Here is a 72089-nt window from a genome sequence, read left to right on the forward strand (position 1 = left end):
TCTCCGGCCGAGCGAAAAACCCTCGGGCTCTCCAACCGAGCTAATTTTACTTCGAGCCTCACTATGTCCAGTCAAAACGTCTCTTCAATCATAGCGACTGTAACGCTTCCCTTTCCAATGACACGTGGCAGGTTCTGATGGGCTGAGGACGGCTGTCACGCCGTCTTTCGTACTGCGTGAATTTTAAACAATCCCCGCCACTTTTTGCCGCCTTTTTCTCTCCCTTCTTTCACAAAACAACCTTTCTTTTTCTTGAATCACTTCACCTTTCATTCTTCACTTTCTCTTCTCCTCTGTTTCCTGAGCTTTTGAGCTTGGAGCTTGCTGTGTTCGTGCCTCTATTGCTGTCATTGCCTCCATCTCTTAGCTTCTCTCTTACTCGGGTAAGCAAGCGTATCCTTCTTGCTCTTTTACCTGTGTTATCATCTGTTTCTGTTTTGTATGCTTTTTTGAAAACACTTTTCTCTATTTGTTGCTTTGCTTTCGTACTTTTATGAAAAAACCAGTAGAACTCCATGTGTGTATGAACTATTATGTAGAAAACCACTCTTAGATCCAAAATCACATAGCAACCGAACTAGGATCCTGTTTGTCCAATATTGGTAGATCACTTCAGCCAATAGCCGAACTAAAACTTGTAGAGACAACAGTAGCTTCAAAAAATAACCTTCTGTTTTACTTTAGCCGAAATCTGAATATACCAAACTAGGAACCTCGGTTTTCAACCGAACTAAGCTTTTTTGGGGTCCAGCAAGCTTTCTTAGTTCCTAAACCGAACTCAGAAAGCTGCCCCTAGAGGCTTAACCGAAGTAACTTTATTCATTCTGCAACCGATTTAGGCCTTGGGGCTAAACCAGCTTTCTTAGTTTTTAAGACCGAACTAAGAAAACTGCCCCTAGACGTTAAACCGGTCTTCCGGGCAACCTGCCCAAACCGAACATCCAAACCTTTCGATGAACCGAGATAGAACCAGCTTTTTTGAGGCCGAAGTAGGGCTTTTATACCTTGCTTTTTAGATTGTAGCACGGTCCGTTGATCAGTGCTTTAACCCCCCCTCTGTTTTTTTACTTTGCAGACTTAGGTTACCCAGGCACTCCTGTGTGCGCTCAACCGAGCTACTGAGCACGATTTTTGCACCGATATAACTTATAAGTAAATTAAACATCAGATGGGTAAGTATAGGTATCTAGTTGAGACCCCGGGCGGCTTAGCCAAATTCAGGAAAGATTACCAAATACCTGACGACGTCCAGCTAGTTTTGGCCGAAAAAGACATCACACCCTGGGATAATGAAGGCTTCGTCCCCTTTACTCTTCAATCCATAATAGAAACCGGACTACGGTTTCCTGTCCAACCATTGATCTGTGAGTTCCTTAGGCAGACTAGGTTATGCCCCACCCAACTGTCCACCAATACATACCATATTATTATGGGAATAGCCGCCCTAAACCACCAAACCGGTTTAAACCTTGGCCTTGCCGAAATATTCCATCAGTATTCCATCGGCTCGAAAGATGCTGGGTGGGTCTATTACCTTAGGATCCGCCGCCGCCGAGAGAAGATAATTAAGCACACACCGGACAAAGACCTTAATGATGATGACTTCTTCTGGGTCTCTGGGAATTTTGAGGATTTTCAAGCCCAAATTCCTGGCCGACCTATAAATTGGAAGAAGGGAGAGCCTGGTAATTTGACTTCGGTCTTCTTCCTTGTATTTTATTTCGGTTTTTGTTAGTCTATTAGCCGAACTAACACTTCTCTTTTTTGCAGATTTCGCCCATCTTCATTCCTTATATAGTTATCCAAACCTTGCAATTTTGCGAGCCGCACTACGGATTAAAGAAAGAAGTTGGGCAAAGCTTCTGAACTTTGAGCCGACCTACCGGTACAGCGGTCGCCGAAAAGCAAGAGTAACTGACTTTCTCCTTGAAGAAGCCCCAGAGCCGGACCCAACTTTGCCCGAAATAAGACTTGTCCCACTAACCGCTGAAGAAGAGATGGCGAAGAGGAGCAGAGTTAGGGCCCTTCTCACCGAAACAACTAGGCCCGAAGTAACGCCTCCCAGTCAATCGCAGCCTGCTGTTGTGGCCCTCCCTTCTCAACAGCCATCCTCTTCCCGCCGAACCAAACGTGCCCGAACTGCCAAAACCGAACAAGTTTTGGTTGATGAAGAACCTGCTATTCAGCCGAGCTTACCACCAAGCCCCCAACCGGAGTCTTCCGACCGAACCATCGGCTGCTGGGCACCGAAACTAACTTTCAACGATCGAGACATTCTAGATACCGACTCGGTTGTTGTTGAGAAAGACCACCTGTTGGCCATCAATCTGGCCAAGAGTGTGTGTCTGCCCAAAGACATGGAGCATCACCAAAAACAGTTAACCACCGAGCTGAAGTCCATCCGGTCTGCGACTAAATCAATGATTCTGGTTAGTAACTTCGGTCGCATTTCTGTTTCTTTTCTCTCTTTCTTTTCAATCTTTTTCTTCGGCTAAAGGGAAGTTGTTGCTTTGCCAGGCCATTCAGAAAAACCAAATCACCCATAGGAAAGTACTGGAGCTGAGGAAAGTGACTAGGCAAGCAGCGGTTGAAGCAGAGGCGAAATCGGCCGAACTGGAAGAGGCCAGAAAGGAACTGGCCGAACTCCGAGGCGAGGTCGGCCGACTGACCGGAATGGTTAGTTCGGCCGAAGCTGAAAAACAAAAGACTGCCATTGCTCTGAAGGACAAGTATTTGCGCGAGCTGTTAAAACTTGAAAGAAAGAAGGATGCCGAAATAAAGGAAAGGGCAAAGGAGGCTGAAAAACAAGGCTTCAAGAGGGCAGAGGATGCTTACGCCCAACAATGCAATGCTGCCAAGGAGCTTTTCTTTAAGTGCGGCTGGAGGGGAGCCGTTGAGAAGCTCGGTCATGATCCTCAGACCGAGGTTTTCGACCCTCCAGCCTACTTTATACCGAACTCCATGCTGGAATGCGCCAATGCGATGCAGCAGCAATTCCTTGAGGACTCAGGCTCAGATGAAGACTCTGCCACTGAGGATACCCCGGTTGTGAATGTAGACCAGGTAGTTCGGTCGGAGCCCATGGTGGAAGATCTAACTGTTGATCGACCAAGTGAAACCGTGGTTCCGGCCGAAACCACTCTTCCGCCTGAAAACGTCCTCGCGCCCGAAACCGGTCTTCAGGTCGACGCCGATGCTGCCTTCGACGCCGAAATCGAAGATCTGTTTTCTTGATTTTGTACTTTTTGTTTTCTTTGTAACCAAACTAAGCCCCCTTGTAATGACTTTTCTCTGAATGAAAATTTTACGCAACTCTTACTCCGATTTTGATGTGTATGTTTGCACTTGTAATGTCTTGTATCATACCAACTTCTATTTCGGTTTTGACTTTTTAAAATATGCTTACTAGCCAACCACTCCTTAGCCGATATAATCATATCGGCTGAGGACTACAAAGTGTTTAATCTAGCCAGTCCAGTGTCAGCCATACCCTTACTTGGGCTGAAGAGTAACAAGAGTTGGTTTATTCCAGTCAACCACTCTTCAGCCTTGCACTTACTTCGGCTGAAGAGTAACAAGTGTTGGTTTATTCCAGCCAACCACTCTTCAGCCATACACTTACTTCGGCTGAAGAGTGACAAGAGTTGGTTTATTCCAGCCAACCACTCTTCAGCCATGCACTTACTTCGGCTGAAGAGTAACAAGAGTTGGTTTATTCCAGCCAACCACTCTTCAGCCATGCACTTACTTCGGCTGAAGAGTAACAAGAGTTGGTTTATTCCAGCCGACCACTCTTCAGCCTTGCACTTTACTTCGGCTGAAGAGTAACAAGAGTTGGTTTATTCCAGCCAACCACTCTTCAGCCATGCACTTACTTCGGCTGAAGAGTAACAAGAGTTGGTTTATTCCAGCCAACCACTCTTCAGCCATGCACTTACTTCGGCTGAAGAGTAACAAGAGTTGGTTTATTCCAGCCAACCACTCTTCAGCCTTGCACTTTACTTCGGCTGAAGAGTAACAAGAGTTGGTTTATTCCAGCCAACCACTCTTCAGCCTTGCACTTACTTCGGCTGAAGAGTAACAAGAGTTGGTTTATTCCAGCCAACCACTCTTCAACCATACACTTACTTTGGCTGAAGAGTAACAAGAGTTGGTTTATTCCAGCCAACCATCGAAGCTAGTTTTTCCAACTAACTTATAGTATTTGGTTATTCCGACCAAATGTCCTGCAGCCTGGATCCTTATCCTGGGCTTAGGAAGGGTGTTGGTTTATTCCAGCCAACCTCTAAGTTAGTTTTTCCGGCTAACTTAGAATGAAAAAATGTTTGCAATGCGCCTAATCTTTACTAAAGCTAACTTTACAAGGAACAACTTGTGCTAAAAAGAATTTCTCATTTTATTGAAGGAAGAGAAAATTACATATGTTTGAGAAAGAAAAGCTAAAAGTAAAATAACTTGAGATTGGCCGTATTCCATGGCCTAGGGATTGCCTTGCCATCCTTGTCTTCTAGGTGGTATGCCCCTTTGCCTGCTAACCCAACCACCTTATAAGGACCTTCCCAATTTGGGCCTAACTTGCCGTCTCCTGGGATCAAGGTGTTTCCCATTACTTTGCGTAGTACCCAATCCCCAATCTTGAATTGTCTTGGATGGACCTTTTTGCTGTATTTTCTGATTAACTCTCGTTGGTATGAGGCGATGTGGACTAGTGCTCTTTCTCTTCTTTCTTCTGCAAGGTCGAGTTCTAAGGCTATGGCTTCTCCATTTAAGTCTGGATCAAAATTTTCGCTTCGAATTGTGGGGAGGCCAACTTCTAGTGGGATCACTGCTTCCATTCCATAAGCTAAGGAGAATGGTGTTTCTCCGGTTGATCGCCGGGGCGTGGTGCGGTAAGCCCATAAGACGTGAGGAAGTTCATCTGCCTATTTGCCTTTTGATTTCTCTAGCCTTTTCTTTAGTCCATCCAAGACGACTTTATTTGATGCTTCAGCTTGCCCATTTGCTTGGGGATATGCCGGTGTAGAATTGTAGAACTCTATCTTGTATTCTTCACAAAAGCTTCTGAAGATTCTGCCGTCGAACTGAGTACCATTGTCTGAGATTAGTGCTTTTGGTATGCCAAACCGAGTGATGATATTCTGCCAAACAAACTTCTTCACATCTTTTTCTTTGATTGACGCCAATGCTTCTGCTTCCACCCACTTTGTGAAGTAGTCTGTTGCTGCGAGAAAGAATTTTCTTCCCCCGGGCGCTGTTGGAAGTGGTCCTACTATGTCCAAGCCCCACATTGCAAAAGGCCATGGGCTAGTTAATGGTAGGAGTTCTCTTGCTGGCTGATGTATTTGGTGCGCAAATTTTTGGCATTTCTCACACTTCTTCACATATTTTTCTGAGTCTGCTTGCATATATGGCCACCAATATCCTTGCGAAATAGCCCTGTAAGCGAGCGACCTTCCCCCTAGATGACTTCCACACACCCCTTCGTGTATTTCGAACAAGAATGCTTCTACTTTGCTGGGATGAACGCATTTGAGGTAAGGCCCAGAGAATGACTTCTTGTATAATGCCAAAGATGGAGATAGCCAAAATCGCTGCGACTTTGCCCTTATTCTGTTGGCTTCTTTTTTCTCTTCTGGTAGGATGCCGTCTTTCAGGAATAGGATGATGGGATCCATCCAAGACGGGCCTAATTCTGTGCAACATACTTCTTCTGCCTCGGGGTCTTCTATGCTTGGTCTTGGTAAGAAGTCGATGAGTAATGGATGAGGGATTGATGTATCTGCCATTGAGGCAAGGCCTGCTAGCTCGTCCGCTCGGCTGTTTTCCTCCCTGCCAATTTGTTCTATCCTTACCACATCAAATTTCTTAATCTCTGTTCTGACTAACTCTTGGTACTTGGCCATTCTGTCGTCCTTTGCTTCGTATTCGCCAGAAATTTGGTTTACCACCAGCAGAGAGTCACTGTACACCATTAGTTCGGTTGTTTTCATGAAGTGTGCTGACTTGAGTCCTGCGAGAAGCGCCTCATACTCCGCTTCGTTGTTGGATGCTGGGAAGCCAAGGTTGATTGCTTGCTCTATAACCAGGCCGTCTGGAGAGATGAGGACTATGCCAAGCCCTGCTCCATGTCGGTTGGATGCTCCATCCACAAAGAGCTTCCACATCTCTCCAACGAATAGTTTCCAGCAAGTGGAAAGATCAGATGATGTCGTAAGGTCAAGAATGGTGTTTTCTTCAAGGTCTATGTTGGCTGTCTGTCCTTCGTCCTCTGTTTGAACTGTTGGTGAGCCTTTGTTTGTCTCTTCCTTGTTGTCCTTAGTATGGTCTGCCTTGGTGCTTGATTGACTACCTTCTGCTAGGGGTTGCGCTATTCCGGCGTCAACTTCCGTCCCTAGTTCGGTTGTGTCAGTTAGGTTGACTGGGCAGATGTGATGACTTCCAGGAGTAAACTCTGCGACGAAGTCTGCCAAAGATTGGGCTTTTATTGCGGTTTTGGGTTGGAACTTAATGTCGAATTGTCCCAACTCTACTGCCCACTTCAAAATTCGCCCACTAAAGTTCGCCCTTTCAAATAGAGCTTTTAGTGGAAAGGTCGTGAGGACGACTATGGTGTGGGCGTGAAAGTAGTGCGCTAATTTTCTGGATGCCATCATTAATGCTAATGCTAGTTTCTCCAAGGGCAAGTACCTTGTTTCGGCTCCCAACAATGTCTTGCTGACATAAAAGATGGGCAAGTGTTGTATTCCTTCTGCACGAACCAACACTGCGCTGACTGCGTGCTGAGAGACTGCCAGGTACAAAAAGAGTTCTTCACCAGGTACTGGAGTAACAAGTAGTGGTGGGGAAGACATGTATTCCTTCAAGCTTTCCAGAGCTCGGTCGCATTCTTCATCCCACTCAAACTTGGCCTTTAAAGCTTGGAAGAACGGTCGTAGTCTGTCCGATGACCTGCTTATGAACCGGTTGAGTGCGGCCGCCATACCAGTGAGATGCTGCACTTCTTTGACTGAGTTTGGTCTCTCCAACTCCTGGATTGCTTTGATCTGAGAGGGGTCTGCTTCTATACCTCGGTTGGTCACCAGGAAGCCCAAGAATTTGCCAGATCCAACTCCGAATGCGCATTTGGACGCATTGAGGCGCAACTTGTGTTTCTTCAGGATCTGGAACATCTCGCCCAAATCTTTCAGATGGTCGTTCTCATCCTTGCTTTTGACCACCATGTCGTCGATGTAAGCCTCCATTGTTCTGCCTAACAATGGTTCAAACATCTTGGTGACCATCCTTTGGAATGTCGCCCCTGCGTTCTTTAGGCCAAAGGGCATGACCTTGTAGCAATATAACCCCCTTGGTGTTGTGAAGGATGTGACCTCCTGGTCTGGTTCATGCATGGCGATCTGGTGGTAGCCTCTGTATGCATCCAAAAAGCTAAGTCGGTTATGCCCTGCCGTTAAGTCCACCAGTTGATCTATCCTTGGTAGAGGAAAGCTATCTTTTGGGCATGCCTTGTTGACTGTTTTGTAGTCGACGCAAACACGCCATTTACCATTCTTTTTTGGCACTACAACTGTGTTGGAGATCCATCTTGGGTAGTGCACCTCTCTTATTGCTCCTGCCTCCAGCAGGTTGCCTACCTCTTCTGTCACTATTTTGGCGTGGTGGAGTGCCGATCTGCGTGTGCGTTGGATGACTGGTCTGGCGGATGGGTGGACATTGAGTTGGTGACTGATGAAGTTTGGGTCAATACCTGGCATGTCGTAGGGCGTCCAGGCAAACACTTCGATATTAGAGGTCAAGAATTCCAAGACCTCTGATCTCTTAGTGCTGGACAACGATGAGCCAAGCAAGAAGAACTTATCCGGGTTCTTCTCATCTATTTTTACCTCCACCAAGTCCTCCACCGCTTTCTGATCAGCCTCCTTGCCAACGTCCGCGAATAGTTCATTACTTTCTGGTTCTTCCACCGAATGAACGTATCCTTTGGCAGCTCGGCTTCCATTCGCTGTGGCGAAGCATTGTTTTGACATGATCTGATCGCCATAAACTTCTTCAATTATGCCGGTGTCGTTGGGAAACCGCATTACCTGATGGTATGACGACGCTACCGAACGCATGGCATGCAGCCATGTTCTGCCCAAGATAATGTTGTATGTGGAGGGGACCTTCAATACCCAGAACTCCACTTGTTTTGTTACACTTCCTGCTCTGACCGGAAGGATTATTTTGCCGACAGGCCACTCTGGCATGGAGTTGAATCCGATCAGGGGAGAAACTGCAGGCGCCAAGTCTTTGTCTTGCAGCTTTAGTTGCTTGAACGTGTCGTAATACATGATCTCACATGAACTACCCTGGTCAATCAGAATCCGCTTGACGTCAAAATCCTTGACTCGGAGAGTGACAACCAGGGCATCATTATGGGGGCAGTAAATTCGTTCCAAGTCCTTATCCGAAAAGGACATGACGTTTGTTGCCTCTGTCCTTCCCTTCTTGATGGCAGGTTGGGCACTTAATACTTCCCTAAAGTGCTCAGCCTTCTTGATTGAACCTCTGAGCTCGCATACGCGCTCAGGTTCAAAAACTCCATGAATTACATTGATAGTGCCTTGAGGTGGTGCATCAATTGGCATTCTATTGGGATGGTCATTATGATCTTGGGGGGCCGGTTGCGCTCCTCCTTCAATGTATTCGTCCAAGTGGCCTGCTGCCACCAATTCTTCCAAGTGCTGTCTCAGTGGCGTGCAATTCTCAGTTCGGTGCCCCTTTTCTTTGTGGAAGGTGCACCGTGATCTGTCATCGTAATTTTTCTGACCTTCCCCTAGCTTGGCTGGCCACTTGACAAAAGGCTCGTCTTTTATTTCGCTCAGAATCCGATATATTGGTTTTTTGAACACCGTTGTTATGGCAGTGCGGATTCTCAACCATCTTTTGTCTGGGTCTTCTCCGTTATCTCGTCTGCCACGTCCGTTTTTACTCTGTCGATCTACTGTATTGACCTTTGCTGAGGTCTTCTTTTCTGGTACTACGGTTGCACTAGATTTTGCTTTTGCACGTGCGCCATCCTCTTCTACCCTGATGTGCTAATGCACTCTCTCCATCAGGGCCTCCATGGTGAGGGGTGGCGTCATGGTAATTGAATCCCTTAGTCTGTTCCCTACGGGTAGGCCTCTTTTATATTGCGCAATGGCTAGATTGGTGGGGCAGTCTCCAATCTGGTTCAATGTCTCCCAGTAGCGACTGTTGTAAGATCTGAGGGTCTCTTTTTCACCCATGTCGATGGAGAGTAACTGGTCTATCTCCACCGGTGTTTTAGTATTTGTTCGAAACCTCGTTACGAACGCTTCTGCTAATTGGGCCCAGGAGGCTATGTTGCCCTCTGGGAGCTTTTCGAACCAAGTCAAGCCTAGGTTGCCAAGACTTGACGGGAAGAGTATACACATTAAGGCCTCGTTTCGCCTGTACACAGCCATGACTTGGCGAAAGTGGCTCAGGTGTGAATATGGGTCCGTCTCCCCTTCATATGTATTGAATTTCGGCTGAAGGAAGCCTGATGGCAGGGGCGCGTTTTCGATCGCTGGGACAAACGGCGAAGTCTGTAGTCTTGCCAACGCCTTGTCCGTTGGTTCGTAGGCCGGTCGCGGTACTGGCATTCCAACCTCGACGCTTCCATGCGTCCGAGGAGCCAACCGTTGTAAGGCCGAAACTCGGTGTGGATCCCTTGCCCTGGCATCTTCCTTGCATCGTGCCTTTTCTTCGAGTACGGTTCGTATGTCGGATGACCTGGGCAGCTCCGTTTGTCTAGATCTGGTTTGGTGTGAATGTGAAGGCCAATACGTGCTTCCTTCAGTGTACGATCTTTCGGATCTCTTCCTCTCAGACCTAGAGTGACGAGTCCTTGAAGATAAGGAGTGAGTGTCGCCTGTCCTGAGGCTTCTGCTCTCTCCATGGGAGGGTGTAGTATTCCTACTATGATTCTCTGAGTGGCGAGGGGGCGTCTTGTGCTTGCGCCCCTCTCCTGTCGCCACATCTTTAGTCTTCATCTGGCGTTTCAATGCTTCCATGTCCGCCGCCATCTTCCGAATTAGTTCATCTTGTTCCTTTACGCGATCTTCCAGGGCTTGAGGATCAATCCTCCTCCTTTGCCTGTCGGGACTTTGAGAGTGACGAGGGCTGCTATTCCGCCTTCCCCTGCCACTCCTCCTGGAGTTATGTTGTTGGGGCTCCAAATCTTCCATAGGAGGGACAGAGGGTAATCCTTCACGCCTTGCGCCCCCGTCTGGAGTTAGCCCGTCGACGGCGGACTGCGACAAGTCTTCAATGTGTGCCATTGAATGAGAAAAGGAGAAGCTTAGTCAAGAGGTTTTTGTTCTTGTCTGTTCTTCCCACAGACGGCGCCAATTGTACGGGGAGGAAATAATTCTCCTCGTATAATCCTGTTGACCAAGTCCACGCTCCTCCGTACGACGTCGCTTTACCACCTGAAAACACAAACGTGAGCTAGCCGGCGGGTGTGTGCCGGAAACCCCTCCGATGCCTAAGTCAGAAAACTTGACAAATAGACAAAGCTTTAAGTTCTCAGGAAGGTTGTGTTCAATTACCTCTTCCAAGGTGATGTTTATGGGCTTTTATAAGTTTCCCGTGGCACAATCCTGGTAGGACTTGTATTTCTCCATGCAGAGTCCTCCTAGAATTCATACTCCTAAGGATAATGCTTATCCTTGTACACCCTCCCCCACTGCTTAAACCAAGTGGGATGGTTTTCTCCATGGCCGAACTACCCTTTGACTGAAGTAAAATTGGCTATGCCGAGCCACAAGGGGCCGAACTGTCCTTAGCTCGGTCTTCTCCTCTAACTTCTTACCTCGGCTGCCCCTGTTCAACCTTGGTGTGTTTAGATCAAACTTCCAAGTAGCAAGTTCTGACCGACCTAACCATAGTATGTCACGACCGGACTAAATGCAAGGTCGGACTTCCTTCAAACTGCCACCGGACTAATTCTGAGACCGGCCTACCCAAAACATACTGCGACCGGACTAACTTCAAGGCCGGTCTAACTTCAAGTTGCTCCCAGACCGAAGTACAATCCTCTAACCGAAGTAATTTTATCACTTGTGGGCCGAAGTAATTTCACCTCCTTGGGCCGGAGTAACTTTGCCGGAGTAACCTTGCTCTCCTGGGCCGGAGTATCCTTTACGGCCTTTTTACTCAGTCCTTCGCGTTCTGGGTCTCAAAGCCCAACTCGCAGCTCGGCCCAATTTTTCCCAAAAATTACCCTCTCAGGAAATATTTGTCTTTTAAGAAAAAATGGTGAATCTGGAAAACATGTTTTGCCTCGTTGAAATAAGTTGGCCTGAGTGTCCATAGTGAAAGTCCTAAAAATTGTGCGTATACATGGGTGCCGATCTCGCAGATGAAATATCCATAAAATAACAATAATAGTACTTGTATAGCCTGCATTTACATGGGTGCCAGTTTATGATTTCCCGCTGACGAAATTTCTGTGAAATGTTGTATTATTTCTAAGATTCTTGAAATATGATTTTACAAGCCTCTCTAGATTTGCACTGGTAGCCGAATTTGAGGTAGCTTTCACAAGCCTCTCTAAATGTGCACTAGAACTCGTAGCAACTGAGGAACGCCGTTGTATTGAGTTTGAGAAGAGATTGATGACCGAGCTTCTTTTCAAAGTAGCCGGGTCGATGATTAGGGACTATAGACGCCTTATGGTGGTGGTGACTCATCTTGAGACCGTGGTGCAGGCGGAAAAAGAATGGATGAGGGGGGGCTTCAGGAGGTTCAGGAAAAGAGTCAGGACAGTAAGAGGAAGAGGGGTCCTGTTCCACAACAGTCCCAGGCAACACAGTCTAGATCCACTTTTCCTGTGCCGAGTTTGTGTTCAGGGAGAGGTAATCAGGGAGGCTTCTCTTGTTTCAAGTGTGGCCAGTTGGGTCACAAGTCTCCTGTTTGCACTCAGAGAGGAGGAGGGCAATAGTCTGCACCGCCTGCGACTCATTCTCAAAGCCAGAGTCAGGGAAGAGGGTAGTCGCCTACTTGTTATCAGTGTGGGTAATCAGGGCATGTGAGGAGGTTTTGCCTTCAATTAGGTAGCACACTAGGTGCGTCTGGTTCGAAGCAGACACAGAACCACCAGCCTGCACAGTCAGCACAGGCCTCGAGGGCCAATCATGGGGCCTTTTTGGCCCAGTCAGTGTATGAGGCTTATGCTCCGAGGAGTGAGCAGGTGGAGCAGAGAACTTCAAGGTGTGTATATGCTGTTACCACGCCAGATTTAGTACCAGGGCCAATTAGGAGGACTCTTCAGCCCAGTCAGTGTATCAGACTTCTTGTTGTGCAATTCTATTGACAATGTGTTAATTGATATGGGCGCATTCTATTCATTCATCTCGTCTGCATTTGCATCAACATTGGGATTAGAATTGGCTCAATTACGCAGTGTAAAGTCACCTGTGGGTAGTGAGATTGTATTGGAACATAGGTGTCGGGGTTGTGAGATAGAGGTTGCCGATCGCAGACTTCTTTTTGTATTTGTGTTGATTGACATGTCGAATTTTGATGTTATATTAGGTATGGATTGGTTGTCATCATATCGGGTTGTCATAAATTATTACCGTTAAAGGGTTACTGTATGTACCTTGAGTGGTGACTGTTTTTATTAGAAATGGCAACGGGGCGGGGCGGGGCCGGGGACTACCCCTCCCGTCCCCGATCCCCGAAAGTAATACTCCCCTCGTCCCCGTCCCCGTCCAATATCCCCGACGGGGACCCCTATCCCGGCCCCATCCCCGCCCCCAATCGAGGATTGGGGATCCCCGACCCCGGATAATCCCCGATTTTTTTTTTTTTATATGTGAAAATCTATAAATATCAATTAACATTCTCAATCACCCTTCACTACTGGATGTATAAATTTTGAAATTTATCAGTTGGAATATTAACCCTAATAGTTTTATTTTTTTAATTAATTAGAACTGTAGCAACATCCATAAATCTGTAGCAACATCCATCAGTTGGAATATCATTTTTTTAATTAATTAGATCAATAAATATCAATAAACATCCATTTAAAAAACATCTTCTGTAGCAACATCCATAAATGAAGCTATCATCAATAAATCTGTAGCAACATCCATAAATCTGTAGCAACATCCATTTAAATCAATAAATATCAATAAACATCTTGTAGCAAAACATCAATAAACATTAATTCAGCAGCCCATACATACACAACCCACACACAAAGCATCCTGTAGCAACAAAATAACACAACCAAAACATGTGTCCAGCATCACACAAGAAAAATCAACAAGTAGCAAAGAGAATAATTAATCCCAAGCACAACCCGCAAGGGATAAGTTACCCAAAAATTGAAATTAAAAATAAAAATAAAAATATCTATTACAACATAAAAAAGCAAATCCATTGTTTTTTCAAACCCATACAAACCACACAACTTCCATCATCTCCTTCAACTTGAACTCCTGTTAAATAACAAAAGAAAAAAAATAAATAATTAATACTAATAATAAAACGTAAAAAATGTTAATTACAACAAAAAAGATGACAACTAACACAAAAGTGGCACATGACTCATCCGACTCGATCTCATCATCATCATATATAGTTGCATAGCCCACCGATTTCGATGTTGAATTTCCTAAAAAGTAAAGAATATAAATTCAATAGTGAAATTATTCCATGGTAATATAAATAATAAAAAGTGAAATAATAATATGTAAATTTGATGAAATAATACATTTCATCTCTTCACCCCACAACCAACTTTGTGCACACATTAATGCTTCTAATGTGTTTGGATGAAGTCTACTACGATGTGGACTCACCAACCTTCCACTAGTACTAAATGCTGACTCAGAAGCAACAGTGGATACAGGAATAGCTAAAATGTCCCTAGCTATTGCCTGTAAAGTCGGATACTTTGGTCCACTAGCTTTCCACCAATTCAAAACATCAAAACCTGAAGTTCTTGGCAAAACATCATCTTCTAGATAATGGTCCAACTCTGATCTTACATTCTTCATTTTTTTACTTCTCTTTCTACTAATAAACAAATCAAATTCTGAAAGGGTCTCTGTAACAATTTCTGGATGAGCAGAAGAGTCACCAACAACATCGGTCTCCATACCAACTCGGTGCTGATACTCTTGTAACAAATCATAACAAATATGACAAATCCTATCAACTTCATCTTCAGCTTTGTCTCCATAAAGTTTTTCAAAATAAAACTCTAATACACTCATCTTATACCTAGGATCAAGTACAACTGCAACCCCAATAACACCATGTATCACTAACCAATATTTATCAAATTTTTCCACCATTTTTGATGCCATTGTTCTGATCACTTCAATTTCACAAGAGAGCCATTGAGACAGTGTCATCCTAATCTCACATAAAGCTGGGAAACAAACATTGGCGGTCGGATACTTTGTACCAGAAAACAACTCAGTAATAGAAAAAAAAAATCTTAAACCTCCCACTAATCTCTCTAGCAAACTCCCATTCTTGCTCAATTGGCACAGTCTTATATTGGGGCTCTCTAATTTTCAACCTAGAAAAGACATCCTTATACAATAAGGTTGTCTAAAGCATCAAGTAGGTCGAATTCCACCTAGTTGCACAATCAAGTCTTAATTTCTTAGTATGTGGAATACGCAATTGGTTGACTGTTTCTTCAAATTTTTCTACTCTTTTTGGTGTTGCTGTCCAATAAGCTACACTCTCTCGAATTTTCTCCACACCAACTCGTATGACATCCAATCCATATTTCACTATCAAATTCAAAATATGCGCATAGCAACGCATATGAAACAAAGTACCACCCAACAAAAGCGATGAATTACTTAACTTATCCATCAACATGGTAATCATGGCATCATTTGTGGAGCAATTATCAACAGTAACAGTCGAGATTTTTCTATCAATATTCCAATCCATCATACACTCAAGCAAAGTATCACAAAGAACTTCTTTTGTGTGTGGACATGGAACATAAATAAACCTAAAATATGATGTTCATAAACAAGTATTAATTACATGCAAACTGAACTGAATAAGATAGAATTTTTAAATGATTTTCAAATTTACAAAAATATACCTCAAAATGCGACTTTGTAATGTCCATGAATCATCAATAAAGTGTGCGGTGACAACCATGAATCCTTTCTTTTGATTGCTAGCAGTCCACATATCAGTTATGATTGCCACCTTACTTTTATTATGCTCCACCAAACTCAATGTCTTCACCCTCTCATAATCATAAATCTTTAAAATATCACTCTTTATCGTATTTCGTGAAGGCACTTTAAACAATGGTTGAAGTGCTGCTGAATATCGTTTAAAACCAACATGGTCTACGATAGAGAGGGGATATTCATGCAAGATTATGGCATGTGACAACTCTTTCCTAGCAAAATCTTGATCAAAGATATAAGAATTCATTTTTGGAATCTCTCTACTAAAGTTGTTAGTTAACACTTTTTGCCTCATGTCCATCACTTTTTTCCTAGTACAACTCTTATGGTGATCATGCAAATGCCTAGTTCCATTTTTTGAATCACCTCCAAGATGCTTATTACAATAATTACATATTGCCTTCCATACCCCATTGACTTGTTGTTTTTTAAAATATTCCCACACAACACTTGGTTTTCCTTTAGTTCCTCCACAAGTAGTATTAGACTCTTCTAAATCAATAACATGTTGATTAGAGAGGGGAGACGGTGAGTTCGTAGGTGCGTTCGTAGCTGGCGATGAATGTTGTGACGCGTCACTCTCAAATAGTACTTGAGAGTTAACGGGTGCTTCAGAGTTAACTGGTGCTTCAGAGTTAACATCTGACATTTTTAACCTTTATAAAAATAATATGGATTGAATTAATATAAATAAATTAAACTCATCATCTTTTAAACAAATTATGACATGATTGAAACATAATTGTAAAAGATTTCAAAAGGCAAAAACATTAATTCAATTGATAAATTTAGCATCTAGAGATGAAATGAACCCCAAAATAGGAAGAAAGCACACAACATTAAAACTAACCATTAGAAGCCTATATTACATCAAATAGAAGCTTGTATTACAACAAATAGACCTGCTATTTGAGGTCTCACAAAGAACAAGGGAAGAAATTACCACACTGTAATATATAATATCAATTTGAAATAATGAAACTTGGATGAAAACTAACCATTGAAGACACTAATCCAACTAGGTAAAGGAAATTGCAATCATGGAAGCACAAAATTAACAACTAATCTCTCATGAAGATAATAAAACACTACAATATAAATTAAAGAGGCAAAGAAACCATATTAAGAAATTAAGAAAAATAAATGAATGTTCTATGCCCTTGAAAGAGAAATACATAATTTGTGATCTACAAAACTAGAGCACTTGATATTCAATAAGCCTTTCTTGTTTCCTACCAATAAACATTTTGTGACCTACAAAAGTAGAGCACTTGGTACTCAATAATCGTTCCTTGTTTTCTAAGAAGTGTTGTGATGCATAAAAACATCAAAGTTTATTTAGTAATATTGGCTGTAAGAGGGCCTTTTTTTTTAATTTTTTTTATGTAGTTAAAAAAAAAAAACACAATCTTTTCTCTTATTTTCTTCTCTCTCTTAACTTGACAAATTATTTCTTTTCTTTTCTATTCTAGCTTGCCAAACATAGTGTAAAACTAGCTTTACTTTACTAAAACATAGCCAATTTGTAGAAACTTTCCCATCCTTCACCAAATAATTTACATTTCTGGAGACTAAGATTTGAACCTATTTTAAATTTTTCTTAAACTCTACAATCAATCAGTGCTATTTCATGGATAAATGAAATTGAATTAAATCTGGTTTCATGAACATGTGCAAGAGAATAAAACAAGGCTAGTAGTACAAGTCAAGAACAATTCTAATTGACCAAATAATTTGATAATCAGAATAAGGGTCCATCTTTTCCATGAAATCAAACCTGTACACAACCCCTGTGAAGAGCACCACCTCTAAGATACTTGTTAGCAAAATCCACTTCAAGAGCTTCACAAGATTGATCTTCTATCAAGCCAGACCTGTAAACCTACAACAACAACAAAAATAAGCTCCATAAATGTAAATCTACAGATTAGCTAACCAATCTTTGTTCCATATCATGATCAAGATGAAAATTCAAAGCATCCAGAAGATTAGAGAGACTCCTAATCCAACTGATTATCAATATAAAATAGATCAAAATCTGGGAAACCAGATCTATATTGTAAAAAATATAAAATAAATTCAAAGACAAAAAAAAAAAAAAAACAGATTCAAAGACTCATAATCCGGCTGAAGAAGGTTCAATATAAAATAGATTCAAAAAAAAAAGATCTATATATATCCAGGGACAGATCTATAAAATAGATTCAAAAAAAATAGATCTATAAAATAGATTCAAAAAAAACACAAATCCAGCTGTGTGTGAGAGAGAGAGAGAGAGAGAGAGAGAGAGATACCTAAACAGAGAAGGGAGGCGCGGTGGTGACAGAGGGAGGATCGCCGGTGACGGAGGGAGGCGCGGCGGTGACGGAGGGAAGAGAGAGGGACAGACCAGTGGCGAGAGAGAGAGAGAGAGAGAGAGAGGAGCGGCGTGAGTGTGAGAGGCTTGAGTGTGTGTGTCTGTGAAACCCTAACAAAGACAAGCATATGCCTATATATATATACAAGGACAAAAGGGTCATTTTACATCGGGGAACATGCGGGGCCGGGCCGGGTCCGGTTCTGAAACACATATCCTCGTTCCCGGCCCGGATATCATCGGGGATGGATTTTTGAATACCGTCCCCGGCCCGTAGGGGATATTTTTCGGTGAATAACCGCTGAATTCGGGGTCGGGGGGTTGGGTCACCGTCGGGCAGGTTTCAGATTGCCATCCCTAGTTTTTATTTCATGTGGGACAGAGCCGATAGAGCTTCATTGCCAGTATGTAATCTGCGAGGTCGGAGTGAGCTTAGTTGCCTTCTTGCAAACTTCTTAGGTAGTGAGTGTGATGAAGTCTAAGTCGAATTACCAAGGGTAGCTTTTGAATATCTGGACGTTTTTCCTGAGGATTTCACTAGTTTTCCACCTCACTATGAGATTGAGTTCTCTATTGATTTAGTGGTTGGCACGGCACCGATTTCTATAGCATCTTATAGATTTGCACCCGCCACGTTGAGTGAGTTGAAGATTCAACTCCAAGAATTATTAGATAAGGATTTTATCCACCCTAGTACATCGCCTCAGGGAACACCAACTCTCTTTGCCAAGAAAAAGGATGGCACACTGTGACTTTGTATAGATTATCAGAAGTTGAACCGGGTAACTGTCAAGAACAAGTACCCAATGCCTCGTATACATGATCTGTTTGATCAGTTGAAGGGGTCGTGTTGCTTTTCTAAGATAGGCTTGAGATCAGGTTATCATCAATTGAGGGTGAAAAAGGAGGATATTCAGAAGACGATATTTCGTACGCGGTATGGCCATTACGAATTCCTAGTAATGCCTTTTGGGTTAACCAACACACCAGCCATGTTTATGGACTTAATGAATCGGATCTTCTGTGAGTTCTTAGACCGCTTCGTAGTCATCTTTGTTATGGACATCTTATTTACTCACCCTTTGCGGAGGAGCATGAGGAACACTTGCGAGTTGTACTTGAGTTGCTTAGAACTCACAAACTGTATGCTAAGTTCGGGAAGTGTGAATTCTGGTTGAAGGAAGTGAAGTTCTTAGGCCATGTGGTATCCGGGAAAGGAGTGACTGCAGATTCTTCTAAGATCGAGGCAGTGCAAGATTGGAAACAACCTAAAAATTCCTTTGAGATTGGTAGTTTCTTGGTGTTGGTCGGGTATTACTGTCGGTTTGTGAAAGATTTCTCTAGATTAACCTCACCATTGACTAGGTTTACAAGGAAGGGAGTTAAGTTTGTGTGGAGTGAGATTTGTGACAAGTCTTTTCAAGAGCTTAAGGTTAGACTTACCATTGTTCCAATGTTGATTATTCTGGAGAGGGATTTGGGCTATTCGGTGTATTGTGATGCCTCACAGAAAGGTTTGGACTGTGTTTTGATGCAAGAGGGAAATGTAGTAGCCTATGGTTTACATCAGTTGAAAACATATGAGAGGAACTATCCTACCCATGACCTAGAACTAGCAATTGTGATCTTTGCTTTGAAAATTTAGAGGCATTACCTTTAAGGTGAGAAATTTAAGATGTTTTCTGATCATAAAAGTTTGAAGTATCTATTTTCACAAAAATATCTAAACTTAAGGTAGAGAAGGTGGATGGAATTCATAGAAGACTATGATTTTGAGTTACACTATCATCTAGGGAAAACCAACGTAGTGGCCGATGCTTTGAGCAAGAAATCCTTTAGTAGGGTTGCTAATATTACCATCCGAAAATGGGAGATATTAGGCGGTATTGGCGAGTTTGACTTACATCTTGGTGAGTCTGTTGAGTCACCAGCCTTGTTTTCGGTAGTGCACAACCTACACTTATGAGCTGAGTTATAGAAGCACAAAGGGGTGACCTTAAGGTAGAAACCCTCCGGGAGAAGATATCTAGTGGGAAGGTGGAAAAAAGCTTGAACATGTACTCTGACTCGAGTGTTAGATATCTTGACCTTCTTTTCGTATCGGAGTCTTGTCGAGAGGAGGTACTCTGAAAGTTTCATCATTCACACCTTGCCGTACACCTGGGAGGCACAAAGATGTATCACGATCTTAGTCGCCAGTTTTGGTGGAGGGAAACAAAAAAAGACGTAACCATGTTTATATCTAAGTGCCTTACTTGTCAACAAATGAAGGCCAAGTATTAAAGGCCAGCGGGTTTGTTGCAACCTTTGCTTATAGCCGAGTGGAAGTGAGAGCATGTCGCAATGGACTTTGTTGTGGGTCTTTCGAGGACTCAACGGGGTAATAATTCCATTTGGGTGGTAGTTGACCGATTGACCAAGTCAGCGCACTTTGTACCTATGCATACGAATGACTCGATAGATTATCTAGCTGACCTCCACATTAGGCGCATAGTTCGACTTCATGAGATCCCTGTGACTATTGTCTCGAATAAAGATCCATGTTTTATGGCTCAGTTGTGGCAAAGCCTGCAGAATGCCTTGGGCACTAGGTTGACTTTTAGTACCGCTTATCGTCCTCAGATTTACGAGCAGTCAGAGCGTGCTATTCAAATCCTAGAAGATATGCTTCAAGACTGTGTTCTTAACTTTAAGGGGTTGTGAGAAAGACACTTGCCTTTAGTGGAGTTTGCCTATAACAATAGTTTCCAGTCTAGTATTAGTATGGCATCGTTTGAGGCCTTGTATGGCCGACCGTGTAGATCTCTTGTGTGTTGGGTCGAGGTGGGTGATGCACTTATATTAGGTCTAGAGTTGGTCCAAGAAACAACGGAGAAAGTTGCACTTATCCGTAAGAGGTTGGTTACGGCTTAGAGTCGTTAGAAGAGCTATAGTGACCATAGTAGAAAATCGTTTTCCTTTGAGATGGAAGACCACGTTTTCTTGAAGATATCACCTAGATGGGGTTTGATGAGGTTTGGGAAGAGCGGAAAGTTGTTTCCTAGGTTTATTGGACCTTTTGAGATCCTAGAGCGGATTGGGGAGGTAGCTTATCGTTTGGCCTTGCCACCACAACTTTCTGAGGTTCATGACATGTTCCATATTTGTATGCTTCGAAAGTACGAGTCAAATCCTTCACACATGTTGGATTGGACTAAGTTAGAGGTTGATGAGGATACCTCGTATGAAGAAAGACCGGTTAGAGTCTTAGATACTCGAGACCAAGCCTTGCATGGCAAGACGATTCCCTTGGTAAAAGTGTTGTGGCAACACCACGGGTTTGAAAAGGCCACTTGGGAACGTGAGTTAGAAGTCCGCGAGAAGTATCTGGACCAATTTGTTGATGTTTGAGCTTGTATTAAGAATCTTGTCTTGTTAATGTAATATAAACATTGTATATGTTTGGAATTGTGAATTGTATATTTAGTGTTGGAAACTTGTTTATCATGGTTATAAGAGGAATGGCCGGTGAATGGGTCATGGTGGTGAATTTGAATTACTATCATGGTTATAATTGGTTTGAACACGGTTTTGATGTTTAATTTTAAATTTCAGGGACGAAATTTCTAAAAATGGGAGATTATAACAATTCCAATTTGGACCCGACCCATTTGATGCTTTGGATTCGAGTTTCACTGTCTTATATAGTTATCTATGTCTTGTTTCCCCTTATCTCTCTTTGAGTTTGGCTTTTGAGACGTGTTGGTTATGTTTGGAACAGGTTGGTAGCTTATTTTTCAAAACTATTGTTGCCTAGATTTTGGCTTCTACGCTCGAGCGGTCTTTGTGAACTCTCAGTACTTTTGCAGGCTTGCAAAACTACTAGGAGTGCATTCTTCACTCGAGTAGTGTTTCCTGCGCTCGAATGGTCCTTCTTGAGCTCAAGCGGTAGTCCTCTGCCTGCAAAACTACTGGGAGTTTGTATTTTACGCTCGAGCGACAACTTCTTGCGCTCGAGCGGTCATATCGTTTGTGTCTGGACGCTCGAGCGAAACTTCTTACACTCGAGCGGTCTGCGCGTATATTAGTCCATAAAAGTCACTTTTTACATCACTTTTTAATCTTTCTCTCTCTAAAACTCACATTCTCTCTACAAATACACCTAGATTCATCGATCTTTTCACCTGTGTCCTTTTGTTAAAAAGATAGAGCTCAGCGAGGGCTTCGTTCTAATCGGAGCAAAGTTGATTTTTTGCATCTTTGAGTATCCTACACTCTCTCACTCGTCTTCTAAGCTTGAGGTAGTGATATCTCCACACTTTTTATGAGTTTTAAATTAGTTATTTGTTATTTTTAAACAATATTAAGATTTTGAAAGATTTGGAACAAATCTAGGGTTTTGGAAAGAAAAAAAAAATCAAAAGAGAAGTCTTTCAAATGGATCCTTAAAAACGATTTTGATGTGAAAAATAATATTGAGTTGGGAATAAATGGTTGATTTTGATATTGGGGATTGATTTTGGAAAGACAATGGGTTTTGCCTTAAATGCCTTAAATGTTGATTTTATATAAATAATGAGATTGATATTGAAATTATGAAATTGGATTCATGTTGATATGGATGGTGGAGTTGGATATGTATTATCACTCATCTCTTGAAAATTTGGAGAATTTATCTTTACTAATAATTGTTTATCTGTTTAGAAATACCTATTTTGGGCTATCGATAGAGAATAACTATAATTGTTGTAGAAATTGCATGTGAATTAGGATAATTGAAACCATTTTCTTATTCATTTGCATTGGGCATTAACTCACACTTGTACATGGGAAATATTTGTCTTTTGAGAAAAAATGGTGAATCTAGGAAACATGGTTTGTCTCGTTGAAATAAGTTAGCTTGAGTGTCCATGGTGAAAGTTCTCAAAACCGCGCGTATACATGGGTGCCAATCCCGTGGACGAAATATCCGTAAAATAGCAATAGTAGTGCTTGTATATCCTACGTTTACATGGGTGATGGTTTACGATTTTTCGCAAATGAAATTTCCATGAAAGGTTGTATTGTTTCTAAGATTCCTAGAGTGTGATTCACTGTTAGGGCTGTGAACGAGCCAAGTCGATTTTTAGTATGTTTGGGCTTGTTTATTAAAATTTTAACGATCTCGAACTCGAGCTCAATAAAAATTTAAAAAATCAAGCTCGAGCCGAGTTGGCTTAGGCTTGACTCGAGCTCGAGCCTGTTCACGAGCCTTAACGAGCCAAAAAAATTATAAATTTATATTTGCGTATGAGACTAAAGTTACAATTAAAACCTTGATTATACAATTATATATACAATATATATAAACATTATAAAAAAAATCAATATTTTATCAAAATAATAATATCTACTACCACTTTTATATAAATGTACTATCTATAGTTAACTATTATTTATATATATGTTTTTTAAATATATAAATAACATATTTATCTTATTTTTTATACATATTTTTATATTATTTAATATATAAATAATAAACATTAAACGAGCCAGCTAACGAGCCGAGCTTACGAGTCGAGTTTTAGAGTATTTGGGCTTGTTTATTAAAAATTTAACGAGCTCGAACTTAAGTTCGAACGCAAAAAAAAATTTAACGAATCGAGTTCGAACGAGCTCTTACGAGCCAAGCTCGAGCCTGTTCATGAATGGCTCTATTCATTTGCAGCCCTATTCACTGCCTAATTTTCTATTATAAGGGAAATGATTTATGAACCATGATATTAACTTGGCATTGTATGGTTTTGGAAAGAAATGAAAAATGTTTTGACATAAGCATTACATAATCATACACCTTATATTTTTGTTAAGAATCATACACTGTATTGGATTATTTCTACTGGAATGTGGGTCACCCTATGTGGGAAAAACATTTCAGGTGCTGATGATATACCTCCACCAAAACAATAGTTTGGGAGGACTTGGAGCAAGAGCTTCTTTTGTGTATTTACTGTGCTTATTTTTGTATAAGGGCTTTAACTGTATTGGACTCAAGTCCACTTTTGTTGTAACCAAGTACTGTTTTAAAAAGTTGTAAGCTTTTAGGGTATTCATTTATCTGTTTTACCTTCATATCTTACCTCTTATTGTAACATATGCTATATAGCGATTTCAGTTTTGACCCGACTCTTATTGCATTTTGAACTTGGGCTTATAGTTTCTGAATGTTGTTCATTGTCGTTTTTCCCCTTAATCCTCCTTAAATTTGGTTATTGGATTGTAGTTTTGTGTTTGGAACAGGTTGGTTGCTTGTTTTTCCAAACCTTTGTTGCCCAGATTTTTGCTCCTCCGCTCGAGCAGCCATTCTTGCGCTCGATCGAGCTTTGTGAACTCTTAGTATTTCTGCAGACCTGCAAATACTGGATGAGTGTATTCTACGCTCGAGCGGCGTTTCCTACGCTCGAGTAGGTGAACGCTCGAGCGGCTAATCTTGAGCTCAAGCGGTGTCCTTCGTCTGCAAAACTTTTGAAAGTGTATATTCTGCGCTCAAGTGTCACTTCTTGTGCTCGGGCGAAACAATGTGTTTGACGCTCAAGCGTCACTTCTCACGCTTGAACAGACTGTGTGTATAATAGATCGCAAAAATGACATTTTACATCACTTTTTCATTCCTATCTCTCTCTAAAACTTTCCAAACACCTAGATTTTGAGTTTCTCTCTCTAAAACTCATCTTCTCTCTATTATTTCACCTAGATCCATTGGGATTTTCACCCTAGCGACTTTGAGAAAAAGATAGAGCGTCTCAAGAGCTCCGTTTTGATCCGAGTAGAAGTTGGTTTCGACGTCTTTGAAGTTTCTCCTTTATTGCTTTGGTCTTCTAAGCTTAAGGCTAGAATTTTTTACACTTTCATATGGTTTTTAACTTAGTTATTTGATGATTGTGTAACAATGGTGGGCTTTGGGTATATTATGGATAAGCTTAGGGTTTGGGTTGTAAAATCAAAAGAGGGGTTTCTAAATGTATGTTGTGGAAATGGTTATGAGGTTAAATATAAGGTGGTATGGTTACAAAATAGTTGATTTTGGCTTTGGGTTGATACTTGGAAAAATGGGGTTTGCCCTAAAATGATTCAAATATTTATTCTGTATAAATAAATGAAATTAGTGTTGTAAATATGAAATTGGACGAATATTGCAATAGATGGTGGAGTTGGATATGTATTACCTCATGCCGTTGGAAATTTTGAATAAATTATCTGTCTTGAGATTGAATATCTATTTAGAAATTACTGTTTTGGGTTATCGATGAAGGATAGCTATGATTGTTGTAGAAATTGCATGACGATTAGGTGAATTAAAACTAATCTATTGTTGGTTGTCATTGAATATGACTATGTTTTAAATATATTGTATATGTATAATGTTTGAGAGGAGAAATGAGATGCACTCCATGTTTGGGAGGAGATAGGGGATAGACTCCATTGAAATTAAGTTGGCTGGAGTGTATTGGGTGAAAGTCCCGAAACCGCGCATATACATGGGTGCCGATCCCGCGGATGAAATTTTCGTAAAATGACAGATTGAAGTGTTTGTGTGGTAATTGTGTTGATTAGATAACCACTGAGTTGTAGTTTCAGTTGGTTTGTTAAAAGATAATGAAATTGGCTCATGAATTGAAATGAATTGAAGAAAAATGGAATAAGATATGAACTTGGTATTTTATGATTATATAAAAATGTGAATGTTTTGTCACATGCATTGTATATGCACATTATACTTATATCTTTGTTAAATCTCATATATTGTGTTAAATTATTCCTACTGGGCTTTGGCTCACCCTATTTGGGAAAAACCATTTTTAGGTATTGGTGATATGCCCCCGCCAAGGCAATAGTTTTGAGGGACATTTGGGAGTAAGAGCTTCTTTCTTTTGTGTATTCTTTTGTATAGTCAAGGGCTTTAATTGTATTGAGCTAGGCTCATTTTGTTGTAACCAAACAATGACCTGGAAAGATGTAAGCCTATAGGGTATATGATTACCTATTTTGTTTTCAGTTCTCTTATCATTATAACACATGCTGTAGATTCAGGATGAACAGTTTATGAATGTATATCGCATGCGTTATCTTTTGTATACGAACTTTGATGAATGAAAGCATATTATTTCTATTATCTTTCCGCTTATGAGTTGTATTTATTATATAATTTTGGGGGCGTTACATGCTATAGATTCAGGGTTAGACTTGTAAATTTATATCTGCATATGTCACCCTCTTGTACAAGTAATTGGAATAAATGAAAGATAATTGTTTATTCATGTGTTGTTATATAATCAATATTGTGAATGATTTATAGCAATTATTTTGGAGCGTTACACTTTTACTAACATTTCACTTTAGTTTTTTTTTATTTTTAGTTGTGACAATTAATTTCGTATACTTAAGTCAAGTTACAAAGTTACCTTGCTTTCATCTACCATTAATGAGGCTGACAAAAACCAAAAAATTGAGGAACCAAAGTGAGATTTTGATGAAAATACAAACAATAAAGTAAATTTTTGATGAAAATCTAGGGGTATTAACGAAGTAAACAAAAAAAATATCACATATTTCACATTGACAAATTATGTTAGCTTTCTTAACATCAAATGTTTGAATTAAAATATAAAGAATTGACTATCACAATTGAAAGTGAATGTATCAAAGTTAGATTTTGGTAAAAATTAAGATGCCAGTTGTAACTAAGTCTTTTGTCCTAATATAATGGACGAATTAAACTAACGGTCCTTGTAGTTTGGGACTTGTGTTACTTTGGTCCCTGACCTGACCTTTCAATTATGATACATTTGACCTTGAATTTTGAATCTTATTCCAAATAAGGACAATTGAAAATATTGTTGCTCCATTTCAAGAGGAAAGTCGTCAATTTGATAAAATATAAATAGTTTGACAAAAATAAATGTCAAAAATTATTTTTAAAAATTATTTCTACCCACCAAAGATAAAATTATATAAATATAATAAATCCTTTACATTTTATTTTTTTTATCAAATTAATTTTTAATAGCATTTGAATGATAATCATGTAATGAGTAGTTATTTTCGTTAATAATTTTAGATAATTATCATGTAATAGATCATTGTATTTGTTATTAATAGATATTTTTGGATGGTTATCATATAATAGAGGGTTATTAGGTTTTTAATGTGTAATTGATATGTTTAATATATGAAATATTTTTAGTTTTAGATTTTTGATTTAATGGATTAGTTTAATAATGATATTAAAATTGTTATCATGCTTGATTTTTGAAAAATAGAAACTAATTTAACGAAAATAAATATCAAAAAAATATTTTAAAAAATTATTTGTATCCTCTCAAAAAATAAAATTATATAAAAATAATGTGTTTTAATTTTTTTCACCAATTTAATTTTTAGTTTTTTAGAAAAAGAAAAATCAAAATAGATTCTAAAAATCGAACCAAACAAAACTTTATAACTAACAAAGTTTCAACATTATTCATTAAAAAAAGGGGGCATTTACATACAAGTCTCATTTTGTAAACTTATAATCTATTAAGTCCTAGATAAAATTATTTGCTCCTTCAAGTCTTATTTATTTTTAATAGCCCAATTTATCCTTCCAAGACCTCCTCATAGCTGCCAAACATCATTCGTAGCAGATTTCAACCCGATCCCACCCCTGCCACCAATAATTGATCATTCCCCCCTAATCCCCTCTGTATTCTTGCTGGCACCAGTCTCCTCCTCCTTCTTCCCCCTCTCTCTCTCTCCAACTCCTTAAACCCTAGCTATACATACACAATTATACATACTCCAACCATACCCACAATCCTCATATGATATAACCCATCTCTCTCTCTCTCTCTCTCTCTCTCTCTGAAATTCTTCATCAGGTCAGGGGGTCTCATACGCTCTAACATCAACAAAAACCCAACATGCTTCCCCAATTCTTGATACTGTTTCTGCTTTCAATTTTGACCCATCTCTTTGTTTCGACCTCCGAACCATCGTCTATCTGCGACATCCTTCGAATCGAACCCCAAATTGCAACCTTTCAAGTCAAAAAGTTCACCAGATCTGAAATTGTAACCCTATGTACTCGATTACATTGTTCTTCTGAATTTTAATTTGAAATTGAGAACATTTTCAGTTTATAATATTCTCAATTTTAATCATGAAAAAATTTGAGAAATTTCTCAAAATTGACAATTATAAATTTCTTAATTTTGATAATATTCTTAGTTCATACTAGAAAAAATTGAGAAATTTCTTAATTTTGATAATTATAAATTGAGAACATTCTCAGTTTTAAAATTGAGAACATTCTCAGTTTTGGGATTAAAGGGCAAAACGTCTTTTTATCTATAAATGGAACTTAATGGTTCAAAAACTTTTTGACAGGTCCTAAGCTACCATCAAATATGTAGATAAGACTTTTTGGTAATTAATCCTAAAAAAAAAAGGTCATTACATTTCAAACAACATACAAGTTAACCAATACAAAATATTTTGCCCTTGACATTGACCGTTTGCAAAATAAATATTTTTTATTGTCCTTATTTGCAACAAGGTTCAAAATATATGATCAAATGTAATATAATTAAAAAGTCATGAATTAAAATGACATAAACTCTAAATTACAAAGACTGCTGGTATAATCCACCCTAATATAATTATGCGACTTTTGCATAAATGTCAAACCTACCCCTTCCGTGAAGGGAAAAAAAAAAGTGTAAAGGTATGAAGAGGGACAATTAATGTAATCAACAAAAGGTCAAAGACTTTTATTATAATTGGCCAAATTCTCTGACTTGATTGTATCTGTCCCAATTCAAATTTTAATGTAAATGGTTTAAGAGAAATGTTGATTGGATAAGAGAAAGTATAGTGATAGATATGTTAAAATAGTCAAGTTTATAATAAAATGTAAAATTATATTATTAAAATAATTAAGTTAAAAAGTAAGAATTCACATGCAAAACTCAAAAAATTTGATCCGTTACCATCCCTTTCCCTAATGAATCAAAGAGTGCAATATTTCTGATAAAAAATGGAATAGGAATAGCACCACCCTAAAATCAAAAAGAAAAATGAGCCAAAAAAAAATCTATTCACCCCAAAAAATATTTTATTCACCCTAAAAAAAAACAAAGAAAAATGAGCCAAACATTATGAATTTATGAGGGTTGAACAACACTTGTGAACTATGTTCAAAAAAAAAACAAAACAAAACAAAACATAGCATAACATAACAAAGCATGTGAGTTAAAAGCCCCGTGTGCTACATTTAGGTCATTTAAGGCAGTGACATCAGTTACTTATTATTATTTTTACAAATAAAGTACATTGATTTTCTTTAAGATTTGGAAAAAAAAAATTATAGAGTACTTTATAAATTTGGTATAGGGAGAGACTTCTCTTCAATTAGATATCCTAATTAGAAGGTACTGTTAAGCCTCTGTGGGCCCATCACAGAGCGCTTATCGATTATTTGAACCGTCAATATGTAGGATTCGTTGAATGCTTCATTCCTATAAAAAATCATTTTGATCGGATATCGATAGCCACTTAATCAAATCACATTTATAAATTTATTTTAAAAATCATAATTACCGTTGACACAAATGAGATGTGATTAAGTGGCTATTGATATCTGGTCAATGTGATTTTTTGCAAAGATAAAATACTCAATGAGGCTTACACATTGAACAGTTCGGGTTATCAATGCGAGTTCCGTGATAGGCCCACGAAAGTCTAACAGTTCATAAATGACTCATGGCACGGCAGATACAGGTCCTCCTCTCTCTGGTTTTCTCGCTCATTCCCTCTCATTATTTATCAATATTATAATGAATGGAAACACAAAGAATGTGAAAAATCAATGTGAGTTGTTGGGGGAAATGGGATTTGCTTATAAATAGCCCACTCTTAACCCTCTCTCTCCTCACTCAGATCTTCTTCTCTTTTTCTACTTATTCACCTCTCTCTCTCTCTCAAACTTAGAATACCCACAAAAAATCTCTCCTTTTTCCTCCTTCAAGATCCTTCATTTTCATGTAAGTCAATCAAACAATCTCTGTTTCTATTTTTATTTGTGATTCAGTTATTTGTATATGCCATTGCTTTGATTACAGTTCTACAAAATTAATAATTGACAACAATTAGATCTCACAGAAACCTAAATGGTATTCGTGCTTAATTAATGTTGTTCCTGTTAATTTTTTTTTTTTTTTAATGTGTTAATTTATTGTCATTAATGTCTTTTAAGCTTTGCCCAACTTCTTTCTTTAATCCGTAGTGCGGCTCGCAAAATTGCAAGATTTGGATAACTATATAAGGAATGAAGATGGGCGAAATCTGCAAAAAAGAGAAGTGTTAGTTCGGTTAATAGACTAACCAAAAACCGAAATAAAATACAAGGAAGAAGACCGAAGTTAAATTACCAGGCTCTCCCTTCTTCCAATTTATAGGTCGGCCAGGAATTTGGGCTTGAAAATCCTCAAAATTCCCAGAGACCCAGAAGAAGTCATCATCATTAAGGTCTTTGTCCGGTGTGTGCTTAATTATCTTCTCTCGGCGGCGGCGGATCCTAAGGTAATAGACCCACCCAGCATCTTTCGAGCCGATGGAATACTGATGGAATATTTCGGCAAGGCCAAGGTTTAAACCGGTTTGGTGGTTTAGTGCGGCTATTCCCATAATAATACGGTATGTATTGGTGGACAGTTGGGTGGGGCATAACCTAGTCTGCCTAAGGAACTCACAGATCAATGGTTGGACAGGAAACCGTAGTCCGATTTCTATTATGGATTGAAGAGTAAAGGGGACGAAGCCTTCATTATCCCAGGGTGTGATGTCTTTTTCGGCCAAAACCAGCTGGACGTCGTCAGGTATTTGGTAATCTTTCCTGAATTCGGCTAGGCCGCCCGGGGTCTCAACTAGATACCTATACTTACCCATCTGATGTATAATTTACTTATAAGTTATATCGGTGCAAAAATCGTGCTCAGTAGCTCGGTTGAGCGCACACAGGAGTGCCTGGGTAACCTAAGTCTGCAAAGTGAAAAAACAGAGGGGGGTTAAAGCACTGATCAACGGACCGTGCTACAATCTAAAAAGCAAGGTATAAAAGCCCTACTTCGGCCTCAAAAGACTAGTTCTATCTCGGTTCATCAAAAGGGTTGGTAGCTCGGCTTGAGCAGATTGCTCGTTAGACCGGTTTATCGTCTAGGGGCAGCTTTCTGAGTTCGGTCTTAACAACTAAGAAAGCTGGTTTAGCCCCAAGCCCTAAATCGGTTGTAGTGAATTACTTCGGTTAAGCCTCTAGGGGTGGCTTTCTGAGATCGGTTTAGGAACCAAGAAAGCCGGCTTGGCCCCAAAAGCTTAGTTCGGTTGAAAACCGAGGTTCCTAGTTTGATATGTTCAAAACTCGGTGATCTTATTTCGGCTAGAGTGAAGTGAGACGTTAATGACTCTTTGAGCCTTTCAAGTTCTAGTTCGGTTATTGACTACAGTGATCTACCTATCTGGGGCAAACAGGATCCTAGTTCGGTTGCTATGTGATTTTGGATCTAAAACTGGTTTTCTTCATAAATAGTTCATGCACACATGAAGCTCTACTGGTTTTTTCATGAAAGTACGAAAGCAAAGCAGAAATGGAGGAAAACTGTTTTGCAAAAACATAGAAAGTAAGAAACAAATACATAGAACATATACGAAAGCAAAAACAAGGAAGGAAAAAAGATTTACTTACCAGATTGGAGAGAAGGGGACTAGAAATGAAGACAGTGGCTGCAAGAGAAGAACAAAAACGCAGGTTGAAAAGGCAGAGGCACGAAGAGAGAAGAATATGAAAAGTGTGAGTGAATGATTCGAGATGAAGGGATGTTTTGTGAAAAGGACGAGCGGCAAAAAGTGGCGGGGACTGTTCAAAATTCACGAAGTACGAAAGACGGCGTGACAGCCGTCCTCAGCCCATCAGAATCTGCCACGTGTCATTGGAAGGGGAAGCGTTACAGTCGCTGTGATTGAAGAGACGTTTTGACCGGACATAGTGAAGCCCGAAGTAAAGTTAGCTCGGTTGGAGAGCCCGAGGGTTTTTCGCTCGGCTGGAGAGGCTAAAGGGTTTTTAGCTCGGCTGGAAAGGCTTAATAAACTCTAGCTCGGCCAGTAGACCGATAATCCCAATCATGTTGCGCAGATGGAATTAAGGGGCAATTGAGAGGGTAATTTTTGGGAAAAATTGGGCCGAGCTGCGAGTTGGGCTTTGAGGCCCAAAACGCGAATGACTAAGTAAGAAGGCCGTAAAGGATACTCCGGCCCAGGAGAGCAAGGTTACTCCGGCCTTGGGGAGATAAAGTTACTCCGGCCCAAGGAGGTGAAATTACTTCGGCTCACAAATGATAAAGTTACTTCGGTTAGAGGATTGTAAATGTACTTCGGTCTGGGAGCAACTTGAAGTTAGACCGGCCTTGAAGTTATACCGACCTTAGAGGTATACCGGTTTGGGGTTAGACCGGCCGAAAGTCGTTGGTTCGGTCCAAGACCGTACCATAGGTTCTACATGGAAAGCTGAGATAAGAAAGGGAAAAACAGAAGGACCGAACTAAGGATGAGTTCGGTTTATTCAGTGGCTCTGCATAGCCAGGCTTATTTCGGTCATGTAGTAGTTCGGCCAAAGTAAAAACCATCCCACTTGGTTTAAGCAGTGGGGGAGGGTGTAAAAGGATAAGCATTATCCTTTGGAGTATGAATCCTAGGAGGACTCTGCATGGAGGAATACAAGTCCTACCAGGATTGTGCCACGGGAAACTTATAAAAGCCCATAAACATCACCTTGGAGGAGGTAATTGAACACAATTCTTTCTGAGAACATAGAGCTTTGTCTATCTGTCAAGCTTACTGACTTAGGCATCGGAGGGGTTTCCGGCACACACCCGCCGGCTAGCTCACGTTTGTGTTTTCAGGTGGCAAAGCGACGTCGTACGGAGGAGCGTGGATTTGGTCAACAGGATTATACGAGGAGAATTATTTCTTCCCCGTACAATAATAAAATGTAAAATTATATTATTAAAATAATTAAGTTAAAAAGTAAGAATTCACATGCGAAACTCAAAAAATTTGATCCGTTACCATCCCTTTCCCTAATGAATCAAAGAGTGCAATATTTCTGATAAAAAATGGAATAGGAATAGCACCACCCTAAAATCAAAAAGAAAAATGAGCCAAAAAAAAATCTATTCACCCCAAAAAATATTTTATTCACCCTAAAAAAAAGAAAAGAAAAATGAGCCAAACATTATGAATTTATGAGGGTTGAACAAAACTTGTGAACTATGTTCAAAAAAAAAAAAAACAAAACAAAACAAAACATAACATAACATAACAAAGCAGGTGAGTTAAAAGCCGCGTGTGCTACATTTAGCCTCCGTTTGGGAAGTGGGTTGGCTTTTTGGCTTTTTGACTTTTTGGCTTTTTTGGCTATTTTAGCCTGGGCTTAAAAGTTTGGTTTGGGAAGGGTTTTTTGGCTTTTTGGCTTTTTTGAGTTTTTTTGTGAGAGAAGAATGTAATGATTATGGGTTGGATGTGATGTTTTGTTTGTTATGGCTAAAATAACCTATTTTGTCTTTTGTGGCTAAAATAGCCAAAAAAGCCCAAGATCCAACTTGCCAAACAGAGGCTTAGGTTATTTAAGGCAGTTACATCAGTTACTTATTATTATTTTTACAAATAAAGTACATTGATTTTCTTTAAGATTTGGAAAAAAAAAATTATTGAGTACTTTATAAATTTGGTATAGGGAGAGACTTCTCTTCAATTAGATATCCTAATTAGAAGGTACTGTTAAGCCTCTGTGGGCCCATCACAGAGCCCTTATCGATTATTTGAACCGTCAATATGCAAGATTCGTTGAATGCTGCATTCCTATAAAAAATCATTTTGATCGGATATCGATAGCCACTTAATCAAATCACATTTATAAATTTATTTTAAAAATTATAATTACCGTTGACACAAATGAGATGTGATTAAGTGGCTATTGATATCTGGTCAATGTGATTTTTTGCAAAGATAAAATACTCAATGAGGCTTACACATTGAACAGTTCGGATTATCAATGCGAGTTCCGTGATGGGCCCACGAAAGTCTAACAGCACCTTCCAGTCCGATTTGGACCGAGAAGAAACCGTGGCCTTTGGTATATGTACATTAATTTTCCTTCTAGTAGAGTTAAAGGAACAAAATTTAAATGTAAATGGTGTGAAGACATTAAAAATCAATAAGGTAAAATATACATTTAGAGTAAAATAGATGATTATATTATTTTTCATCTATATAACCAAAAAAATTTCGATGAAAAGTGATCCAAGTATTATATTAATTAAAACTTTAAATGAGAACAATGTAATCATATAAAACTTATGAGATTTACTATAAATTACCTTTTAGGAATCTGTGCCTAGTTTTTTGTTCATCATTTATTAGACAAAAACAACTTAAATAAATTTAAAATTTTAATTATCTAAAAATTAGAAGATAAACACTTTTAACTTTTACTTTTTCTATCATCAATTTTTAGACCATTAGTTAGAATGTGATGCTCCAAAATCTTCTCATAACTGCTCTATAATCATTCACAAGATTGGTGTGGTTTAAACAAAACTCTCTACACAATATTATTGTAACGTATTCTGGCTTAATATATAGTCAGGAAAAAATATAATTAATATAGTCTGGTAATATACGTGCAGGGTGGAAACTATGATTTGATTTTACAAATCAAGAACAATAATTCAATTGAACAGTCTCATACAAAAGTATAATTGATAAATACAAATTAACATTAGTATATATATTAAATTCTATAAATACGAAAAAAAACTCATTAGAAAAATATGTCTGGAAACAAAATGATTTCAAGATCTATCAAAACTGTTGAGAGCAATTGTAAAACTTTATTTTTCATGTACATGTTTGTTGAAATAATAGTATCAATATATTAAAAATTTTCTTAGTTTGTGATTTACCGTGAAGTTTAAATTGATAGAATAATTGAAAGCGAAGGATAGACATTGATCAATATAATTTTTTAATATAAATTTTAATTACTTTTTTAAATACCTTAACCAATGTTTATGGATTTATCACTATATAAAAAAAAGTCAAAAAATCACTAAAAATGTTAAATTCCAAACAAGGCCTTAAACTTTTCAAAATTTAAGTAAAATAAATTGTAAAAATATTTTATCGTTGTCTTAACAAAAAAGAAAACTTTTATAATTGTATTCGATGAGATTTTATCTTTTATGAGATCATTGCATAATATTGTGATTATCAATAATGTCAAACATATGTATAACCAAGAAATCATTCAACCATTGGACTCAAACTATTTGTTGGGTCTCGTATTTTTTTTTTAATGAGGTTAAAATATATTAAATAAAGGGTAATATTGGAGGTTACTAAATGAAGTCAAATAGTAAGTACAATTTTAAGTACGTATTAGATAATTAAAATTTTAAATTTATTTATTTAAATTATTTTTGCCTAAACTATTATTGTAACTTCCCAATTATTATTGTAAACTTTTTTATTAGCTTAAACAGTTTCATTTAAGGGTTTTTGAGAGGCTGATGTGAACCTTTACATTGTGGCCCCTGCATATCTTTGATAATCTACTAAATTACACTGGCCTTTACTTTTTTACTAATCTACTAAATTACACTGGCCTTTGCAAAGATTTAGAAAAAAATCCAACAAGTCTCATAATTTTAGTATAATTAAATATCTTTTTTTTTTTTATCGGAATTACATTATCTTTCTTGTTAGTAAAGTTAAATGGATTAGAATTAATACAAATGATGTGAATACAAGAAAGAAAAAAAAAATGGTAAGTGGGTGTTTGAGATTTGCATTTTTTTGTAACTTTTTTGTTGACTTATTTTTGTCTTTAATGCATATTTTAAAAAAGTTTAAGCTTTTAGATTATACTCGAAAAAATCAACAGAAAAATTTTAAAAATTCTAGAAAATACAAACGGAAAAAAAAAGTAAAAAAAAAGATTAGATTTTTTAAGCTTATTTTGATTTTTTTTAAAAAATTATTTCTTAGATTTGTTTACACAAGACATATAATTAAAAAAAAAAATTGACATAATTTTAAAAAAATGTCACTAAATCAAAAATATATATACATATATATAACTTATTTGAAAGTTCTCAAATAACAACATTATTCTATTTATATTTTCTCTAAATTTGAAGAAATAGATTAATGTAATTTACCGAAATAAATTTTTTATTACAACTCATAGCGTGGTACATGCGCCGTGTCAAACATCATAGCGTGGTACATGAGTTAGCCTGTCTGTATTCCTCTTCTTTTTAATGCTGTACTTGTATTTTCTACATTTTTATTATTTATTTATTTATTATCTTTGTTCAGTCTGTTACAAACTTATATATTAGAGTAAACTTATAAATTACAAATATACTCTTTATCAGAATTTTTTATCTAATAAAATGAATAGAAATAAATAAAATTTTTAATTATTTTTCTATTAAATAATAAAATTATCAGAATTATTAATTAAAATATATTTTTATTCCATTAAAACCTATTAATTGAATTGATAATTTGTTAATAAAATGAGTAATTTGTTAGAGCATCTCCAAAGGGATAGTCAAGCAAAGCTTGCTAGGCATTTTAGTCAATGTAAGTCTAATTTTGAGCTCCAATGGACTAGCTACTTTACCATCCTATTTTTTTGGTAGCTACAATTGAAGAGCCCCAGAGGCTCTCCAAACAATTATGTATATATATATTTTAGATTTTTGTATATTTATATCTTGGATTTAGGATTTTATATTATATATATATATATGTGTGTGTGTGTGTGTGTAGCAATTTTATATGTTCTTTCAATTCTATTTGATGAATTACGAAATAACTTATTTTGTATTTTGTATTTTTTTTTCTCCTCATTCTACAAGTTTTGTATGTTTGTATGGGAAAATTTATTATTATTGCAAATTTAAAACCAAACCAAACCAAGCCTTAAGTCCCATTAAATGGGGTCGGCTATATGAATCCTTCTTCTCTACGCGGCCCTATCAAAGGCCATTTCATTAGTCAAATTAAGTAGATTCATATCTCTATTTATAACGCTAGTCAACGTTAATCTAGGCCTACCCTGTTCCCTAACACTTCCATCTATCGTTACAGCATCGCATCTCTTCACTACTGTCTCTGTTGGTCTCCGTTGAATATGACTGAACCATCTCAAACGATTCTCTCTCAACTTATCTTCTATCGGTGCTACTCCTACCCATTCCTGAATACACTCATTCCTAATCCTGTCCTGTCTAGTCTTACCACACATCCACCTTAACATCCTCATCTCAGCCACACTCATCTTATCTACATGTTGTTTCTTGGTTGCCCAACACTCCGTCTCATACAACATAGCTGGTCTAATAGCCGTTCTATAGAACTTACCTTTTAGTCTAGTGGGTATTCGTTTATTGCACAATACCCCAGACGTACTTCTCCACTTACACCATCCCGCCTTAATCCTATGGGCCACATCTGCATCAATCTCTCCCGCTGTTGTGATAATCGACCCTAAATAACGAAAATGTTCACTTTTAGGCAGTTCTTGGTTCTCAATCTTCACTTCTCCTCTGCTTTCATTGGTACTGTTACTAAATTTACACTCCATATACTCTGTCTTAGTTCTGCTTATCCGAAATCCTTTAGATTTAAGAGTTTTTCTCCAAATCTCTAACTTTGTGTTAATTCCTCCTCTAGTCTCATCCACTAACACAATATCGTTTGCAAAAAGCATACACCATGGCACGTCATCCTGAATATTTATCGTCAACTCGTCCATAACTAAAGCAAAAAGATAAGGACTTAAGGTAGATCCTTGGTGTAACCCTACAGTGATAGGAAATTCATTTGTTTCTCTAGCTGACGATCTAATAGTGGTCATCACTCCTTCATACATGTCCCTAATCACGTCAATATAGCCTTTTGTCACCCCTTTCTTCTCTAACGCCCACCATATTATATCTCGGGGCACTCTGTCATATGCTTTCTCAAAGTCGATAAACACCATATGAATGTCTCTTTTCTTTTCTTTATACTTTTCTATAACTCTCCTTAAAAGATAGATCGCTTCCATTGTTGACCTACCAAGCATAAACCCAAATTGATTCTCTGACACCTCTGTTATGTCTCGCAATCGGCGTTCCATCACCCTCTCCCACACTTTCATTATATGACACATTAGCTTAATTCCTCTATAGTTGTTACAATTCTGGATATCACCTTTATTCTTATAGATTGGCACTAAAATACTCTTCCTCCACTCATCTGGCATGTTCCTAATCAACAAAATTTTGCTAAACAACCTAGTCAACCAAGCAACTCCCTTTTTACCCAAACACTTCCAAGCTTCAATAGGGATATCATCAGGTCCTAAAGCCTTATTTGATTTCATCTTCTTAAGTGTAATCTCTACTTCAAAGTTCCTAATCCTGCGATAGAACCTATAGTCTTGGTTTATCGTATTACTGATTATTTCTTCCCCTATTGTTGTACTTCCATGTTCCTCATTTAACAATTTCTCAAAATAATTTTTCCATCTTTCCTTAATCTCATCATCCTTCACCAATACCTTAGAATCCTCACTCTTGATACACTTTACTTGATTAAAATCTCTTGTTTTCCTCTCCCGTATCTTAGCAAGTTTGTATACCCTCTTCTCTCCCTCCTTACTATCTAGTCTAGTGTATAGGTCATCATAAACTTTCAACTTAGTCTCTCTCACTACTTTATTGACCTCCTTATTAGCCAATCTATAGCTCTTAAGGTTTTCCTCAGTTCTATCCTTCTGCCACTTTTTAAAGCACTCTTTTTTTGCCTTAACTACCGCTTGGACCTCTTCCATCCGCCACCAAGTTTCCCTAGAGCTGGGTCTCATTCCTTTCGACTCTCTAAGCATTTCCCTTGAGATTCTCCTCATACAATTGGCCATCGAATTCCACATAGTGTTAGCATCACCTTCTAAGTCCCAAGTACCTTCCTTATCCATTCGATTCTTAAATATTTCTAGTTTATCCCCTTTTAAGTCCCACCATCTTGTCCTACGACGCCCACCATCCTTCCTAACTTGGTATTGCCCTCCAAAACAAAAATCTAGTACCAAAATCCTATGTTGAGAGACCAGACTCTCACCAGGAATCACCTTACAATCATTGCATTTTAGGCAGTCCACTTTTCTCACTAAGAAACAATCTATTTGGCTCTTAACTAATCCACTCTTGAAGGTTATCAAATGCTCATCCCTCTTCTTATACATAGTATTGGCCACCACCAGGTCAGAAGCCAACGCAAAATCTAAGATTCTCTCTCCAGCCTCATTTCTGTCACCAAAATCGTATCCACCATGTACCCTTTCATAACCTACTTTATCTATGCCCACATGGCCATTAAAATCTCCACTTATAACCAGGTTCTTTCCTACGGGTATCTCCTGTAAGATCTCATCCATTTGCTCCCAAAAATCCCTCTTAGTCTGATCATCTAACCCTACTTGAAGGGCGTAAGCTCTAATAATATTCACTATATTCCCTCCAATAACTAGTTTAATTAGCATAATCCTATCTCCTTTCCTAGTGACAGCCACCACACTTTCCACAAGACCCTTGGCAATTATGATTCCCACCTCATTCCTGCGTCTATCCTTACCACTGTAATAAAGTTTAAAACTAGTATCCTCAATTTCCCTAGCTTTCTCTCCTGCCTACTTAGTTTCTTGTATGCAAGCTATACTACCTCTCCTCCTAATCATAACATCTACCAATTCCATCGTCCTACCAGTTAAGGTTCCTATGTTCCAAGTGGCTATCCTAAACCTATAGTCTTGGACTAGCTTCTTTACCCGCGCTCATCCAGAAAAACGCAGAAACCTTTGCCCATATTTCACCGCACCCAGGCGTCGATGCGGCGCCCCTTGCTCACTTTTCGAAACACCCGGAGGCAGGCGCAACGCGTCACTTGATAGGAACGACCTAGCATTTAAACGATTCAAAGTAGGATTCATTTTCATAAGAGATCCGAGCGGCTTTTTTATGTGTTGGTTGTCGGCTACCTAACACACAACCCTCCTCTTTAGTAAAATATCAACAATTAGTATTTTTTTATTAATTAAGTTAGTTTAAATGATTAGCTAAAATAAAGAGCGTGGTTGAAGAACACAATAGTTAAAGTAATTAAGTAAAATAAAGAGTGTATTTTTTTTGTACTTTAGCTAGTAAAAAGTAGAGAATGTAGTTGAAGTTGCTCTTATGCGATTAAAATTTAAAATGACAAGATGTAATTTTTTTGAATTACAGTGGATAATTCATATTTTAAGTAAGTCATGGTAGGTAGCTGAAAGTTATCTTAAAATCAAGCCCATCAATATTATTTCCATAAAAAATTTGTATTTCAAAAAAAAATTTGTCTGCTAGTTAGAAGCGATGATAAGAGTACATTAAGGTCAACTAAAAAAGTTTTTACCACATGACAGTTAAAAATTTATATTTATTTCTTGAATTGTTCCATTTTAGATATATTGATTTTTTTTTTCAATAATGAAATTTGAATTTTTTTAGATACTTATCAGCATCAAAATGAGCAAGATTTTGAATCACGTACTTCTAATAAGTGTTCCTATCTTCCTTTGAAGCAAAGGAAAAATTATACCTCAGTGGAAGTTTAAAAAAAAAAATTACAAGTTAACGACAAACATTACAAATATTAAAATATAAAATAATAAATATTAAAATATAAAATAATAAATTATATCATCAATCAATAATTAATTTTTGACAATTATACTGAACCTAAAGGAAACAATCAAACATAAACTTCTTCCTTTTTTAAATATTTTAGAATCATTCATTTTTACAATAAAATACATAAAATTATTTAATTTGTAAATAAGTTAACTTTAAAATAATTCCATCAATACTTTTGGAATAAAAAATGATTTGCTTATATATATGATTTATGACAAGAATAATGTGATACTAAAATTTGTAAAATTATAAGAACAATAATTAATATTTTCATTAGTGATAACTCACATGATTGATTTTCTATGAAAATCCTGACCTCATTCAAGATCTGACAAAAAATTGTTTTTTTTAGTTAGATAAGCTTTTGAGTCTGTTTGGTGCAGATTCTATGAGTTATTTATAATTTTTTTTTATATAATTTGTGTCAAATTATTTGGTATAATTTTTACTTACAACTTATCAGGCGAAATAGTTAAAATAAGTTGAAAAAAATTAATAGAAATTGGAGAGTGATGTTTTCAACTTAAATTTTTTGATTATCAACTTTTAACTTAGCAAAAATTACACCAAAGGGAAAAGAAAAACAACTATAAAAAAAAAAAAGGTTAAAAGATCAAATAATCACTAAAAAAGTTAATGATCCCCTCTATTTGATGAGGGAAAAAAAATTGATGAAAAATAAAAATGAAAGAAAATAAATAAAAAGGAAATTTTTTTTAGCAAGAATTTAATTAAGACAAAAAAGTTTGCAAGAAAAAATAGAGAAAATTAAAATTTTAATCCGAGATAAACCCTTGTATACTTGTGCTTTCTTATTTTTTTTTTATAAGCAATAAAAAAAAATTAATTACAATGTACCTTATAAAAATTTTATTTTATTTTATTTTACTTGACTTTCTATAACTTACATATATTCAACAAACTCATCTTTACTCTTTTTTTTTTTTTTTAAAACAAAAAAAATCACCCTTACTTGTTTGGCTTTATTGGAATAGCCCTGCTGTTTCGTTGCGTTCAGTTCATAAATGACTCATGGCACGGCAGATACAGGTCCTCCTCTCTCTGGTTTTCTCTCTCATTCCCTCTCATTATTTATCAATATTATAATGAATGGAAACACAAAGAATGTGAAAAATCAATGTGAGTTGTTGGGGGAAATGGGATTTGCTTACAAATAGCCCACTCTTAACCCTCTCTCTCCTCACTCAGATCTTCTTCTCTTTTTCTACTTATTCACCTCTCTCTCTCTCTCTCTCAAACTTAGAATACCCACAAAAAATCTCTCCTTTTTCCTCCTTCAAGATCCTTCATTTTCATGTAAGTCAATCAAACAATCTCTGTTTCTATTTTTATTTGTGATTCAGTTATTTGTATATGCCATTGCTTTGATTACAGTTCTACAAAATTAATAATTGACAACAATTAGATCTCACAGAAACCTAAATGGTATTCGTGCTTAATTAATGTTGTTCCTGTTAAAATTTTTTTTATTTTTTTTAATGTGTTAATTTATTGTCATTAATGTCTTTTAAACTGGTCTGTTTCTCTTTTTTCTGGGTTTTGTGATTGATGTATGCTTTTGCATTTTATTTGTTTTTTTAGCATTTTTTTGGCAGATCTTGGAATCTGTGAGGAACGGAATTCTATGGGATAGGAACATTTTGTTATTTTCAAGCTTTTTCAAATGTGCCCTCATTGGCTTTTCTTTTTTCTTTTTTCTTTTCCCCCCTCTTTTCTTGCTTTGTTTTGTTGTTTTAATATACCGTTTATGAAAACTGCCCTTGAATTTTGTTTACAATTATTCATATTCAGCTCTCTGTATATGAATTTGTTTCTTTCTAAATCATGGAATGTACATCAGAACATTGTTTTGGCTTGTCTTATATTTTTGGCAGTTTTTGGTTTGTCTTAAAAATCTTAATTATGGATTTAAAGTGCTTGTTTGGGTGGTCCATGTTTGTTTGTTTCTATGGCAAATACCATCATAATGCTTTTCTGGGAGACAAATGTATAGGAAAATTACAAAAAAAAAAAAAAAAAAAGGAGAGAAAAACCTAGAGTTGACCATGGCCTTTCAAAATCGTATATTTTCATTAAATATTCTAAATGGAAGAGATTACATTCTCTCTTCTTGTTCTCAAGGGCTCACAACACGCCCTCCCCCTCTTCTGCAAGGTTTCAAGTAACTGTTGCAGTTACTGTAATTATAATGTAGTGATGTGTTTGTGGGGTGTGATGGGTGTAGCATAACGGTTGCAACGACGGGATCTGTGAAATTTTTCTACTTTTGCACAACCTCACAAAAATGGTTTTCAGAGGATTTAGTATATTTTTTGAAACCTGACCCAATAAAGTCTCTATGAATAGAGTTTTGACATATTTTTCTTTCAACATTTAATGATTTCATGTGTCATAAATTTATAATACACATGTGATTCATATTTTCAAGTTATACAAGTAAACATAACATACAACTTACAAGTTACAATTACATATAAAAACTATGTTCAACATTTAATGTTGAGTAAATAAATAAAAGACGAAAGCTAAAATTCAAGAAAATGAGCAAAAATTGATTTGAAATGTAACGGCCATAAGTGTCAGGTAATGGTGGTGACTGTTGCACCAATGAAATTCAATCACACCGCTATAATGGCCATAATGGGTATTGGTGTCTACCCAGCACCCCCTTGTCTGCTTTTAAACCTTGATATGTTCTTCAATACAGAGATCATTACTAGATCATAGAGCTAAAGGGTAGAAAAAAAACTAGAGTGAATTTGATTGGGTGTGTTCAAGAGCATGATGGGGTTGATAATGGATAGTTTTGAAATGGTTGATGGGTGATAAAATGTTGTGATCTAGTGAGGGTAGATTAAAAGTTGAAATTGACTTAAAAAGAGCTAGTGGGAGGAGGCCATATGTGTTGCATAAAATTTTCTTCCGTTAGACAAGTTAACGTTCATTTTGTTAGCCATAGTATTCCTGGATTGTTGGAAGTTCATTCTCCTTCATGATTAAGGATCTCCTCAGACCTAATTTTTCCTAGATATGTTGTTGCATTGTTTATATTTAGTTTGCAGACTTGTTTCAGTTTCTGAATCTAATTTTGTATGCGGTATATGTAGTTTATTTGGATATGGATCCATACACACCCAAAAACATCCTCATAACTGGAGCTGCTGGCTTCATTGCATCCCATGTCGCCAACCGGCTTATCCGTAACTATCCTGACTACAAGATTGTCATTCTGGACAAGCTTGATTACTGTTCAAACCTCAAGAACCTCAGGCCTTCTCGATCATCTCCAAATTTCAAGTTTGTCAAGGGAGACATCGGTAGTGCTGACCTTGTCAACTTCATTCTCCTTACTGAATCCATCGATACGATAATGCATTTTGCAGCCCAGACCCATGTTGACAACTCCTTTGGAAACAGCTTTGAGTTCACCAAAAACAATATTTATGGCACTCATGTCCTTTTGGAGGCTTGTAAAGTGACCGGTCAAATCAAGAGATTCATTCACGTAAGCACTGATGAGGTTTACGGAGAAACAGATGAGGATGCACTTGTAGGAAATCATGAGGCTTCGCAGCTCCTCCCTACAAACCCATATTCTGCAACTAAAGCCGGTGCGGAGATGCTTGTGATGGCCTACGCACGGTCATATGGGTTACCAGTGATAACCACGAGAGGAAACAATGTGTATGGGCCAAATCAATTTCCCGAAAAGTTGATTCCCAAATTCATACTCTTAGCCATGGCAGGAAAGCCTCTTCCGATTCATGGAGATGGGTCCAACGTTCGCAGTTACCTCTATTGTGAGGATGTTGCCGAGGCTTTCGAAATCATTCTCCACAAGGGTGAAGTAGGTCATGTTTACAACATTGGGACACACAAGGAAAGGAGAGTGCTTGATGTGGCCAAGGATATTTGCAGACTATTTTCGTTGGACTCAAATTCAGTGATTAAGTTTGTGGAGAATAGGCCTTTTAATGACCAGAGGTACTTCTTGGATCATCAAAAGCTCAAGAATTTGGGATGGTCTGAACGGACCACTTGGGAGGAAGGCCTTAAGAAGACTATGGAATGGTATGTTAGCAATCCCGATTGGTGGGGAGATGTCTCGGGGGCTCTTCTCCCTCATCCAAGAATGTTGATGATGCCAGGAATCGAAAGAAACGCTTCTGATGTTTCAATTTCCGCTGCCTCTCAAGTGGTAAACAATTCCGGACAGAAAGGAATGGTGATTCCTGTTTCTAAAAGCAATCTTTCTTCTACCCAGAAAACACAACCTTTCAAGTTCTTGATTTATGGTAGAACTGGGTGGATTGGTGGCCTTTTGGGGAAACTCTGTGAGAAACAAGGGATACCCTATGAGTATGGAAAAGGGCACTTGCAGGAACGCTCTGAACTCTTGGCAGATTTACAAAGTGTCAAGCCTACCCATGTGCTCAACGCTGCTGGAGTGACTGGTAGACCTAATGTGGATTGGTGCGAGTCTCATAAACCAGAGACAATCCGCACCAATGTTGTTGGTACGCTAACTTTAGCAGATGTTTGCAGAGAGCATGGACTTCTAATGTTGAATTTCGCTACTGGTTGCATTTTTGAGTACAATGATGCACATCCGATGGGAACAGGCATTGGATTTAAGGAGGAAGACACTCCCAATTTCATTGGCTCATTCTATTCAAAAACCAAGGCCATGGTAATTCCTATCATCCTTTCTACTTCTTACTCATTGGAAATTTGCAATATGGATACCAATTCAGACTTTTTAATTATATTTATTTATTTATTTGTATTTTATTACCAGGTTGAAGAACTTCTGAAAGAATATGATAATGTTTGCACCCTCAGAGTCCGAATGCCAATATCATCTGACCTGAGCAACCCCCGTAACTTCATCACAAAAATTGCGAAGTATGACAAAGTGGTGAATATCCCCAACAGCATGACGATCTTGGATGAGCTTTTACCCATTTCGATTGAGATGGCGAAAAGGAACTTGAGAGGCATATGGAACTTCACAAACCCTGGTGTCGTAAGCCATAATGAAATTCTGGAGATGTACAAGAGCTACATTGACCCTAATTTCAAGTGGGTTAATTTCACACTCGATGAACAAGCCAAGGTAATCGTCGCCCCTCGTAGCAACAACGAAATGGATGCTTCCAAGTTGAAAAATGAGTTCCCAGAGCTGTTGTCGATCAAGGAATCACTGATTAAATACGTTTTTGAACCCAATAAGAAAAGCTCCACCGTTTGATCATGTCATCTATCAGAAGAGAGATCTTTGGAATATGCATGAGTAGGGTTTCAGTTAAAATCATATTATTAATGTTCTAGCCATTATTTGTGATCGTCCTCATTGTCATACCTATTATTCCATTGTGATATTTGGGTTAAGTATATAAGTACACATGGTTGGGGGGTCTATGTTACATTTATTTGTTAATTTACTCTGTCAAAATGTGGGAAGGAAGGAGAGCAATGTATCTTATGTTTATTGGATTTTAATTTATAAAGCTGTTTATTTTCATTTTGGTTTTTGTTTTTAAAGATTTTGTTGGTATTTATTTTCTAAAATAGCGATGTGTTGTTGCCTCTGCAAACTGCACTTGAAAAATAAACTATGTAATCATCTATGTTCTTAACACAGTATAAAAAAAACAAGAAGAGATTTAGAGATGAATGCTAAACTAAGCCATTTAAAGACTATTTTACATTCTGGGTTGAGTTTTTCATTATTTAGAAACTAAAAGAGGACCTTATTTTTTATTTTATTGTCTATGTTTTCTCAACTACCACAGTTCCAAACAGATGTTCTACTAATTCTATTCATCATTTGCTTCCTTTTTTTTTTTTTTTTTTTTTTTTTTTTTTGGGGGTGTGTTATATCTATCTATTCATAAATCTCTTAACATCTTAACACGCTAAACATGGGACAGAGCTGAGGAAAATTATATCCTAATAGATGTGATTCAACTAGCCAATCAGTTCCGGCAAAGAAATATCTTCTAAAAAGTAGGATTGATCATTTTGTCCGTAGCACCAAAAAAATATAAAAAATAATGATAATGTAAGGTAGAGAAGAAGAAGCAATGATTGAAGAAACTGAAGGTGCTCGTAATGCAATTATAATAGGCAAAAAAACTCCTTTCAAGTCCAGCTAGGCTCTACTACTACTCTAATGGAGCCAACGAGTCATTTAAGGAGTCCTCACTGTAAAATGTAATGTAAATGCATAATTGGCAAAATGGGTTTTCCTTTCCTTTGATGAAGAAGACATCCATCCAACAACTTGATACACAGAGTATGAGATGAATGATTCAGTGATGGACCCCTTGATGTCAAAATGAATGGTGTTTGGTGTTGTAGAGGTCTTCAATCTTCTTTATTAGAAAATGGAAAAAATAAAGTAAGATGCATCGTTCTTATTCATATTTGTCAATTTCCTATGTAGTATCTTTTGCCCAATAAAAATAGTCATTTTCATTCACAAATAGATGATTGAATTGTTTTCAAAATTTTCAAGTATAAAGTTTTTGTTTTTATTTTTGATTTTCAAAAGTTCTAAAGATGGAAAATAAACATTTTTAGTGGCTATTTTTATTGTTCTCAAAAAGTTATAAAAAAAAAAAAGTGTTTCACAGTATTCATTTTCTCTCCTCACTCTCATTTCCCTCCACTCTCTCTCATGCTCCAAAAGGTCCCTTCCAAAACCCTTTCAGACTACCTTTTTAACAAGGGAAATGATTTGGAGCCCTAAAAACTTCCCCCTAATCCCCCTAATTTCCAATTTTGACAACTTTTTCCTTTTTTTTTTTTTTTTTTTTTACTTGATATGGAAATTAGAGGGATTAGGGGATGTTTTTAGGGGATGCAGCATGACCCTTTTAACAATTCCAAATACTACGCATAATCCCCCACCTCCACTCAAAACTACCTCCGACCTCCTCAAATATCATGGCAACCACTTATTCCGACAATTATTATGGGAGTCATTATTCTTACTTTATTTATTTTAAATAGTTTTTAAACTTTTTTTTATTATACATATTTTCAAATTTCTGAACTTTTTTCGTATTGTATTTTGTGTTAAAAGTATTAATATAATTATGTATAATAAAAATAAAAAATATATATATTTAAAATAAAGAAGAGTGAAAATGATTTTCTTTTTTATTAGCAAATATTACTCTTATTTAAAATTAATACATCATATCATCACTTCCATTTCGTTAATTTAAAATTCTACAAGGATCCCAAGGGCATACATGTCCCAATCCGTCAGAGACCATTCAGATGTGATTTTGAAAAGATTACTCCCTCCGTCCCAAAATATTGGTCCCTTTTAGAGAATCTAACTCTTTTTAGTAGTACACTTATTGTATTTGAAAAAAGTTAATTTTTCAAAATTACCCTTTTGATAGTACATTTTTTGAGAATATCAATGTCATAATTGTACTTTTTAAATTGTTTATTAATTTAAAAGAAGGGCAAAATAGGAAATTTATATTATTTTTGTACTTGATTTATAAAGAGAGACTAATATTTTGGGACAATAAAAAATAGAATAAGGGATTAATATTTTAGGACGATAGAATATTAAAAATTGACTTTCTAACTATTTTTTAAAATATATATATAAAAAATATAAGAGATAATATAATTAAAAATTAATTAAAAATTAAAAAAAATAACTTTTAACTACCTTCTCCAAATACCTTTTGTCACTCACCGTCTATGGGTCCCGAAATGCATGTTACTAGGGCTGACAAGTATATGGACAAATGGGCAAATGGGTCTCTTTCTTGGTGGCCCACATACTCCATCTTCTTCAATAGCCTGCATAGTCATGTTTAATTAGCGGATTAAGAGATTATAGATATAGAGAAATTGAGCAATAATTTTACTAATGTAGTGGCATTAATTTGATGAGCGATAAATTGAGTTTATTTGTCTACTAATGTGACATGATCAGCTCAAAATGAATCTTAAAAAATTATTTGGCACCCCCACCAAATTTGAAATGCAGGCCAAGTTTGGCTACTGCCAAAAAAGTGTACTTATTTCATCTTTTTATCTTTTTTGGGTCACATCAATCAACATCTCCTCTCTACTTTTTCTACACATAATACAAAAAAAGTCAAAAAGTACACTTATTTAGTCTTCCCAAACTAGGCCTCAATATTTTTTTTTTTTTGGTTTGAACATTTCAAATAATCTCAATCTTACCCCCAACAACCCTCCCAACCATCTCCGCCACTAGGTCACCTGATGCCCCCACCCTTTCTCGTCATCTATGACCCCCCTCACATTCTCTTTTTCGTTGTCTTCTTCTCATCGTCCTTATTTCTCTTTCTTAAACTCTAGATCTAAGATTCGCAGCGAAGAAAGTAGATGATGGGTTGGAAAAGGTTAGAGGTGGGGACAGAGACGAAGACTAGGTTTGTTTAGTACTGGAGGAGGGGTTCATAACAATGACAAAGAAAAGGAAGTGGCAATAGCAATAGCAACAAGAAGAAGACAAATGAGAGAAGAAGAAAAAAAGAAACATATGAGGGTAGACAGGGTTTTGGGGGTAGGGAGTGGTGGTTAGAGGTTGGAAGGGGTTGGGAAGTATTAAAAGAATTTGTAAAAATTGAGGTGTCCAACAATAAATTTGTCGTTGTTGGCACCATAAAATATTCTTCTTCTTCTTCTTCTTATAATTATTGTTATTATATTATTATTATTGTCATTATTTTCAGGACACATGACGTCCTCTTATTCATTTAGAAGTTAAAATAAGTTTTGGAGATGATGGAGAACAGGAAGGACAAAGTGGATGAGTGGAAGGACACATGACAAGACAAAGATGAAGATGGAAGAAATGAGTAGTTACTAAGTAGTTATTTTTGTATTTTTTCCTCTATAAATAGCCATCAATGGCAAAATTGTAAAAGATCCAAAACTCAAATCAAATACAATTGATTTCTATTTTTCTTATCATTTATATTTTCTGCATTTTATTTTACGTACTTCCTTTTCGAAGCATTTATTTTCAGCATTTCCTTTTTAAAGCATTTTATGCACTTCTTTTTCAAAGCATAGGAGTAAATATAAGTAATTGTTACTTTGATTGTTCACTCAATCATCTTTCTCCGTCTCCCTTTTTCTTTTTTTAATTTTTCTTTTCTCTACACTTGACAATTTTGAAGTCCTCTTTGTTGAGGCAAAAGAACCGTTAACGCAATCACTTGATAATTGGCTTGAATTTAATCTGTAAGGATTTTTTAATCCTTGTTGGCACGCTCGCATTTATGATATTTTCCTTCGTAGGAAAACTAAGCCAACAATTTTTGGCACGCCTAGTGGGATGTCAAGTGTAAGAAATGAAAAATGTATTGGATTCATCCATTTTAAATAGCCTAGATGAAATCTATTGGCGTAAACAAAAGATAATGGATCTTCAAGAAGAGATCCATTTTCTTAATGAAATAAACTTTCATCCCTTACAATATTATTTGGTAGAAGAAAAAAGACACCATTTAATTAGAGAAATTCGTCAACTTCATATGAAAATTCGCCAATGGAATGATGAGTTGTCAACTCTCACTACTAAGTCTTTAACTGAGGTTTTAATGGCCAAAATTGGTGAATTTTTTCAAATTTTTTCCATGGTTGAAAATAGCAAAAGTAAAGAGTTGATTTCATCAATGGCTCAGAAGGTCAAAAAACTCATCTTTAAAGAGCCAATTTATGAAAATAACATGGCTAAAAAGTATATTGTTGAGCCAAGCATGGTTAAAAATAATGTTCCATATAAGACTCGGGGGGTTGACAAACCTATTCTTAGAGAGTCAAACCATAAACATAAGATATCTATGAAAGATTTTCATAAGCAATGGCTAAAATGGAACAACCCATTAGACCGAGAAATGATGAAACTCACATGGAGGATTTTCATAATCCATTAATGGATAAAATAGAAAAATAACCCCATTTGTCAATGAATGATGAAAGTTATTTGATCAAAGAACATATTCTTAAGCCAAACATGGCTAAGAATGATGAACAATTTAATATTCATGAATCTGAATTTTTTGAAATTTTTTAAAATGTCAAGTAATTTGAATTTTTAAGGCCATCTTGTACTATGGTTCTTGGTGTTCAAAATCCTTTTTAGATTTGTGGTCATATCAAAGTTTAATTTTGATGAAATGACTAATAAAACAATCATCTTTAAGCGTTGTTTTGATGAGTTTGATGCACGAAAGAACAACTTAGCCATTTGAAATGTTGAACTTGATTAGGAAAAGTCTATGCATTTAAATCAGTGGTTAAGAATGACTTATCTTTTCAAATTGATGGCCAATTGCTTTTTTTTTCAAGGCACAAAAATGATAGTATGTGTACTTGGTTTGGCCCTTCAAAAATTCAAGTAAACATTATTTTTAAGGACCGCAGAGGGTAATGTTGGCACCATAAAATATTATTATTATTATTATTATTATTATTGTTATTATTATTTTCAGGACACGTGGCATTCTCTTATTCATCTGGAAGTTAAAATAAGTTATAGAGATGATGGAGAACATGAAGGACAAAGTCGATGAGTGGAAGTGGATAAGTGGAAGGACATATGGCAAGACAATGATGAAGATGGGAGAAATGAGTAGTTACTGAATAGTTATTGTTGTATTTTTTTCTCTATAAATAGCTATCAATTGCTACATTGTAAAAGATTCAAAAGTCAAATCAAAGACAATTGATTTTTATTTTTCTTACCATTTATATTTTCTGCATTTTATTTTACGTACTTCCTTTTCGAAATATCTATTTTCAGCATTTCCTTTTTAAAGCATTTTATGCACTTCCTTTTCAAAGCATAGGAGTAGAGGTAAGTAATTATTAATTTGATTGTTCACTCAATCATCTTTCTCCGTCTCCCTTTTTCTTTTTTTAATTTTTATTTTCTCTACACTTGGCTATTTTGAAGTCTTCTTTGTTGAGGCAAAAGAACTATCAACGCAATCGCTTGATAATTGGCTTGAATTTAATCTGTAAGGATTTTTTAATCCTTATTGGCGCGCTCGCATTTATGATATTTTTCTTCGTAAAAAAAATAAGCCAACAGTTGTGCATTTAAAGGCTCCCTTAATCGATTGAGTTAAATTTGTGAAATTACGCAAGTCCTAATTATATAAAAGATGACTTTGTTACTTTTATAAAGTACAGAGTAATCTTTTTATTTCCAATTTCATGGGAATGAATTAGTAATCTCAACGCTCTCAAAGAAATGCTAATCCCTGCTTGCGAAAGAGATTCCTAATCTCATAGAACTTCCATATTATTTTTATCAAATAAACATAATTTATGTAAAACCTACCAAATTACTAATCTAATTCCGTCACGAATGAAGTTATGAACAAGTATGAGCTATGAGTTCACTAACTTTTGGCACGTTTTCCTAGCCATAGACCCTGATCAAGTGAGTTCCATTTTCTGGTTGAGCCACATATCCCTTTACCTCCATAAAATTACAACACAATTTGATTAAAACCATTGTACTATTGCAGTTTTCAATGGATTGTGTTCAGAAAACATATGCTTGCCTTGATTTCTGGTAGGACCTGAGTGGAAACTTGCAATACTTTGAAATGGACAGGCAACCTTGGCAAAATTACAAAAAAAAAAGTGCTTTTTTAAGTAAATCCCATTGTTAAGACTTATTTTCTATCTAACTTGTATTCTTTTCTATTTTAGTAGATCCTGTATACAATAATATGACCAAATCACCTTTCCAAACTTTTTGCATGTGTTTCCATTTTGAAACCAATATACAATATAAAAAATAAAAAAATAAAAAAAGAAGAGTCCCTCGTTGTAGGGGAAAAAAAATCTCTCCGTCGTTTCAAAAGAAAATATCCCTTTATTATATGAAGAAAATCTCTCCCATTCTAGGATTAAAAAAAAAACAACAACAAATGACAAAGACAAAATCAGCTAATAAACAATCCAAATATCATCAAAGAAAAAAAATTCATGAGCATATGATTCGATAATATCATTTAACCTGTAATGAACTGCATTTAAATAAACAAAATATTATTAATATTATCCCCTCATGAAACCATACATATGAGTGTGTGAGCATTAACCTTGGGTGCAACTACCTATTTGTATTACAGAATTAATGTGAACATTCACATCTCTATATACACAATATGTTTGTAACCAAAATAAAACATTGTTGTTTTTACTAGTACGACTATTTTTTAATATGAATATTAATATTGAATGTAATTTGTGAATAATGTATTGTTAATATTGTCATGTTCTTTTGCTATTATAGAGACACTATAAACATTCACATTGTTGGTAATTTCTTGTTATTATGTACACATAACCATTGATTTAGTGTGCATTGCGGTAAATGCAATGTTGATGTGAACATTCACATCTCTATGTCGTACTGTTCACGTTATCAAATGCAGAACATTAAAATCTGATAATCCACAACAACAATGACTTCAGTTGGTGTAAACGTTCACATTCACTGACATCTCCAACCAATAAAACACACTATAATACCATATCAATCTATCCCCAAACCTTGGTTAGATTCTATACCATACCACAAGACACTAATCAATTTTCACCAATTTCACAATACAATTCTACAAATTTCAACTCTTTTTAACATTTTCACCAATTTCGAAAACACTTTTGACCCCAATTCTCAACAAACTATATATACATATATATATCTAATGAATACACCAAAAAAAAAAAAAAAGCAATTACCTCAACGGTGAACTCATGAACAGATTGAGGTTTTTGGGATAAGGTTACCATAGAGTGCCTGTTTGGCAGAAATTATTTACAGCTTATTTCAGCTTTCAGCTTAATTTAAGCTATTTTGATGTGTTTGGTTTAGCTTATAGCTTATAGCTTATAGCTTTATGGAAGTCAGAAATCAGCTTATTCTTTTAGTGGGGCAGGAGATGCTTTAAGAATAAGCTGGAAATCAGCTTAAGCTGAAAGTTATAAGCTATAAGCTATTTAGGCATAAGTTATAAGCACTTTCCCACAGCTCTACCAAACAGGGCTAGAATGATTCAATCTCAAACTACAGAGCACAAGCCTTGTTGAAGTGTTGCTGTGATCTAAATGAAAGTATGATGGTTTGGATAGGGAATTAAGCAAAGGAATTGAAGAATTCAGAAGAAAATCAAAATGGGTTTAGTGAGAAAAATAAGGAGATTGATTTTTCAAGCTTGGATTTGGTTTGATTAGAGCGATAACTGTAGAATAGAGCATCGATATATATATATATATATATATATGAAAATTTGAGAGAGAGAGAGAGAATGTAAATGGAAAACATATAATACATATTATCAAAATAGAATAAAAGGGTATTATAATCCCAAAAAATTTATAAATCAAGAAAAAGGGATTTCATGGGATAGAAATCTAAACATATTGGACTTGATGGAACATTAGAAATTTTATAGATGTATTAGGTTATAAGTCTACTAAATAAGATTTATAAATAAATCCCCCTTAAAAGAATCTGGAAACATTTTGAAAAGAATCTTATAAAAATAAAAATAAAGTTTTAAGCTACCGTAAGAGAAAGAAAGTATTTCTACTAAAATAAGATAGTTATTTGTTTCTATTTTTTTTAGTTTATTTTAACAAATAAGCTGACTTTTTATATGTTAAGAAAAAAGTGATAAATGAAAAAATAATTTTAAATTTTTTCTAAGATAGGGAAAATAATATTTTAAGTTATTGAGTTTAAAAATTCAATAAACTAACTTATTAGTTAATGTGGAGAGGGGACGAAGTCGCAAAGTGTCGGTGATTAAGATTTAACCAAGGCTAGAGGAAGGCTAAGATTGAAATTTACAGCAATTCCAAGGGCAGAAAACAAAAAATAGAAGGGCCCAATCCTCCCTGCTTTTGGAAAGCGTTATCTCATAATAAAAACTAACATGAGGTAGACCTCATTGGAGCTATTCAAACATGATGGGGAGATTGAAACTCGATTCATCGTTACAATTGAAAAGGAAGAGATTAAAATAAAATTTTAATAAAAATGTAAAATAAATGTTTAGTAGATATGTGTGGACACCAATGAGACAATAAAAATATTACACGTGTTTTAAATGATAAGTTCTAGCAATTTTGTTAACAGTAAGGCGAATGAAAGAGTGAGATTGAAACTTGACTTAAAGTATAAGGAATTAACTGTTACAATTGAAAATAAAATGGCTAAGTAAGATTTTGATAAAAATATAAGGGTGTTAAGTGTAATTAGCCCATACATTTTAATATAAGTGTAAACGGTTTGATTCAGTTAATGTTTATAAAAAAATGACACTCGGTTCAAAAATTTAATTTTGAATATTTTTTATCTAAAGATCCACACTCTAAAATATTTTATTCATAATGATAAACTTCTGCAAAATGACCAAATTATCCTTATATATATATGGTATACATGGTGGAAAGGATCAAACCAAACCCTCGTCTTCCTCTCTTCATCTCATCTTCTCTCTCTCTTTTTCTTTCTCTCTTTCTTCATCTCCCGATCGAAGATAAGGTCGCTCCTATCGCCGTCTCACCACCCGTCTCTCTCTTTCTGTCTGTCTGTCTGTCTGTCTGTCTCTCTCTCTCTCTCTCACACACACACACACACATGGCTCCATCTTCGCCGGTGATTTCTTCCTCTACCACCACTACCACTATCTCTCTCTTTTTATCTCCTGATTAGAGAGAAGGCCGCCGCCACCACCTCACTGCCTTACGCTTCTCTCTCTCTCTCTCTCTCTCTCTCTCTCTCTCTTATATACACACATACACACACACAATTCCATCTCCGCCGACGATCTTTTCTCCTACCACCACCTCTTTGTTTTCTCCATCATCGATCTGCTAATCTCTACCTCATGTGATATGATTTGAAACCCTAGATCAAAACCCTAGGTCGAACAAATCTATTATCTTTTCTCTTTGCTCTCAGAGAATGGAAATCGGCAGTTTAGGTACGTCGTTGCTGTGGCTATACATGGGATCTGACAATTTAGGTACGTCTCATTTGCGTATATTTTGATCTTGTGGTTGAAGTTTGGAAACTCGAGGTTCCAATGGATTGGGGATTGAAAATGAAGATGGAGATGGAGTCCTAGATCATGTTCAAGTAATTTTCAACTCGTGACTTGTCTCAAAATTTTATCATCTCTATATCATGCAATATACTAAAGAAAAATGCACTTGTTGTTGGTCTTGTTCTTGTTGAGAAACAGATTATGATGATGATAATTCTGGAACATGAAGGGCAATAGTGAGGAAGAAAGGGAGGGGAGAGAAAGAGAGAGAGAAGGGGAAAGAGATAATTTTTTTTGTGTTTTTGTATTTGGATTAGGTGTCGATTGATTGATTGATTCAATTTCGAATCACTAAATACACTCAAGTTTGTATTAAGTTTTTTTTTTTTTTTTAAATATTTTAGTGAATGATTTAGGATTGTTAGATTGTTAGAAATGATCTCATAGCTAACCAATTTTGTTTTTTAATTCTCTGCTCTTTAGTTTTGTGATGTTCTTCAACATAATGAAATTTAGAACATTTTAGAGTAAACAAATAAAAAAGAAACATATTCAATTTTTGATAGATAGAGTAGGTCAAACAAATAGATACAAGATTTCAACAAATAGAAAAAGCTAAACAGATAATTTTTTTGAAATTGAACATATAAAAAAATTAGATAGATAAAATATTTAAACAAAACATTTAAGTAGATAAGTGAAAAAATTGAACAGATAATAAAATTTTGAACAGATAGTCAAAAATTTTGAATAGATAGATATAAATTTGAATATACAGGGAAAAATTTTGAACAAATAAAAAATAATTTGAATAGATAGTCAACAAAAAGTCAGTAGATTGATAAGGGATAAAATTGAAAACAAATTGTCCTTCAAAAGAAACAAAATTATCCTTCAAAACAAACATAAGAGTTTCTCACCAAACTATTTCACAAGAGTGAACCTCTTATCAATAAAAAATATTTACTTGACCTAATGCCTTATACCTAGGGGTGTAATTATGGCCGGCCTAGACTCACTTTCGGGCCCCGTGAGATCACGGCTTTTTTATGGCCAAGACGGGCCAAGCCAGACTACAAGCTGAAAAGTTTGGGCCAGGTCGAGACTCACTCAAAATAGGGTCGTGGGTCGAACCCAGTAGGCTTTTTTTTTCTTTTTTTTTTTTTTGCAAAAAATAAATGATAGATATATTATATATATAGATTATTTATGAGGAATAAAAAACAAAAGAAAAATTATACTAGAGTACTTTAGTTAAGATTAATGAGATGTTTGATTATGTTTCATGTGGTGGTATTTAATATGCATGACTTGTGTTTTTTTGGTTATGACTAAAAAAGTATAAAATTATATAATTTTCTTCTTTTGAATTGAATAATTTTATATATATCCAAATGAAACTAAATATTACAATCATTAAATTAAATAGATAACATTTAATGAATAATTTTTATTTCAAAATGAAATAAAATATTTCAAAATTTTATATCATTAAATAAAATATATATAAATTATTGATGATAGTAGAGCAATTGCATTATTATAGATCAAATACATTCCAACTAGGTTGGCACCTACTAGCCCACCAATCATTTGTGTTATACTCCATCTCAATAATCTAATAAGAACATTAAATAGTGGGGAAAAAAATTGTTGATCAATCATCAGAGGAGGCAGACAATTCACTTGCGTTGCCGGAGAATATATCATTCAAATCGCTTTAAATTTTCTTATTTTTACTATAATTTTATCTTCTCGTAAGCTCATGAATATGATCTCTTGATATCATCAGTGCCTCAACCATTTGGGATGAAAGTTTGCTACGGTAATCGCTCAGCACCCATCCACCTATACCAAAAGCTGTTTCAGAAGCAACTGTAGAAATAAAAACAGTTAATATATTACGGGCTATCTGTGAAAGTACAAGCCACATAGGCTGATTTTGTTTCTATCAATCCAAAATATCAAAATTATCGTTATTATCCACTAGTGGGCTATCTAAATAATGTTGTAATTGAAAACTACTTACGCTTGTATGTTGAGATATATATTTTTTTTTTATTGCTAAAAAAACATTTAATCTTTCACTTCGAGATGAGGGTGGTGTAGTGTGTGTAGGTGTATTTGCAAATACAACTTTCCTATATTCTTCAAATAATTTTTTTGCATATTTTCATAATAGAGGCAAATTGTTTTTGATCAGGAAAAATACGATCTAAAAATTCTTGTAAATTAATTTCTTTACTCTTAAGATCAATTGCGATGGCTAAACCTAAATGATGAGACAATGGATCAAAATATTTATCAAATTTTTCTTTCGTATAGTAACAATGGTTATATAATATTCATTACCCATATATTTTTTCAAAATTTTTATTATTTCTACTAACATATGTAAAACAAATAGTGAACTAAGAATATATATATATATATATATAATTTTGTTGCAGTATCAAAAACTTTTAGAAAATCTTTATATTGGACTATTTGGTGCCAATTAAGTTCCGTGAGAATCAATACTCCTCCTATTGATGTTTTTGCAAAAAATAAATCTATATTTTTCTTTATTTACAAGCCCTCTTTAACATATTATATATTGAATTCTACATGTTGTCTATATCTAAAATTAGTTTTTTAAATGACATATCTTCTCATTAACAAATTTTCCTATATTTTGAAATTCGATTAGCAGAAGACTGATAATAACAACCGCATGTTTTATTACCAGTACATAAATCTCATATAAATGCATAACTTCTTTAACAATCAAGTTTAAACACAATATGAAATAAATCAACATCAACAAGTAATTGTAAAGTTAATTTTAAATAGATTACAGTCTAATTGTAATATATTGCATTATATAAACTAATGGTAAATATTTTATTTTGCCTACTCATATAATACATTCTTTATTTCTACCCCAAGTGAATGACTAGTATATGAAAGTTCAACTAATCTAAATTAAATGATTCTTTTCTTTATTTGCAATCATTATCAATAAAATGTGCAGTGATATATCGATATTCTAAATCATTATTTGACCATTTATCATATATTAACAAACTCTTCTATTCAAAATTTTTAAAAATATCAAATAATTCACTTCTAATATTTTCAAATTTCTTTAAAATTTTGTTTCTTATAGTATTTCTTGAAAAACTTTGATATTGCGGTGCAAAACCTGTGTGAATCATTTCTAAAAAATAGGACATTCACTAGTAGTAAAATGTTATTATTTTTTAATAATATAATCAACTACAGAATTTTGTGCATGCATATGGTCATATGAAATATTTGCAAATTACTAGTTGGTGAACCCTCTAATTGCATTTGAGTTTTAATAGCAGGTTGTTGATTTTGTAAATGTTTGCTAGCATGCCTTTTTAGATGACTAGTACCTCATGTAGATGCAGCACTCAGTAAATGTGTATAGTACCTCATGTAGATGCAGCACTCAGTAATATTCACATTTTGTTTTAATTGTAGTTGTACCATAATGATTTTTTTACGGATACTCTTTCAAAATACTCCCAAACACTATTAGTCGTACTCCTAGATGATGATGATGTTGAAAGTGGGATATTAGGTACATTAGAACGAGAATCAACTGATTCATGTTGTGTATATGCATCAACATCGAGATAAATATTGAAAATGTTAGGATTCATAGTAATGTAAGTAAAATAATATATATTAACTAATAATTAGTAAATAATAACAAGTAAAATATGTTAAGAAATAATTAACGTAAACACAATGAGTAACTAATAAATATTAATTCAAATAATTAATGTTATCAATTGGCGAATTCAATACAAAAATTAATTTCTTCTAATAAAAGTTTTTTCTTGCACAATTGCTATTGCCACTTAAAGATGAGACTTCAAAATTAATTGAAAGAGTTGAAAGTTAAGAGAGAACGAGAGTTTGAGAGAGAGATTAATTTGTGATAAATAAAAAGGGTGAGATGTATTATTTATAGAAATTGGGGGGAAGATGTGCTAATTTGTGTAAAAATAATAATTTTTTTTTAAAAAAAAAATTGGGCCCAACAGGTGAAAATGGTCAAATTTTTGACCGTTGGAGAGATTTTGAATTTTTTGACCGTTGGACACGATGGAGCCATTGGGGCGGAGGTGTGGGTCGGTCTAGCAGAGGAGCGAAAATTTTGGGCTTGGCTTGGGCCTAAGCTGGGCCAAGCCACAAGGTCGAGCTCACAGGCTGGGCTAGACTGCAAAACACACGGTCCAGGTCTAGGCCTAGGGTCTCGAGTTGGGCTCGCGCCGGGGCCCGAGATTGGCTAGGCCCATTCGGGCCACCGGCTCGCGAGCTAATTCTACACTCCTACTTATACCCTTTTTAATTTGAACTTTACAACAATTATCTCAAAAAAAATAAAATCAAATAAAATCAAATCAAAAATAAAAATAAAATATTGTATCAAATTGAGTATTTTAATTTTATTAATTGAACAGTTAAAACAGACAACATTATACGAATCAATTTTATAAGTTTTCAATTTAATATAAATAATGGATCTATAGAAAACTTTAATAAATGAATAAATAAAGAGAAATGGATGAAAATGTTTTATAAATATCCCTCCTCTTTACATTTATTATAAAATGTGTACTGTTTAATCATTTATTTTTTAATGCTTAGAGGATAGAATATTAAAGTATTAAAACATAATATTTTGGTCAATTCAATCTATTTAAAAAAATTTAAAAGCAAAATAGATTATACCTTATGAATAACAAATTAAAATTCATAATTTCAATAAGATCAGCCGGTTTTGTCTTTTTTTTTTTTCAATTAGTAGAAATATTTTTAATATAAAAAATTACAACTGAATAATCATAATCCAACAGATATATTTGTTTGGCATATAGCTTTTGGGCTAAAATAGTCACAAAAGAACAAAATAGGCTAAAAAATCAATAAGATAAAATATCACATCCAAATTATAATCATTTTATTTTTTCTCTAACAAAAATCAAAAAAGTCAAAAAATCTATCCCAAACCAAGCTAAAATAGTCAAAAAAATAAAAAAAGTTAATCCACGTACCAAACGAAGGCATAATCCTCAACAAGTAACCCAATCCAACAAATATATAAGTCTAACAAATAACTCTCATAATGGAAAATACTCTACCAATCCTTGGATTATAATAAAAAAATAACATAAAAATATACAGATAAATTACACTTACAGTACACTTAAACTAATCGAAATGATTTGGGATATTCTAAAAAAGTACACTTTTTGACTTATTGGCTTATATGAGTTGGGTTTGGGTTGGGTTTGATGTGATGTGTTAGAGAGGTAATGTGATTTAAATAAGATGATTTGACTTAAATAAGATAGTGACTTTTTGTATTATTTAGTTTATGTCAAACCAACCCTAAAATATATATAAATATACATTTTAGTTAAAAAGATATGAGAACATCATTTTTTTCATTAACTAACAAATTATTGATAAAAAATGACCCAATTATTATGTGAATCAAAACTTCAAAGAAATTTAGTATAATTATGTCAAAAAAATGAGATGAATTATATTTTTCTCAAATATAATTTATCAAAATGGAAAAATCTTGGGTGTGCATTACACACCATATGCAATCCTACACAAAATTACATAAGTTTTCACTAACATAAGTAATCTCATAAAAATGCGCAAGTTTAACACAAATTCACATAATCGTATAAATTTTTATGAGCTTACCTAAATTTATGTTTAACTTATGTATTTTTATATGAGTAGTTATATAAATTTATAAAAATATATATAATTTTATATAAAATTATATATGGTGTGCATCATACACCAAAACATTTCCTATCCAAAATATAAAGAGATTGAGATTGACCAACTCAACCACTTGGTTCAATTTTTCTTACAAACCTTCATGTTGTCATTCAAAATGGGGATAACCTTGAACCAAATTGAGTTGTTTAATTTGACACTGCGTAATGATACAAAGTCAGAAAAGGAGGGTTTTCCTTTTTAATTTTTTAATAAATTTTTTATAGATAGAAATTTTTTAATTTTTATAGATAGAAAGAGGAAGGGTATGATTGAGTTCTATGGCTTTGTTTGGGAATTGAATTGACTTTTTGATTTTTTTTAATTATTTTAACCTAGGACTAAAAAGTCTGGTTTGGAAAGGGTTTTTAATTTTTTATTTTATTTTTTTGTGAGAGAAAGAATTTAATGATTATGGATTAGATATGATATTTTGTCTTATTAAACTAAAAAGTCTATTTTATTTTTTATGACTATTTTAACTAAAAAATCCACAAACCCACCTTCCCAAACATAAGTTATAGCAAAAACCAAGGACAACGATAGCCCCATCTGGAAAGCATTATTATTACTACAATGACAAAGCTACTATGAGGTCGACCTCCTCATACATGTCTCTATTTTTAGGTTACATCGAATTGCTTTCAGATTTATTGAAAGCCTATTTGCCCTTAAAATGGATATTTTTTGGGGGTCTTATTTATATATATATATATATATATATTTAAAATTAATATTTTAATCTCTCTATAATCCCATCCAAAGAGAGTTGTGAGAAGCTATATGAAGTGAATTTGAGCTTAAATCAAGTGATTGTATTATTTTATTTTCATGAGAGGTTCAAATTTGGACACATAGAGAACTTAAGAAATGAAGCTCACTAATAATAATTTAATTTATTAATTCATTAATATTTTAATTTTAACACAAAAAAGGAAGGTGCTATTCCCATTTTATTTTGCTCAAAATGCATTATATTCTATGCCCTTATTATACATAGAATGAAGTGCATTTAAAATAAAATAGAGTGAGAATAGTAACTATGTTTAATAAAGATAAAGAAGAAAGTGTATTTGGAGCAAAGTGAAGTGAGAATAGTAATTATGTATAACAAGAATAAAAAATAAAGTGTATTTAGAATAAAGTGGAGTGAGAATAATAATTTAAAAAATAAAAAGAAAAAAAAGTTAGATGGTATTTTAGATGATCTGAATAAATATATATATATTTTTATTTTTTATGAAAAGATATAAAAAAAATAAATAAAAAAATAACATGACTTGAAAAAATAAAAAAAAATATGCTAAACAACCTTCTGTTTCCCACTCGTTTCAACGCGGCATTAGTTTTGGCATTTCTGGCTATCAGTTCTCAATTAAATTCTGAGTTCAAAATATCATGTCATTGTGTAATGGGCAAATTACATATACCCTGAGGTTTGAAAAATTACAAATACTCCTCTGAATGTTATATTTACATAATAAATTAGGGGGTAAATTGTTATGAAAATATAAATCTCAGGGAACAATTTGTTATGAAAATATAAATCTCAGGGAGGTATCTGTAATTTTCGAAACTTTAAGGGATATCTATAATTTAACTAAACCTTGAAGGAGGTATATGTAATTTGCCCTTATGTAATTTATTAAGCCGAATATTATATTTTAAAAATAATGAAAAGTTTAATTTAAATTTTTTATTTTGTGTCTCAATATATTTATTAGCAGAAAAACTTTATGGCACACATCTTTCCACGTGTTTTTGTGATGTTATATATTTTTTGAGTAAATATTACATATTTTTATGGTAAAAATTATGATAATTTGTGATTAAAAATAAAATTATATATTTTTATAATAATATTAAATATTTTATAATACTGTTACATATTTTGTGATTAAAAATTATTTAAATAACAAATATGTAACATTGGCCCCTTTTGTGAAGTAGGTTATAATCCACTTCCCGAATTATAACCTACTTCATCTCTCACAAAAAAAGTTACTTATAAGCAACTTTTAACCAAAAAGTTAATTATAACAATCTTTGCAAAATAGCCCATTATTACAAAAAAAGCGTAACAATCGTAATTTCATTTTAGAATTATAAATTATATATTATTTATCGCGAGAATAGAGTATAGCATAGTGTTTCCTAGTTAGGAAGACATTTTTTTTTTATTAATAATGTTTTATGATTTGTTTATTATTTATTTTATTGATTGAATGAGTTGCATTTGACATAAGTTATTTTGGTTCCATTGAGAAGAATTTTTTTTAGTCTGATTTTTTACTTAAATTTGGCTAAATTAGTTTCGTTTGGAAATTATTTTTTGGCTTTTTTTTAAAAATTTCTTGTAAAAAAATATGTGAAATAATTATGGTTTAAATGTAACATTTTATCTTGTTGACTTGTTTAGTCTATTTTATCTTTTGTATTTTTTTAGTCCCAACTCAAACCCAACCGACTTGCCAAACGACAGCTTTGGTTAAATTAGTTAATAAAAATAAAACATGCTAATTTAACCAATAAAATAAAATGTCATATCTAAATTATAGTCATTTCACTTTTTTTTCTTATAATTATTAAATCAATTAAAAATCAAGATTTTTTATCTTGAACAATTTTTTTTAATTAAATTAAAATAACTAAAAAATAAAACTAAAATAACTAAAAAATAAAACTAAATTATCTCTTTCAAACGAGGGTTGTATAAACAAATAACTTTTTTATTTATTAAGAAGACAAATATAATTATTTCGGCAGTGGCTTCCCTCTACTCCAAGATTGGATTGGAGAGTGTTGTTGAATTTGTGAGGGCCTACCACGGATTCTGTTTCGATAATCCTAGCTGCTCAATGTGTAGAATTCGTCGAGTACTATATGCATGTAAAAAATCACATTGATCGGATATCGATTGCTATCTTATCGAAACAGTTTTCTGTCAACCATTAATTTTTTCACCGCTCATTTTTTTATATACAAAACTGATTTGATCACTTAGGTATCGATATCTGATCAATGTGATTTTTTATAATTATATAACACTCGACAAATTCTATATATTCAACGATTCAAATTATTAAAAAGGGACCATAGTGAGCTCTCATGAATGTAGCAACACTCTCTAATATGAGACTTGGCCCATTATTTCGTTCTCTATCTCAAAAAGTAATATTGCACCCTGGCAAGCAATCGTATGGGAAAGAGAAATGCTTGGGAGCACTAATTAGTGCTCCACTAATTAGGTAGCAGTGGATCCCGTCATTAATGATGTAATGTTTTGGTCTTGGAGTTGTATTTTTTTAATTTTTTTTTTACTTTTTTAATGCATTAGTGCTATTAGTGGTGATATTTTTAGTGGGATGAATCATTGTTGATAAGATTGAGGTTTTTTTAGACACAAAAGATAAAATAGACTTTTTAATCCAATAAGATAAAATATCACATTCAACCCAAAATTATTATATTATTTCTTTCACAAAAAGTCAAAAAAGCTAAAAAACCCTTTATGAACAAGGCTTTTTAGTCTCAGACTAAAACAGTCAAAAAACCAACCTACTTCCCAAACGAACCCTTAATTGATTCGTTTTGAATAATTTAATGATCCAAACTATTTATTTTTTTAGATTCATTAAGTAGAATATCAATAAAAAAAAATCAAGATGATTGGATATTAACTGCTAGATATTTGAATCAATATGTTTTTAAAAAACATAAATGACAAATATAATTTTAAGAATAATTATTCATTTTTTTATATTATAAAATTAATTTAAATATACAACTACTAATATTTGATCATTTTAATTTTTTATATAAATATTTTACTTAATAAATTTTAAAAATAAATAATTTAAATCATCAAAAATAAAATATGTGATGGACTTACAAACCTCTTAAATTCTATCTCTTTATATACATATATGTGTATGTATACTGCATGAAGTGTGCATGATCTTGATCAAAAAATGAGGGTGTGGGGAATTTTTTTTTTTTTTTGGGGGTTGTATATCAGTAAGGTACATGTAACATTTCCTCCAGGCATTTCTTAGTTTAAAAAAAAATTAAAAAAATTAATTTTTTTTTTTAAAAAAGGTGACACTATCTTTTATTAATTATAAAAGTATATATCTTCTATGAGCAATGTTAAGAATATTAAAATTTTTACCAAATATCTCATATGGAATGGGTCTCACATAAGTGTGGGGTACACATTCATGTGAGACATTTGGTAGAAATATTGAGACCTCTAGCATTTTTTATTTTTTATTGTTCTCCAAACACTCAACATAAATATAGTAAATCTTATTGTCAAAGTCAATTAGAATAATAGAAAATACTACGGAACATATACCCTATTTGTATACAAAAATTATTCCATCTTGTGTAATTTATTAAGTAATTGATTTTGAAATATTATTTAATATCAATTTTTTTGTAAAAAATTATTTTGAAAATAATGAAAACCTTAATTTAAATTTCTTTCTTTGTGTCCCAGGATATTCATTGACAATTTTTTTTTTAATAATGTTTTATGATTTGTTTAGTAATTATTTTATTGTTTGAATTGTATAAACAAAGGGAAAATTATTTATAAGTCATATTAGGAAGATTTATGTTACATATGGTCTTACTAAAAAATTTATGTTCCCATAAAAGTTTGTTGACACATTTACCCTCAATATTAGTTGTTAATATCATAAATAATGGTAAAACCATATATAGGAAATTGAATGTTACCATAGATTAAGTTTGCGAAACGTAACGTGACAACTACATAAAAGTAACATAACGTGACCATATCAGATGAGACATTATATAAACGTAACGTAACGTGTCACGTTACGTTTCGCAAACTTACTAGGTTTTTGATTTTTTTAATTGAATGTGAAAATGTTACTTTCTATAGTAACATTCAATTTCTTATATATGGTTTTGCCATTATAGTGTATAATAATATATTAATGCAATTTATTTACAACTTATAGGATCTTGTGGAATACATTTCTATCTAAATAGGACTTGACACTCTATAAAAAATTACACAGGGCTTAACATAGCATAAGTATCCGAAATAGGACTTATAAATAAGTGTCCCATAAATAAATAGAGGGGAATGTCTCCGGTTTACATTTGAGATAGTCCGGTCTAGTTCGCCTACTTTTGAACTCATTTTTGATAATTTGAACAATTCATATTTTAAGATTTATGGAGTACATTATTCTTATAAAAAATCACATTAATCAGATAACGGATACTATATATTCAGATCATTTTTGTCAAAAAAATGAATGGTTAAAAAATTAACAATTTATAAAAAAATTAATCCAAATAGATAGTATCTATTATCCAATTAACATAATTTTTTATAAAAGTAATATACTCAATAACCTTTAAAATATAAACAACCAAAAAAAACAGAGGCCAATGAGCAGACTGGACTTCTGAACTGGAGGCAAGCCCCTGCCATACAATTGTTTCTATCTCAAAAAGTAATATTGCACTCTGGCAAGCAATAGTATACGCAATGCTTCAATCTTCCGAGCTATTGGGTTCGTCCTCTCTCTCTCTCAAGGTAATTGCGAATTTAATGCTTTTGATCTCCACAAGAAGCAGATCATTTTTGTTAATCATTCTAATCAATTCACTGATCCGAATTTATTGCAGTAGTAGCTTCCAAGTGACATTCATTCAGTACAGATTCGACTCGATTCAATCCAAAACCCCCCAACTCAATCTCTCGCGCTCTCTCTCTCTCTCTCTCTCTCTCTCTCTCTCTCTCTATACATGTATGTATGTATATGTATAGTGGATGAAGTATACATGATCAGATCTTGGAGATGAGAATCTTCTTCTTCAAGAAGAAGAAGAGGAAATTGGAGCTCTGTATCGATACAAGTGTCACCAAAAAGATCGGACTGGTTAGAGATAGAGAGAAAGGGATTTATGAAGTTCTACATATCAGCGACTGGAACAAAGAGAGTGACGGTATCGAGCGCCGTCGGCGGCGGCGGCGGAGCTAGCGGTGGTGTTTTGGAGGTGATGAAGGCGAAGGGAAAGCCGGCGGGCCGGAGGTTGTCGTACCGTACGCTGTTGCCGGCGGTGGTCATGCTTGGGTTAATTTTGCCCTTTCTCTTCGTACGAATTGCTTTCGTTGTTCTCGAATCGGCCACCATTTGCTCTTCTTCTCTCGGTATTTACTGTTTTATTCTTAACTTCAATTTTATTTATTTATTTATTTATTTTTATGAAGGTTTTTAAAAAATTCCTGTAGTTTTTGCTATTTAAGTTATGTAATTACAGGTAAATATGTACTTTTTGTAATCCAATTTGTGTATATGCTGTTGCAGATTGTGTGGGATGGAGTTTTTGGGGCGGGAGTGATTCATCTCTGGTGAGTGTTTACAATTCATTTGAGAAATTTATGACAAACTTTTTGTGTTTGAATGATTCTATGTATACACTAGAGCAAGTTGCTAAAAATAGCATGCAATCATTAATTTTTTTGGTAAAAAAAAGTTACATAGATTATTTAAAACAAAACTAAATTTTACTTTGAAGAAAGGGAGATGATCTCCGGTTCAATGTGGACCGAGGGTATTGTTGGGCCTGTTGGGTCGACCGCCGGTTCCCTTGTTGTGTTTTGAATTGTTCATTTTGTTGAACCATGTGTGTAGATCATTAATGATAAATATAGATTGATTTGACTTGTTTTATGGTTTATTTTTACAATACAAATATAACAATTATGTGAATATGATTGTTGGATCAATCTAAAAGAAAATCTACATACAAGGCCTAATTATATTGTCAAAATTAGACCCTTGGTGATGAAGAGAATTTTCAAAGTTGAATGTGCACATGGTTGGTTAATTTACTTATTTGCTTGAGGATACCTAGCTGCCAAATATTTGCTTATTGTGTGTGTGGGAATTTTACTAGTAATAGTTTTTGTTTGCTATTTGTCACAAAAAAAGGGACTTAGAGTTAACTCTTCAGAGAACATAGAAACAAAACTTTATTTCACACTCAAGTACAATCTGTTAGAATTTATACACAATAAAAAACTCTAGTCACTTTTACCACAAAAAAAAAAAAAAAAAAAAAAACCTCTATTCAATAACTAATTTCCTGTTGGGAAAACAGTAACAAAAATTGAATGAAACTAAATGAAATAGGAAGTGTCTTGTGAATCTATGGGTGTGCAAAACTGAAACAGTGTTGAACCAAATAAAGAACAAAACTGTTTAAAAGCAAATCGAAGAGTTTGGATTATGGAGTAAATGCCAACCCTGCTTTGCCAATAACGCCAAATGTAAAGCTTGCAATGATCTAAATTCCAATCCCCCTGCTGCTTTCAATTTGCGTAACTTGTCCCAAGCTATCTAATGCACCTTCCTATCATATTACTACCACGAGTTGCTTGCATGCCTTGAATATTTACTCATCCTCGGCTTGTTTCAACAATGTCGATAAACCTTCAGTGAAAATGAGTAATAAATATGGAGACAAAGGGTTCCCTTGGTGAAGTCCTATTAAGGATCACCATATAGAAAACCAACGTCAAATATTTCAGAATCTTAGCAATCAAAGAAGAATGGAAACCAAGTTGATACATCATCTTTTCCAAAAACACCCTTTCAACGCGATTGTTGACCTTGTTCATATCTAATTTCAATGCAAAGGAACCAAGCTCACTATGTTGTCTTTTCATAGTGTGTATCAACTCAAAAGCGACCTAAATATTATCAATAATGAGATGTCCTAGAACAAAAGCACTCTATGAAGAAGATATAATAGATGAAGGAACTGTCTTCAATCGGTTAACTAACACCTTCACAATAATTTTGTAGCAATCCCTCTTAGGATCCTTAATTTTTGGCACAAATACAATGTTGGTATGGTTAATCTTCTTCAGTGACCCACTCTCATTATGGAACTGCATGCACATATTTGTGGCATTCTCTCCCATAACACTCCCAAGGCTATGTTTGATATGTAAGAATGGAATGAAATGCCCATTCCATTTCCACGATTTGGTTGCTAATATGGAATGACGTAGGAATGGAATGACCAGTGTTTTTAAAGGATCAAGGCGCACTAAGGCGCTGAAGGTCTCTCGGGGCCTAGGTGCAAGGCAAGGCGCGAGCTTTATTAAAGTAAGGCGCACAGTCTTAGTAAAAAATAGAAAAATTAACATAGACTAATCAATAAATACAGAATCAGATGTCATTTTCTACAATCTACACAACAAATTTAATCAATAAATACAAAATCAGAGACTCCAACCAGTAGCACCTAACAAAATTTATTTTTTTTCCCTGACAGATAAATACAGAATTTATTAAATACAGATAAATACAGAATTTAATATATACAGAATTTATTTTTTTCCCCTAACAGATAAATACAGAATTTATTAAATACAGATAAATACAAAATTTATTAAATATAGATAAATACAGAATTTAATAAATACAGAATTTATTTTTTCCCCTAACAGATAAAGGGGGAAAAAAGACCAGTAGCATTGTATTTATTTATTTATTTATTATTTATTTTGTATTTGTATTTATATTTATTTATTTATTTATTTTGTATTTGTATTTATTTATTTTCCTAACATCATTGGAAAAAAATAATAATAATAAAAAAAATAAAATAAAATAAAGTCGAATGGAAGCCATAAGAAGAAGAAGAAGGGGGAGAGAGAGAGAGAGTGAGATAAGAAGAAGACTAGAAGAGGTCGAAGCAAAAAAAAAAAAAAAAAAAAAAAAAAAAACGAAATCCAATTGAGGAGACCAGAAGAGGGAGACCAGAAGACGAGGAGAAGAAGAAGATGGCGAGGCGAAGCATACCTGTGCGAAGTCAAATCTAGGTCCACAGTCGAAGTCGCTGCGAAGTCGAAGTCGAAGTCGAAGGCGAATCGAGGTCCACAGTCAAAGTCGAAGTCCAAGACGAGGCAAAGAGGAAAAACGACATAGATTAGGGTTCATTTCAGTCGTATTTGGTCAAGTGCGCCTAGTCGTGCGCCTTGCGCCTCTGTCGCCTGGCTCAAGTCGCGGCTAAGGCGCGAGCCTACCTCAAGTCGCCTCGCTTGGGACCTGTACAGGCGCAAAGAGTACGCCTCGCCTCGCCTCGCCTCGCCTGGCGCCTAGGCGTGCTTTTCACAACACTGGGAATGACGATTCCCATTCTCATGCTAGGGGCAACGGCATCATTGGTGGTTGTAGCGGGTGTGGTGTGGTTGTGGTGTTTAGGGTGGTGGCAATGGCGATAGTGGTGATGATGGCAATTTTGTTGGTCGCGGTAGTAGGGTGTGGCAGTGATGGTGGGTGTGGCAATGATGGTGATGGTAGGTAGTAAGGGGTGGTGTGGTTGTGTTGGTGGGGTGGTGATAGCAGTACTGGTGGTGATGGTGGTGGCTGTGGGTAGTGATGAAGATGGGGTGGCAATGGCGGTTGTGGTAGTAGGATGGCGGTGGCTATGGGTGGGATTTGTAGGGTAATGATGATGGCCGGGTGGTAGTCATGGCGATGGAGGCGATAGGGTGGTAATGTTGGTGGTGGTGGTTTGGTGGTAAGGTGTAATGGTAGTGGTTGTGGTGGTAGGGTGGCGATGGTTGCGACAGTGGTAGAGTGGTAATGGTGGGGTGTGGTTGTGGTTAGCGTGGTGATGGTGGGCAGCAACATTGGTGGTGGGGTAGCTGTGGTTATGCACGTGTTTTGTAGAGTGGTGATGGTGGTATACTGGTAGTTGTGGTGGTGGCGATAATAGTAGAATGGCATTGGTGTAGTTGCAATAGCGGTGGTGGTGGTGGTTGTGGTGGAAGGACATGGTGGTTGTAGCCAAACATTGTTTTAGAATGATTCTATGATAGAATGGAATGCTTGTTTCCTAGTTTGGAGGAAGGAATAAATATTCTCATTTTTTTATTGGAATAGTTGTTCCCACTTACATAACGCGTAGCAAACAAGAGAGGGAATACAAAGTTGGAATGGACATTCTACAACCCATTGCAGTGTACCAAATGTGCCACAAGAACTCCTAAAAGAAATGAGCCGACAATAACATCAGAACACCAACTGTAAATCTTCGAGACATCCAAATTCCTCCCCTCAAACACCTTCAGGGAAATAGTAGGAAGGACTATATCTAAATCTGTAGGAAAGTCAGTTGAAAAAATGCCCTGAAAATAATCGAGAAAGACTTTTGACTACACCATCCTTTGCCAAATCCTTGAATTATCTTCAACCTCTTTAACTGTATTCCTACACCAACGTCAAGAAGCTTTTGAGTGATAGAGCTTAGTATTTTATATTCATTTTCCAACCAGGTAGCTGGTGATTGGAGTCTAGTAGTTTGATTGTATAATAGTTCCCCCTTTTGTTTCAAAAATAACCTCAAGAATTTGTGATGTCATTTTCATCCAACCAAAGAGAAATAGGGATATATTTATATATATCTTTAACTGGAGAACTGGAATTTCATTAGAATCAATGGGTGACCGTATTTTGGGAGATTGTTGATAATCCACCGCCACTACTTGTTTTCTTCACCACGTGGCTAATGCCACCATATAGAATTCATGTTCACCCTTTTTTCTTTTTTCTTTTTTTTTTAATTTTTTTTTTTTATTTTTAAAAACCGGTATTCCAGTCCACTTGACATGCATTTTCGGAGATTGCTGATGTTCCACTTCCACTTGATAATTTTTGGTGCTTTTAGAGCGCGAGACTAA

At 35.3% G+C, this 72089-nt stretch overlaps 2 protein-coding genes across 5 annotated transcripts in view; both read left to right on the forward strand.

Moving 5' to 3' along the window:
* Positions 1-29329: 29329 nt before the first annotated feature.
* LOC114265573 (trifunctional UDP-glucose 4,6-dehydratase/UDP-4-keto-6-deoxy-D-glucose 3,5-epimerase/UDP-4-keto-L-rhamnose-reductase RHM1) lies at positions 29330-45963 on the forward strand. Of its 3 annotated transcripts, none has more exons than XM_082883493.1 (3): positions 29330-29627; positions 43547-45129; positions 45238-45963. In XM_082883493.1, exons 2-3 carry the CDS (start codon positions 43558-43560, stop codon positions 45688-45690), a joined length of 2025 nt encoding a protein of 674 aa, XP_082739619.1. In that variant the 5' UTR covers positions 29330-29627; positions 43547-43557; the 3' UTR covers positions 45691-45963. The 3 variants fall into 3 exon arrangements, with proteins under 3 accessions (XP_082739619.1, XP_028062202.2, XP_082739618.1); XM_028206401.2 differs by lacking the exon at positions 29330-29627 and adding an exon at positions 41310-41468; XM_082883492.1 differs by lacking the exon at positions 29330-29627 and adding an exon at positions 41416-41735.
* Positions 45964-66748: 20785 nt separating this feature from the next.
* GAUT15 (galacturonosyltransferase 15) overlaps positions 66749-72089 on the forward strand; it is an 11873-nt gene continuing 6532 nt past the window's right edge. For both annotated transcript variants that reach the window (XM_028206398.2, XM_028206400.2), the window contains exons 1-3: positions 66749-66923; positions 67016-67541; positions 67699-67742. In XM_028206398.2, the coding sequence (XP_028062199.1) occupies positions 67295-67541; positions 67699-67742 (291 nt within the window). In that variant the 5' untranslated portion in view covers positions 66749-66923; positions 67016-67294. The remainder of the gene's footprint in view (positions 66924-67015; positions 67542-67698; positions 67743-72089) is intronic.

The sequence above is a fragment of the Camellia sinensis genome, chromosome 8 (genome assembly GCF_055761805.1).
Source record: "Camellia sinensis isolate YWXY chromosome 8, ASM5576180v1, whole genome shotgun sequence".
Lineage (NCBI taxonomy): Eukaryota > Viridiplantae > Streptophyta > Magnoliopsida > Ericales > Theaceae > Camellia > Camellia sinensis.

Coding starts and splice junctions, on each gene's coding strand:
- LOC114265573 (XM_028206401.2), top strand. CDS start 41,444: ATGACTCATGGCACGGCAGATACAG. Junction 41,469..43,546: donor TCATGGCACGGCAGATACAG/GTCCTCCTCTCT, acceptor CGGTATATGTAG/TTTATTTGGATATGGATCCA. Junction 45,130..45,237: donor ATTCAAAAACCAAGGCCATG/GTAATTCCTATC, acceptor TTTTATTACCAG/GTTGAAGAACTTCTGAAAGA.